This window comes from Triticum urartu, chromosome 2A (genome assembly GCF_056163025.1).
Source record: "Triticum urartu cultivar PI428250 chromosome 2A, HENAU_Tu73, whole genome shotgun sequence".
Classification (NCBI taxonomy): domain Eukaryota; kingdom Viridiplantae; phylum Streptophyta; class Magnoliopsida; order Poales; family Poaceae; genus Triticum; species Triticum urartu.
Window position 1 is genome coordinate 334770754 of NC_141874.1, and position 72089 is coordinate 334842842.

At 44.4% G+C, this 72089-nt stretch overlaps 2 protein-coding genes and 1 pseudogene across 3 annotated transcripts; all 3 read right to left on the bottom strand.

Annotated features, from left to right (window-relative positions):
* Window positions 1-8156: 8156 nt before the first annotated feature.
* Window positions 8157-8857, bottom strand: LOC147985017 (uncharacterized; annotated as a pseudogene).
* Window positions 8858-37241: 28384 nt separating this feature from the next.
* RIF10 (polyribonucleotide nucleotidyltransferase) lies at window positions 37242-55314 on the bottom strand. 2 transcript variants are annotated; one of them, XM_087543839.1, is made up of 24 exons: window positions 54939-55314; window positions 52841-52909; window positions 52067-52173; window positions 51924-51966; window positions 51761-51844; window positions 51545-51609; window positions 51288-51444; window positions 50240-50296; window positions 49536-49649; window positions 48512-48772; window positions 48251-48325; window positions 46193-46306; window positions 44101-44193; window positions 42398-42576; window positions 41874-42057; window positions 41711-41758; window positions 41530-41602; window positions 39517-39590; window positions 39319-39426; window positions 39161-39255; window positions 38943-39006; window positions 38680-38733; window positions 38557-38598; window positions 37242-37935 (listed from the first exon to the last, which is right to left on the bottom strand). In XM_087543839.1, the coding sequence occupies exons 1-24, from the start codon at window positions 55206-55208 to the stop codon at window positions 37699-37701; spliced, it is 2667 nt and encodes an 888-aa protein (XP_087399965.1). In that variant the 5' UTR covers window positions 55209-55314; the 3' UTR covers window positions 37242-37698. The 2 variants fall into 2 exon arrangements, with proteins under 2 accessions (XP_087399965.1, XP_087399966.1); XM_087543840.1 differs by lacking the exon at window positions 52841-52909.
* Window positions 39516-41522, bottom strand: LOC147985018 (ethylene-responsive transcription factor ERF071-like). The gene has a single exon (XM_087543842.1). The coding sequence runs from the start codon at window positions 40663-40665 to the stop codon at window positions 40306-40308; it is 360 nt and encodes a 119-aa protein (XP_087399968.1). The 5' UTR covers window positions 40666-41522; the 3' UTR covers window positions 39516-40305.
* Window positions 55315-72089: the final 16775 nt, after the last annotated feature.

Consider the following 72089-nt stretch of genomic DNA (forward strand, 5'->3'; position numbering starts at 1 on the left):
CTTGCTTGTTCTTCGTTTGCTCGCAGGAAACAGGCCCTCGTGGTCAGGTTGATCGTGCTCCGGTGTGGTCAATAACCCCTCGGAAGTTGGTTTAGCGATTGCTAAGGCGCGACGTCTCGCACGTTCGTAGTCGGATCGTCAAGGTCGACTCCCACAGAAAACGATAGCCATCATCTCATCGAAACATCGGGACACCTTTGCCTCTATCAAGTGGTATCAGATTTCCAGGTTGCTCGGTGAGATTTTACAGTTTTTCGTAGATTAGATTGAGTCTGTTCTTCATACCTACAGTCCACGAAAAAGCCACAAAAAAAAATTAGGGTTAGTTCATCATATCCGAACCAATCTGAGCCTTTGCATAATCTTTTTAGGGTTTTTGCTTGGTTGAATTTGCGGTTGCATCGTCGTGTCAAGTTGCTGGTCTTAGAGTCTAGTCTTTTAGAGTTTCGAGTTCTGGTCATAAGTTGTCACGCCGCCGCCGCACCATCATCATCGCCCATCTACCACTTTTGCTTATCCGCCACCGCTTTGAATCCATATCCATATACCACCCCCAATCCGTATCCATATACCACCACCAATCTGTATTCGTATACCACCACCGCTACCATATACCACCACCGCTGCCATATACCACAACCATATATCCACCACCAATCCGAGTTCTTCTCATATTAGGTTTTTTCTTGAGATCAATCTCAATTCCGATTCGTGTTTCCTTGCCTGCGTAGGTCTCGAAAAAAAAAAAAAGAGTCTGGAGACCCCCGGGCAGTTTTTAGGCCAAAATTTTCTCGGGCAAAATTTTTTTTCCCTATCCTATTTTTAGGCTTTTCTGAGTCTTTTGAGCCACGTGCCATCATAGTGATTTTTTGTCGCACTTTTTCGTCGTCGCTGCCCTGATTTCCGAAAAAAAAAAGTGGAAAAAAAATTTTCGTGCCCATACTATCAGTTTGACGAGGGAAGAGTTTTGAGACACTCGCCGTTATAGTAATTTTTCGCAAAAAAAAAAAAGAGGAGCGCAAAAAAAAGCGAAAAAAAAAAGTTCCAGAGTGTGCTTTTCCCTTATTTACGTGCAGCGCCGTGATTTTGTTAGTGTTCTAGGCTCGCGTCTCTAGCACGGTCTAGCCTAGGACCAGCACAGTACCGTCGTTGAGCGTTTATTCAACTTTGCATCTCTGAATTGATTATTGCTGACCCTTTTTGCTACCATACTATAAGCCTTCCCAGCTCCACATACCTCTACGTCGTGCGTTTGACTCTCCTTGGCAATCGCTCTATCCAAGCTTTTGAGAGTTTTGACTACAACGGTTGCCGATCACCGCCTGCTGCTGGGTAAGAACTGGTAAGAATTTGAGATTTGCTTGACGGATTTGTGACACCCGCCACCACCACCTCTTGTTAGTATTCTGTAGGATCATATTCTTGTGTGTTTTCTATTGTTGCTAACCATGGCAGGATCACAAGCCGACGAGACTGACTGGGAGAACATGACGAATCAGGAGTTGCATGATAAATTTCAGCAAATGATGAATGGACAGGTGCAGGATGTGCTAAACAGATTTGAAGAGGCCATGGAGAAGATAGATGACATGGAGAAGACGTTCGAAACAAAGCTCGATGACAGGTTTAATGAATTGCTCGCGCGTCTTCCACCACCACCACCGGCTGCACCTAACGCACCTCTACAACAACAACATCGACGACTACCTACACATCGTGAAACAGCCCTCCGCCGAGCGAGCCGTCTCCCTCTTGCACCTGGCCAAACTGTTGGTGCTGCTGTTGCTACTTCTGTGGCTCCTGCTGCTGATGCGGAGGAGGATGATTTTGCTGGCGATTACGAGGATGAGGTTGATCAAAATCAGAACTACGTGCCACCACCAGCACAGCAACCATCAGGTCGTCCACATGCAAATAATGGCAATGGTAGGGCTCACCCTCAGGTACGAGATCATGACCATCTCCCTAAACTAAAATTGAATATTCCACCATTTGAGGGTAGATATGTTCCTGATATATATCTTACTTGGGAGTTAGAAACTGAACAACGATTTACATGTTTACAATATCCCGAGGAGAGACGTGTTCCTGCTGCTGTTTGTGCATTCACTAGTTTTGCATGTGTTTGGTGGTCTGAGCATTGTAGATTATATCCCATTCCTGCTACTTGGGCTGCTTTGAAAACTGCTATGCGTACTCGTTGGGTTCCACCATATTATCAACGTGAATTACTTCAAAAATTGCAGCGCTTAAGACAGGGAAAAAATTCTGTAGAAGAATATTATCAGGAATTACAAACTGGCATGATTAGATGTGGTATTGTTGAGGAGAATGAAGCTATGCTTGCACGTTTTATGGGTGGATTAAATAGAGAGATTCAGACGATTCTAGAGTATAAGGAGTATACTAATATCACTCGTTTATTCCATCTTGCTTGTAAAGCTGAACGTGAAGTGCAGGATCGACAGGCATTGGCGCGGACTAACTTTTCTGCAGGTCGACCTTCTTCATGGACACCACGTGCATCATCTACTTCCACACGTTCTGCTTCACCGGCGCCTCCGTCGGCTGCCACCTCCAACCGTGATACAATAAAGCAGGCACAATCACCACTATCTGCCAAGAGCGCACCTTCTGGGCCTGCAAAGAGCTCTTCTTCATCCATGGCATCAACAGGGCAGACACATGATATTATTTGTCGACGTTGCAAGGGTGGAGGTCATTATGCGAGGGAATGCCCATCTAAGCGTGTGATGATTGTTACTGAGGATGGTGGGTATGAGTCCGCTAGTGACTATGATGAGGAGACTTTGGCTCTTATTACACGTGACGAACACGGTGGAGACGATTCTGATCATGAGACGCAATACATGGCTCCTGAAGATGCTGACAGGTATGAATGTTTAGTTGCTCAACGTGTTTTGAGTGTGCAGGTTACACAAGCTGAGCAAAATCAGAGGCATAATTTGTTCCATACAAAGGGAGTTGTGAAGGAACGTTCTGTTCGCGTGATCATAGATGGAGGGAGTTGCAACAACTTGGCTAGCATCGAGATGGTGGAGAAGCTATCTCTCACCACAAGACCACATCCACATCCTTACTACATCCAATGGTTCAACAACAGCGGCAAGGTTAAGGTAACACGTACTGTTCGTGTGCATTTTAGTATCTCTACATATGCTGATTATGTTGATTGTGATGTGGTACCTATGCAAGCATGTTCCTTATTACTTGGTAGACCATGGCAATTTGATAAAAATTCTATTCACCATGGTAGAAACAATCAGTATACTCTTGTTCATAAGGATAAAAATATTACTTTGCTTCCTATGACTCCTGATTCCATTTTGAAAGATGATATTAATAGAGCTAATAAAGCAAAACAGGAGAAAACTAAGAGTGAAAATCAGATTGTGGCAAAAGAATTTGAGCAACAAATGCAGCCTAATAATAATAAACAATCTAGTGTTGCTTCTGAAATTAAATTGAAAAGTGCATGTTTACTTGCCACCAAATCTGATATTGATGATCTAGATTTTAGCAAATCTGTTTGCTATGCTTTTGTGTGCAAAGAGGCATTATTTTCATTCGAGGACGCGCCTTCCTCTTTGCCTCCTGCTGTCACTAACATTTTGCAGGAGTTCGCCGACGTCTTTCCACAAGACGTGCCACCGGGATTACCACCTATTCGCGGGATTGAGCATCAAATTGACTTAATTCCCGGTGCATCATTACCCAACCGTGCACCATACCGTACCAATCTAGAGGAGACGAAGGAGATTATGCGTCAAGTACAAGAACTGCTCGACAAAGGTTATATACGCAAATCCCTTAGTCCTTGTGCTGTTCCTATCATTTTAGTGCCGAAAAAGGATGGTACGTCGCGTATGTGCGTTGATTGTAGAGGCATTAATAATATTACTATTCGTTATCGTCATCCTATTCCTAGGCTAGATGATATGCTTGATGAATTGAGTGGCTCTACAATATTCTCCAAAGTTGATTTGCGTAGTGGTTACCATCAAATTCGTATGAAATTGGGAGATGAATGGAAAACAGCATTTAAAACTAAGTTTGGATTATATGAGTGGTTAGTCATGCCTTTTGGGTTAACTAATGCACCTAGTACTTTCATGAGGTTAATGAACGAAGTTTTACGTGCCTTCATTGGACGATTTGTGGTAGTTTACTTTGATGACATATTGATTTATAGCAAATCTTTGGAGGACCATTTGGAACATTTACGTGCTGTTTTTATTGCTCTACGTGATGCACGTTTGTTTGGTAACCTTGGAAAGTGCACCTTTTGCACCGACCGAGTATCTTTTCTTGGCTATGTTGTTACTCCACAGGGAATTGAAGTTGATAAAGCCAAGATTGAAGCTATTGAGAGTTGGCCGCAGCCCAAAACGGTCACACAAGTGAGGAGTTTCCTTGGCCTCGCTGGTTTCTATAGGCGTTTTGTGAGAGATTTCAGCACCATTGCTGCACCTCTCAACGAGCTTACAAAGAAGGATGTACCTTTTGTTTGGGGTACCGCACAGGAAGAAGCCTTCACGGTATTGAAAGATAAGTTAACACATGCTCCTTTACTCCAACTTCCTAATTTCAATAAGACTTTTGAGCTTGAATGTGATGCTAGTGGAATTGGATTAGGAGGTGTGTTATTACAAGATGGAAAACCTGTTGCATACTTTTCTGAAAAATTGAGTGGGCCTAGTCTGAACTATTCTACTTATGATAAAGAATTATATGCTCTTGTTCGGACCTTAGAAACATGGCAACATTATTTATGGCCCAAGGAATTTGTTATACATTCTGATCATGAATCTTTGAAACACATTAAAAGTCAAGCAAAACTGAACCGTAGACATGCTAAATGGGTTGAATTCATTGAGACTTTCCCTTATGTCATTAAACACAAGAAGGGTAAAGAAAATGTTATTGCTGATGCCTTGTCTCGTCGTTATACTATGCTTTCACAACTTGACTTTAAAATATTTGGTTTGGAGACCATCAAGGATCAATATGTTAATGATGCTGAATTTAAAGATGTATTGCAGAATTGTAAGGAAGGGAGAACTTGGAACAAGTTCGTTCTTAACGATGGATTTGTGTTTCGTGCTAACAAGCTATGCATTCCAGCTAGCTCCGTTCGTCTTTTGTTATTGCAGGAGGCGCATGGAGGAGGATTAATGGGACACTTTGGCGTCAAGAAGACGGAGGATATACTTGCTACACATTTCTTTTGGCCAAAGATGAGACGGGATGTTGAGCGTTTTGTTGCTCGCTGCACTACCTGTCAAAGAGCTAAGTCACGACTCAATCCTCATGGTTTATATATGCCTTTGCCTGTACCTAGTGTTCCTTGGGAGGATATATCTATGGACTTTGTTTTAGGTTTACCTCGAACAAAGAAGGGGAGGGATAGCATATTTGTTGTCGTGGATAGGTTCTCGAAAATGGCACACTTTATACCATGTCATAAAAGTGATGATGCTGTTAATGTTGCTGATTTGTTCTTTCGTGAAATTATTCGCTTACATGGTGTGCCAAATACTATTGTTTCAGATCGTGATACTAAATTTCTTAGCCACTTTTGGAGATGTTTATGGGCTAAGTTGGGGACTAAGCTGCTTTTTAGTACTACTTGTCACCCCCAAACTGATGGACAAACTGAAGTAGTCAATAGAACATTGTCTACTATGCTTAGGGCTGTTTTGAAGAATAACAAGAAAATGTGGGAAGAATGCTTGCCTCATATTGAATTTGCTTATAATCGTTCATTGCATTCTACTACTAAGATGTGCCCTTTTGAAATTGTGTATGGTTTCCTACCTCGTGCACCTATTGATTTGTTGCCTCTTCCATCTTCGGAGAAGGTTAATTTTGATGCTAAAGAACGTTCTGAATTGATTTTAAAAATGCATGAGTTAACTAAGGAAAACATTGAGCGTATGAATGCTAAATATAAACTTGCTGGAGATAAGGGTAGAAAACATGTTGTGTTTGCACCTGGAGATCTTGTTTGGTTACATTTGCGTAAAGATAGATTTCCTAATCTGCGCAAATCAAAGCTAATGCCACGTGCTGATGGTCCTTTTAAGGTTTTAGAGAAAATAAATGATAATGCATATAAACTTGAGCTACCTGCAGATTTTGGGGTTAGTCCCACTTTTAACATTGCAGATTTGAAGCCTTATTTGGGTGAGGAAGATGAGCTTCCGTCGAGGACGACTTCATTTCAAGAAGGGGAGGATGATGAGGACATCAATACCATTGTTACACCCACAGCCCCTACTGTTACATATACTGGACCAATTACTAGAGCTCGCGCACGCCAATTAAATTACCAGGTACTTTCGTTTCTTGGTAATGATTCTAATGTTCATGAGATTATGATGCTGCCTAAATTGGATACATTTGTTTTGCTTACAAATGAAGGTCCTAGCTTGGAGAAGGATGAACATTGGAGCAAGAACACGAATGGAGTTGATGGCATGCGCAAGGGGATCAAGAATGGAGTTACAAGTGATGATTTAAGGACTTTGAAGCCGCCATAAGGAGTGCATGAAGCCTTGGACGAAATATACAAGATGCCACTTCATAATATTCGTCCATAGGCTATTCTAGGTGCTGCGTCACCTTATTAATGGGCCAGGCCCATGTAATTTCGAAATACTTAAGTATAGGCTATTTTTAGAGTCCGTATGTGTGGGGAAACAAGAGTTAGGGTTGGTTTCGGACCCCACCTTCAAGGGCCACGAAATTCCCCTCTCTTCCTCCATATATACAGCCCTTAGGGCGTCGTTTAGACTTGGGTTTTGTTTAGATTAAAAGTTCGCCATAGCTGCAACTTCGCGTACTTCGTTTGTGTCCAACGACCAGACCAAGACGTCACAGAACCCCACCTTGATCAATAAAGCTTTCATCTTATATTCGCAATATCCAGATTGCAATCTCAGCTTCTTGCTTGTTCTTCGTTTGCTCGTAGGAAACAGGCCCTCGTGGTCAGGTTGATCGTGCTCCGGCATGGTCAATAACCCCTCGGAAGTTGGTTTAGCGATTGCTAAGGCGCGACGTCTCGCACGTTCGTAGTCGGATCGTCAAGGTCGACTCCCACAGAAAACGATAGCCATCATCTCATCGAAACATCGGGACACCTTTGCCTCTATCAGGGGCCCTTGTCGTTCTTCATTTATGCATGTACTGCACTTCACGCATACACTTGTTGAACTGCCTTATGTTCGTTCTGTGAACTGTATTCACGTTTGTTTAGAAAGGTATATGGATATATCAATATTAATTTTTATTTTTATATAATTACTATTTTTTGTGGACTATTATGTTTTGTATGTGCATAGTATGTTTTGGTGTCACTCATTAAATTTTTCAAAGTTGTGTAGATACTTGTTCTAATGCAAACTAATTTCTGCGAAAGCAATTGATCACAAGCAACGGACATTATCAAAATCTTGCATACATGAAACAAAGAACAACACAACGGACTGTATTGAATTATTATTTTTTTTATTTTTCTGCCCTATGTGTTTTTTTCAATGTTGGAGTGTGCACTGCATTGATCAGGGTTCCGTACTGCATGTGTACGCATTGCGTACTGCATGTATAGTTGCCATTTTTTTTGCTTCCGTCTTTTTGCTATTATGTAATCTTTTTCCCAATGTATGGGAGTGCACTGCTTAGTAAATCATACCTGTACTTCACTCATTATGGTTCTGTGCTGTACTTTCATGTACTTCCGGACTGTATTGAATTATTTTACGTGTTTTTGCGTTTTTCTATTTGTGTTTTTGCTCTTATGTATTCCTTTTTTCAAATTTATGTTCGTGCACTGCTTTGTTGGGTATGTTAAGACTTCATTTGACAAATTCTGTACTGCATTCGTGCGCAACTTGCACTGCATGCGTCCTGTTTGCATTATGTACGACAATTTCATCACCAGCAAGCTAAGTTGAACAGAAAGCAAACTAACATAATCAGAGTTCATCATTACAAAGCGATTGTGCATGGCAAGCAAACTAGGTTCAGCACACAAGCAAACTAATGATACATAAGCAAACAACAAAAAGCAAATTTGATGATAATTCTAAAAGAACGCTGGCATTGTTGGCTCCTGGCCGGCACCATCTTCTTCTTCACCAGTCAGGCTCTCCCCATCCCCAGCTGCTCCTGGCGTGCTTCTTGGGGGGCTCCTCCTTCTCCAGCTTTGCACGGCGAAGGCCGTCCTGGGTGAGGGTGATGCGGTTCCATATCTCGTACGCTACGTAGGCGTCCTTTGCCGCGTACTCGATGTGCCTCCTGGACAGAGCAGGATGGCCCAGCACCGGTGCTCGTCGTCGGTGATCTTCTTCTTCATGTTGTTGTAGTAGTCGTCGATGAGCACGCCCGAGATGTCTCCGAGGGAGTCCAACGGCTTGGTTGCCTCGGGCACCCTCCACTCCTTCTGGATGTCGACGAAGTTGGCGACCTCCAGTTTGACGCGCTCCAGCCTGGTTTTGTCATCGTCGATGGAGAAGCCTGCAAAGGTGTACCTGGGGTCGGCGAGGAAGTTGTCGAAGATGGTGCACCTTTCACTGTCGCTCATTTGGAAGAGCAGCACCGGCTGATTCTTGCCGATGGAGAGCTGGCAGAGGGCGGGTTTCTGCGTCGCTTCAGGGTCGTTGTCATACTCGAGATCAATGCCGACGATCTTGTGGCACTGGAGGCTGAGGTGGCGCTCGTACTGCGCGAGGGTGATCACCATCTGCTTCCTGTCGTTGGTGTGGATGACGTGCAACTTGGTGTTGTCGTGCGCCTCCACGGTGTTGTCGCCCTTGTACTCGTCGGTGAACGTCATCGCCGGTGGCAGGGCTTGGTGCTTTTGGTGGGAGTGCAATGGATACTTGTGTTGTTTGTGGATGAGAAGGCCTTTGGCAGGGGTCTGAATTTAAGGGGAGGGCGCGGGGTGGGATGGCCTCGTCGGATGAACTGCACGATCGCGCTGATGATGCGGTTGTGCGGATCGTGGGTTGGTTTTTGCATCTGTGATCGTGGGCTTGTGGCGATGGAACTTCTCCGATCGGGTGGTTGTATGCGAACGTGTGGTTTTTTTAAGGTGGGTTTGTTTTATTTTTGATCAGCACATTTTTTAACCACCATTTTTTTCTATGCGAACGGGCATTTTGTTACGTTTTATACATGCATCCTGTGCGATAATGAACTGCATTAGTATATAGTCCTGCACTGCATCTTCTAGAATTCAGTACTGCACTTGTGTATACATGTGCGTACTTCACTGTTTTTTGAGTTTATTTATTCGTGTAGGGGTAATTGGGAACTGGATTGCCATACCTCACTGCATCGTGTAAAGTAATGCACTGCATTGTTTACAGTTACGTACTGCATCTTGTTTTTGCTTGTACCTACTGCAATCGCTGGTACGGGACGGGTAGGGAAAGGGGAGGGTGCCCCCCCCATTTTTTTTAAACTTATTGTTTTTTCTTAGTCGGCCTTGTTGGGCCTATGCTCGACTAGTTTAGAGACGTACTTGGGTCCAAGTCGGCCTGTGAGCACGGCTTGGTTCCCGTTTCGCTGTGTGTGCGTCCTAATGTTTAGTCCCACCTCGCCCGCGGAAGGCGCGCCCGACCTGTTTATAAGCGCTGGCGAGGCATACTGGTCGAACTCCTCCGTATACTTATCTGGGCGCTTATACACGGCGCTCTTAGCTATATGCTCTATGACCTGTGGGCCCATGTGCAACCGGCCCCATTCACTGTGGCTCAGAACGACTCCCCTTCTGTGGGTGCAGACCTATTACAAGACTAGCTGGGGCCGGTAGCACCTGGGTGGTCAATTTTTTTTCCTTTGTTACTTTTTCAATGTTGGGGCGTGCACTGCTTTTTTTAGTAAATCATGCGTGCACTGCATTGATTTAGTTTCAGTACTGCATGTGCACGCATACCGTATTGCACATTTTCTGGGCTACATTTTTGTGCACTGCATCGGTATCATTTTTCTTTATTGTTTTTCCTCTTTCGTATCCTTTTTTCTTAGTGTACGGGTGTGCACTGCTTTTGTGCTCCTATGCGCACTGCATTTGTCATAGTTTTGTGCTGCAGGTGTACACATTTTGCACTGCGTGCATCCTCCTTTTGCCAAAAAGTTGTGACTGGCTATGCCAATGCTGCGAAAGTGCTTCTCTTTTGCTTTTTTTTATCATGTACTGCACTTCATCCACACATATAGTGAACTTCCTGGTACGAATTTGGAGAACTGCACACATAAAATGGTGTGTGGATTATAATTTTTCAAAGTATTATTTTTTAATGATCTGCGGTTTTGTTCATGGGAATTGCTGCAGTCAAAGTACACCTTCTTTTTTCATTCCTTTTTCTTTGGTAACATAAGCCTTTATTGATTGTCCTTTATTCTTGGGAACATAATTTCCATTAAGTCCCCTTTAATTTTCAGTTTTGACCTTTTTGCATTCCTCTTATATAAATGAAGGCTAACTTATACCCTTCCTTTGCATTTCATTTCTACGCTAGCAGCAAGTTCTCTCCTTTCTCCAGCCTATTATTATTTTTTGCTTTTCTAGATTTTTGTTGCGATGGCTCCAGGCCCTGTGCGTATCTCTTCTGCTGCGGCCATGGTTGTGGTGTGCCGACGCACTGCAATTGTTCAGCTTGCTCGCAGGCCCGTCGTGCTCGTCGTGGTGGGAAGGTGTTGTGCCGAACTGGGCGAGCCGAGCAGCTTGCATATGGTACAGTATTCACAGAAAGATTGGATATGGGCCAGATCAACGTTTCTGCGTTCTATTCTGCCTTGATTCGGCGTGGCCTTGGCTGCACGAGTCCTTTTGTTCATCAGCTTACGCCAACAGATGTGGAGACTCACTACAAGATGGTATGATTCGTTAGATATGATTTTTTTTCTTTGTGTTTTTTTGTATAATTCCATTGCATTCTGAACTTGCAGTATTTTAGGAACGCACTTTTTTCTTTGTTTTTTGAAGTACAATGTGTTCTTATTTCTTGTTTTTATTTTTATGCTTGTGTGCATGTAGCTTATGTTTTAGTTTACATGGTTACAATATGTGAACTGCTTATATATTAGCTGAGCACTACATATTTCCACATTTTTTCCCATTTTTTTTGGTGTGTACTACATGTAGCTAGTCTATAGTACTGCATGATAGTTCGAAGCGTACTGCATATTTGCAAGTTCCATACTGCATATTGAAATGCGTTTTATATGTACTACTCGTTGACTGTTGTGCACTTCATCTATCTCTGTGCACAGTATGAGAATTGTACTGCTAGTTTCGTTCTCAAACAGTTTTATTATTTTTTACAGAAAATTCCTAAACGAGCTATTAGGTATGTCTGGCTCAAGAAGAAAGGAATTCTTCAAGTTGTTCTTGGTAATGGATACCTTCAACCAGCCAAGTACACTGTAGGCGTTGAAGGGCGGCTGTGTCTGCACAAAGGGTGAAAGGAATTTGTCATTGATAGTGGCCTGAAGTCTGAGCAAGTTATTGTCCTCAACTTCTTTGAACTCGAGGATCGTACGGTTAGAATCACGTTTGACATGATTGGCTAAGGTTATGAGGTTGATTTGTAATAAGTACTTTTGCGTGTTGAACGCTTCATCTTTTTTGATGTGTTTTGTAACAAGCACTTTTGTGATCTGAACCACTTCAATTATTATTCAGTGGGAAATTTGTGTTTACATGGTTACAATATGTGAACTGCTTATATGTTAGCTGAGCACTACATGTTTCCACATTTTTTTCCCAATTTGTATGGTGTGTACTACATGTAGTTAGTCTATAGTATTGCATGATAGTTCGAAGCGTACTGCATATTTGCAAGTTCCATACTGCATATTGAAATGTGTTTTATATGTACTACTCGTTGGACTGCAGCGAGCTAACAGCATTTTTTACATGGTTTTTGAATCAAAATGTGTCAATGTTTTACTCAAGACTGCTATATATATGGTATACTCTATATACCATTTTCTCTTTTACATGGTTTAGTTGAATAACTCATAGTCAACGAGAAATTTGTGTTTACACAAAATTTAAACTGATACATAAGTCATTGAGATAAGCAAACTGCTATGCATACAATTAATTTATTGTCTGTTCATCTATTTGGTCGTTAACCTGCTGCTTCTGCGCGGTGACTGGAGCGTGTCTAACATCGCACTTCCTTTTGTTTTCCATGGCGGTGTTGCTGGTTCTTGTCTCTGCACCTTTGTGTTTGTAGCCTCCCGCGTGCTGGTTGATGGCTGCTTTGGTTTTCCAGCGCTGTGGACTGCATCCTTCTTTGCTCCCCGCGTGCTGGTTGATGGCTGCTTTGGTTTTCCAGTGCTGTGAACTGCATCCTTCTTTGATCCCCGCGTGCTGGTTGATGGTGGTTTTCGTTTTCCAGTGCTATGAACTGCATCCTTCTTTGCTCCTACCTTGTTTTTTGAAAGTGGTGTTGTTCTCAGTTTTTTCTATACAGCAGCATTTCCTTGTGGTGGTCTTGTTGACACTGTTTCTTCATGTTCTTCGTCCTCTTCACTCTCTTCGGTCTCTTCACTCTCTTCTTCCTCTTCATCATCTTCATCATCTATTTCTTCATACGCCACTGTTTCTTCAGTTTCTTCACGTTCTTCGTCCTCTTCACTCTCTTCTTCTTCCTCCTCTTCTCCATCTGCTTCTTCATAAGCCATTTCTTCTTCAGTTCTGTCATCATCTTCTTCTTTGATCTCACCTTCTTCGTCTTCCTCATTTTCTGATCTTTTTCTTTTTCTTTTGGGGCAAGTTCTTGAATTGTGTCTCTTCCTCTTTTTGCAGATGCTACAACGTCTCGGTTTCGTCCATTTCTTAGTGTTGTGAGTGGAATTTCTGTTTTGTTGTGCATCTCCATGTCCTCGTTTTTCTTGTTCATTTCTTTTTGTACACGTCCTCGAATTGTGGCCGATGATTTCATTACATGTCTTGCACCTTCTTATTCCCAGTGGGTGACCATCACTGTCCAGCTCAGGCTGTGGCTTACTGTTTTTGTCATCATTTTTCTCCTTGCATGCCACCTTTTTCTGGGTTGCATCTCCCCCTTTCTTCCTTCCTCTTGTGTTTGAAACAAGAGGTGGAAGAATTGTTTCTTTTTTGATAGCACCAGTTTCGATGTGTTCAGTATTTTCTACTTGCTCGGCATTATTGTCATGTTGGGATTTCTCTGCTTGCTTTAGTTTTGCTGCTTCTTCTTCTTCTTCGTTGAGCATGTCAACTTCCTCTATCAGTGCCCTCATACCAGACAACGCTCTGTGGCACCCAGCGTCGGACCTTGTCGCTCTATTTGCAAGGTCCATTGTTGTTTCTGTCAGCAATTTTCTACGGCAAAAAAGCGAGGTTCCATCTGGTGTTGTTTGTTCGTAGTCTCTTCTGTCAAACATTGCATCTGATCTTGCGTTACGGGTGTATCTTTTCATGATGTACACCTCAGGAATGTTGAGTACTCTCAAATGAGAAAGCATGCATAAGACATGGACGCAGAAGAGGCATGTAGACAAACACATGATTTTTCTTTTCGTTCTGTAAGTGAACTGCATGAAATTAGTAAACATATATTTTTTTTCATTATTTGTTCATTTTTTAAAGAAGTGAACTTCATTTAGTTTTGTGAATTACACATGCATATGTACTTTTAAAGTTCAGTAAGTTAGCTTTCGTGCATGACTATGAGAATCTAGAATTTTTTTTGCTAGGAGTCTCACCTGTGTGTGTCCAGAGTTTGCACTCACATTCGTAGACACCTTTCTCTTCATCGGCGACCACTTGGAAATTATGCCTTGCCCAGTCAAATGCATCCGATCTGTTGTAGTGGTGTATGAGATACTTTGTCGGGTTCTCAGGGCACCGTTCTGCTCTGAATGCAGTGCTACGGTAGAGTGTTTCTTTGAAATCTGCAAACACTGCCCTTGTATACACTTTTGATAGCTGAACTTCGAAGCCAAACTTTGTTGTTGTTTTTACCTCTGACTGCATGATCACAAATGCACTGTTACGATCCAGAGAAATTTTGTAGTCATTTTTTTTAAGCAGTTTTTGATTGACATTTTGTTTACCTCATTTGCTACTGTCTCTGCGTGCTCGACGGCCTTCCTGGTCTGAATGCACTTGTCCACCTGCTGAGCAAACAGATGGAGATCATGCTTCTCCCTGACAAAAAATTTCTTCAGTACGCGGTTCATGCTCTCGCTTCTCTGTGTGGAAGTCATCCGAGCACAAAAAATTTCCTTGTAGTAAGCTGAGATCCACTCGTGCTTGTCATCCCACAGTGAATTCATCACTTCGTCATCTTGCAAGTTGTACCTCTGAATGAGGTTCTTCCATGCTCGTTCAAATTCTGACGGCATTAGTGGGTGGTTCAGCACTGCATTGAGTTCGTCCTTGAGCTTCTCGTGCGCCTTATACAGCAAGGCGAGGTGGTCCTTGTACTTCTTCATGATATGCCACCGACACGGCTTATGCAGAGTTTGTGGGAGGATAGTTTTTAATGCTGCCTTCATCGAAGAACACTGGTCTGAGAAGAGACAAAGAGTGTTTTTTTATTAAGTTGTTTGTGTGTTTGCAAGATAGATGGAAGAAATATAAGTGCACAAAACAAAACAAAACGTAAGTATGCAGGTGTTTTTTATTTTTTGTACCTGTGAGCATGCAGATTGGCGGCTTGTTGTTCATACACCTCAGAAAGGTTTTGAAAACCCACTCAAATGATGGTATTGTTTCATCTCGCACGAGTGCAACAGCAAATATGGTGCTTTGTAGATGATGGTTCACCCCCACAAACACTCCCAGCGGCATGTGGAATTTGTTAGTTTTATACGTCGTGTCAAATGTAACGCATTCTCCAAAATCTTCATACGATCCTCTGCAACTTGCGTTCGCCCAAAAGATGTTTCTTACACGGTTATCTGCATCAACGTCATAATCATAGAAGAACTCTGGGTTTATCTTTTGCATTTTCTCGAAGAAATTCAGAAGTTTCTTGACATCATCTTCAGACTCTTCTCTGGCAAACTTCTGTTTCCTGCATTTTCAGAGACAATGCAAACTTATCTCACCAAACAGGGAATAATTACAGACAGAATGCTCAAGAGATATGCTCTGTTACGTGCTTACCTGTTTACCCAGTCGCGGCTAGTATGTCCCATGTACTGCAGACCACCGGACATACGCGACAGCGTCGACATCATCTGAGCATGTGTGTGGTTGTCCAGTTGCATGTCTTTCACTAACTGGTCTATCAAAGGATCGTCTTTTTTGTGCGATCGCATGTGCAAAAGCATCCCGGGGCTTTCCAGCATCTTGTGATTGTGGTTGAGTTGAACCATTTCTATCACAAATTTGCCACCCTTCCTTTTTTTGACTCTAATCTTTGCAATGTAGCCAATCCTTTTTGATATCTTCTGACGTACCCAGTGATAATCTGACACAGCCTGCTTGTGGACCCCTTCTCTTGAGCAGACAATGTAGGCATTTGTCCTGTGTTTTGCCCTCTTGCGTATACCAAACCCTGCACATCTTGCATAATTGTTGTAAAAGTCCCATGCCTTGTCGTATGTGGTGAATTTCATTCCAGCAGCAGGTACGAGGTTCAGCGGCATGTTTTTATCCTGCATTAATTGAAATGCTATATGAGAAAATTTGTTCTGTTCTGTTTTTTGAATACGAGGAGTGCATATGAGTTTAATAAAGCATTTGCAATGTTCCTAGCCAAAGCTCACAAGAAATATCAGTGTGCACTGCAATGTTATCTGAATGGACTGCAACTAATTATTTTTTTTCAGACCATAAACTTACATGTGTGTAGAGTCGTTCGCCTGATGGTGTTTGCAGCTCGCCGGGTTGTATTGGACATGGCGGGGTTATAGCAGATGTGTGTAGTTAAGGATCTCGCGACGGTAACAGTGAGGAGGATTTGTACCTGCTGTTTACTTTTGACCGAGGCACCGTTGGTGGCCGCAGCGTCGAAGTTGATGCAGCAGGTCTGGTTGGAGCTCTGTTTTTCGGTGCAGCAGGTGGACGCTGAGCTCTGTTTTGGGGTGCGGCAGGTGGACGTGGTGGTAATCCAGTGTTGTGACGATGTCTCGGTGGATTGGTTTGAAAATTTTGGAGCAGTGGCACATCATCATAGACATAATCATCATCTGCTGCAACATCGTGTTCAACTGCGTCATCATTGTCTGTTCGGACATGCTGTCCAAACGTAGTGAACTCGTGCTTATACTCTGGGTTGAGAACTGTTATCGGCTCATCTTCATCGTCATCGTCTTCATCATCGCGTTGGTGAGTGCCTTCCCAGACGAATGTGACATCATCGCCATCGTCAACTACATCTTCGTCATGTGAAAAATCTTCTTGTGGAGAGTACTGCACCCTGTTTGTCGTCGTGAAGAATCCACGAGGAATCTCAGGGGTAACCCAGCCAGTATCTCTTTCAGAAGAATATCCACTCTTCTGAAAGTTGTTGTTCTCAATGCTGTCAATTATGCGCGGCATTTTGTATCTGCTGAACGTCATCTCCTGCACACAAAATGACCGAGCTGCATTGTCAGGTTAAATGAACTGAATCATGCGAACTGCAATGTGTTCAAAATGGTACTGCCGAAGCATTGCATGGTGACTGCATCACCCCGCAAGGTGAACTGAAGCAACCGCAGTGCATCATTATCTGTAATGAACCTATATAAGCGTACTGCATTTTCCCCCACAACAAACTGAAGCAACCGCACTGCATAGGTTTTGTACTGCATAATCGCGCGATGTACTGCTTGTACTACTTTGTCTATGATAACTACACTAAGATGGTTGAGGAAGTGTACTGCTTACCTCGTGATGCAGTGATTCCTTGCGTTTACAGGAGGAAGTTCCCTTCTCGTCTGCCTGCACAACTTTCACGTTCGCCCGTGCAGTCCACTTGCCCTTCAGAAGTTCATGGGCGGTCAGGACGTTGCTCAAGGTGAACGGGGAAGGAGGATTTGAAGGTCGATGCAGACTTATTCCAAGAAGCTACCGTGGATGAAGCAACCTTGCGCACACTCCTCCTTGCTCGAATTGGTTTGATGTCGAGGCAGCACCAATCCACATCTTGATGAGGACATCAATACCATTGTTACACCCACAGCCCCTACTGTTACATATACTGGACCAATTACTAGAGCTCGCGCACGCCAATTAAATTACCAGGTACTTTCGTTTCTTGGTAATGATTCTAATGTTCATGAGATTATGATGCTGCCTAAATTGGATACATTTGTTTTGCTTACAAATGAAGGTCCTAGCTTGGAGAAGGATGAACATTGGAGCAAGAACACGAATGGAGTTGATGGTATGCGCAAGGGGATCAAGAACGGAGTTACAAGTGATGATTTCAGGACTTTGAAGCCGCCATAAGGAGTGCATGAAGCCTTGGACGAAATATACAAGATGCCACTTCATAATATTCGTCCATAGGCTATTCTAGGTGCTGCGTCACCTTATTAATGGGTCAGGCCCATGTAATTTCGAAATACTTAAGTATAGGCTATTTTTAGAGTCCGTATGTGTGGGGAAACAAGAGTTAGGGTTGGTTTCGGATCCCACCCTCAAGGGCCACGAAATTCCCCTCTCTTCCTCCATATATACAGCCCTTAGGGCGTCGTTTAGACTTGGGTTTTGTTTAGATTAAAAGTTCGCCATAGCTGCAACTTCACGTACTTCGTTTGTGTCCAACGACCAGACCAAGACGTCACAGAACCCCACCTTGATCAATAAAGCTTTCATCTTATATTCGCAATATCCAGATTGCAATCTCAGTTTCTTGCTTGTTCTTCGTTTGCTCGCAGGAAACAGGCCCTCGTGGTCAGGTTGATCGTGCTCCGGCGTGGTCAATAACCCCTCGGAAGTTGGTTTAGCGATTGCTAAGGCGCGACGTCTCGCACGATCGTAGTCGGATCGTCAAGGTCGACTCCCACAAAAAAACGATAGCCACCATCTCATCGAAACATCGGGACACCTTTGCCACTATCAAGTGGTATCAGATTTCCAGGTTGCTCGGTGAGATTTTACAGTTTTTCGTAGATTAGATTGAGTCTGTTCTTCATACCTACAGTCCACGAAAAAGCCACAAAAAAAAATTAGGGTTAGTTCATCATATCCGAACCAATCTGAGCCTTTGCATAATCTTTTTAGGGTTTTTGCTTTGTTGAATTTGCGGTTGCATCGTCGTGTCAAGTTGCTGGTCTTAGAGTCTAGTCTTTTAGAGTTTCGAGTTCTGGTCATAAGTTGTCACGCCGCCGCCGCACCATCATCATCGCCCATCTACCACTTTTGCTTATCCGCCACCGCTTTGAATCCATATCCATATACCACCACCAATCCGTATCCATATACCACCACCAATCTGTATTCATATACCACCACCGCTACCATATACCACCACCGCTGCCATATACCACAACCATATATCCACCACCAATCCGAGTTCTTCTCATATTAGGTTTGTTCTTGAGATCAATCTCAATTCCGATCCGTGTTTCCTTGCCTGCGTAGGTCTCGAAAAAAAAAAAAAAAAAAGAGTCTGGAGACCCCCAGGCAGTTTTTAGGCCAAAATTTTCTCGGGCAAAAAATTTTTTTCCCTATCCTATTTTTAGGCTTTTCTGAGTCTTTTGAGCCACGTGCCATCATAGTGATTTTTTGTCGCACTTTTTCGTCGTCGCTGCCCTGATTTCCGAAAAAAAAAAGTGGAAAAAAAAATTTTCGTGCCCATACTATCAGTTTGACGAGGGAAGAGTTTTGAGACACTCGCCGTTATAGTAATTTTTCGCAAAAAAAAAAAAAAGAGGAGCGCAAAAAAAAAAAGAGGAGCGCAAAAAAAAAGGAGCAAAAAAAAAAGCGAAAAAAAAAAAGTTCCAGAGTGTGCTTTTCCCTTATTTACGTGCAGCGCCGTGATTTTGTTAGTGTTCTAGGCTCGCGTCTCTAGCACGGTCTAGCCTAGGACCAGCACAGTACCGTCGTTGAGCGTTTATTCAACTTTGCATCTCTGAATTGATTATTGCTGACCCTTTTTGCTACCATACTATAAGCCTTCCCAGCTCCACATACCTCTACGTCGTGCGTTTGACTCTCCCTGGCAATCGCTCTATCCAAGCTTTTGAGAGTTTTGACTACAACGGTTGCCGATCACCGCCTGCTGCTGGGTAAGAACTGGTAAGAATTTGAGATTTGCTTGACGGATTTGTGACACCCGCCACCACCACCTCTTGTTAGTATTCTGTAGGATCATATTCTTGTGTGTTTTCTATTGTTGCTAACCATGGCAGGATCACAAGCCGACGAGACTGACTGGGAGAACATGACGAATCAGGAGTTGCATGATAAATTTCAGCAAATGATGAATGGACAGGTGCAGGATGTGCTAAACAGATTTGAAGAGGCCATGGAGAAGATAGATGACATGGAGAAGACGTTCGAAACAAAGCTCGATGACAGGTTTAATGAATTGCTCGCGCGTCTTCCACCACCACCACCGGCTGCACCTAACGCACCTCTACAACAACAACATCGACGACTACCTACACATCGTGAAACAGCCCTCCGCCGAGCGAGCCGTCTCCCTCTTGCACCTGGCCAAACTGTTGGTGCTGCTGTTGCTACTTCTGTGGCTCCTGCTGCTGATGCGGAGGAGGGTGATTTTGCTGGCGATTACGAGGATGAGGTTGATCAAAATCAGAACTACGTGCCACCACCAGCACAGCAACCATCAGGTCGTCCACATGCAAATAATGGCAATGGTAGGGCTCACGCTCAGGTACGAGATCATGACCATCTTCCTAAACTAAAATTGAATATTCCACCATTTGAGGGTAGATATGTTCCTGATATATATCTTACTTGGGAGTTAGAAACTGAACAACGATTTACATGTTTACAATATCCCGAGGAGAGACGTGTTCCTGCTGCTGTTTGTGCATTCACTAGTTTTGCATGTGTTTGGTGGTCTGAGCATTGTAGATTATATCCCATTCCTGCTACTTGGGCTGCTTTGAAAACTGCTATGCGTACTCGTTGGGTTCCACCATATTATCAACGTGAATTACTTCAAAAATTGCAGCGCTTAAGACAGGGAAAAAATTCTGTAGAAGAATATTATCAGGAATTACAAACTGGCATGATTAGATGTGGTATTGTTGAGGAGAATGAAGCTATGCTTGCACGTTTTATGGGTGGATTAAATAGAGAGATTCAGACGATTCTAGAGTATAAGGAGTATACTAATATCACTCGTTTATTCCATCTTGCTTGTAAAGCTGAACGTGAAGTGCAGGATCGACAGGCATTGGCGCGGACTAACTTTTCTGCAGGTCGACCTTCTTCATGGACACCACGTGCATCATCTACTTCCACACGTTCTGCTTCACCGGCGCCTCCGTCGGCTGCCACCTCCAACCGTGATACAATAAAGCAGGCACAATCACCACTATCTGCCAAGAGCACACCTTCTGGGCCTGCAAAGAGCTCTTCTTCATCCATGGCATCAACAGGGCAGACACATGATATTATTTGTCGACGTTGCAAGGGTGGAGGTCATTATGCGAGAGAATGCCCATCTAAGCGTGTGATGATTGTTACTGAGGATGGTGGGTATGAGTCCGCTAGTGACTATGATGAGGAGACTTTGGCTCTTATTACACGTGACGAACACGGTGGAGACGATTCTGATCATGAGACGCAATACATGGCTCCTGAAGATGCTGACAGGTATGAATGTTTAGTTGCTCAACGTGTTTTGAGTGTGCAGGTTACACAAGCTGAGCAAAATCAGAGGCATAATTTGTTCCATACAAAGGGAGTTGTGAAGGAACGTTCTGTTCGCGTGATCATAGATGGAGGGAGTTGCAACAACTTGGCTAGCATCGAGATGGTGGAGAAGCTATCTCTCACCACAAGACCACATCCACATCCTTACTACATCCAATGGTTCAACAACAGCGGCAAGGTTAAGGTAACACGTATTGTTCGTGTGCATTTTAGTATCTCTACATATGCTGATTATGTTGATTGTGATGTGGTACCTATGCAAGCATGTTCCTTATTACTTGGTAGACCATGGCAATTTGATAAAAATTCTATTCACCATGGTAGAAACAATCAATATACTCTTGTTCATAAGGATAAAAATATTACTTTGCTTCCTATGACTCCTGATTCCATTTTGAAAGATGATATTAATAGAGCTAATAAAGCAAAACAGGAGAAAACTAAGAGTGAAAATCAGATTGTGGCAAAAGAATTTGAGCAACAAATGCAGCCTAATAATAATAAACAATCTAGTGTTGCTTCTAAAATTAAATTGAAAAGTGCATGTTTACTTGCCACCAAATCTGATATTGATGATCTAGATTTTAGCAAATCTGTTTGCTATGCTTTTGTGTGCAAAGAGGCATTATTTTCATTCGAGGACGCGCCTTCCTCTTTGCCTCCTGCTGTCACTAACATTTTGCAGGAGTTCGCCGACGTCTTTCCACAAGACGTGCCACCGGGATTACCACCTATTCGCGGGATTGAGCATCAAATTGACTTAATTCCCAGTGCATCATTACCCAACCGTGCACCATACCGTACCAATCCAGAGGAGACGAAGGAGATTATGCGTCAAGTACAAGAACTGCTCGACAAAGGTTATATACGCGAATCCCTTAGTCCTTGTGCTGTTCCTATCATTTTAGTGCCGAAAAAGGATGGTACGTCGCGTATGTGCGTTGATTGTAGAGGCATTAATAATATTACTATTCGTTATCGTCATCCTATTCCTAGGCTAGATGATATGCTTGATGAATTGAGTGGCTCTACAATATTCTCCAAAGTTGATTTGCGTAGTGGTTACCATCAAATTCGTATGAAATTGGGAGATGAATGGAAAACAGCATTTAAAACTAAGTTTGGATTATATGAGTGGTTAGTCATGCCTTTTGGGTTAACTAATGCACCTAGTACTTTCATGAGGTTAATGAACGAAGTTTTACGTGCCTTCATTGGACGATTTGTGGTAGTTTACTTTGATGACATATTGATTTATAGCAAATCTTTGGAGGACCATTTGGAACATTTACGTGCTGTTTTTATTGCTCTACGTGATGCACGTTTGTTTGGTAACCTTGGAAAGTGCACCTTTTGCACCGACCGAGTATCTTTTCTTGGCTATGTTGTTACTCCACAGGGAATTGAAGTTGATAAAGCCAAGATTGAAGCTATTGAGAGTTGGCCGCAGCCCAAAACGGTCACACAAGTGAGGAGTTTCCTTGGCCTCGCTGGTTTCTATAGGCGTTTTGTGAGAGATTTCAGCACCATTGCTGCACCTCTCAACGAGCTTACAAAGAAGGATGTACCTTTTGTTTGGGGTACCGCACAGGAAGAAGCCTTCACGGTATTGAAAGATAAGTTAACACATGCTCCTTTACTCCAACTTCCTAATTTCAATAAGACTTTTGAGCTTGAATGTGATGCTAGTGGAATTGGATTAGGAGGTGTGTTATTACAAGATGGAAAACCTGTTGCATACTTTTCTGAAAAATTGAGTGGGCCTAGTCTGAACTATTCTACTTATGATAAAGAATTATATGCTCTTGTTCGGACCTTAGAAACATGGCAACATTATTTATGGCCCAAGGAATTTGTTATACATTCTGATCATGAATCTTTGAAACACATTAAAAGTCAAGCAAAACTGAACCGTAGACATGCTAAATGGGTTGAATTCATTGAGACTTTCCCTTATGTCATTAAACACAAGAAGGGTAAAGAAAATGTTATTGCTGATGCCTTGTCTCGTCGTTATACTATGCTTTCACAACTTGACTTTAAAATATTTGGTTTGGAGACCATCAAGGATCAATATGTTAATGATGCTGAATTTAAAGATGTATTGCAGAATTGTAAGGAAGGGAGAACTTGGAACAAGTTCGTTCTTAACGATGGATTTGTGTTTCGTGCTAACAAGCTATGCATTCCAGCTAGCTCCGTTCGTCTTTTGTTATTGCAGGAGGCGCATGGAGGAGGATTAATGGGACACTTTGGCGTCAAGAAGACGGAGGATATACTTGCTACACATTTCTTTTGGCCAAAGATGAGACGGGATGTTGAGCGTTTTGTTGCTCGCTGCACTACCTGTCAAAGAGCTAAGTCACGACTCAATCCTCATGGTTTATATATGCCTTTGCCTGTACCTAGTGTTCCTTGGGAGGATATATCTATGGACTTTGTTTTAGGTTTACCTCGAACAAAGAAGGGGAGGGATAGCATATTTGTTGTCGTGGATAGGTTCTCGAAAATGGCACACTTTATACCATGTCATAAAAGTGATGATGCTGTTAATGTTGCTGATTTGTTCTTTCGTGAAATTATTCGCTTACATGGTGTGCCAAATACTATTGTTTCAGATCGTGATACTAAATTTCTTAGCCACTTTTGGAGATGTTTATGGGCTAAGTTGGGGACTAAGCTGCTTTTTAGTACTACTTGTCACCCCCAAACTGATGGACAAACTGAAGTAGTCAATAGAACATTGTCTACTATGCTTAGGGCTGTTTTGAAGAATAACAAGAAAATGTGGGAAGAATGCTTGCCTCATATTGAATTTGCTTATAATCGTTCATTGCATTCTACTACTAAGATGTGCCCTTTTGAAATTGTGTATGGTTTCCTACCTCGTGCACCTATTGATTTGTTGCCTCTTCCATCTTCGGAGAAGGTTAATTTTGATGCTAAAGAACGTTCTGAATTGATTTTAAAAATGCATGAGTTAACTAAGGAAAACATTGAGCGTATGAATGCTAAATATAAACTTGCTGGAGATAAGGGTAGAAAACATGTTGTGTTTGCACCTGGAGATCTTGTTTGGTTACATTTGCGTAAAGATAGATTTCCTAATCTGCGCAAATCAAAGCTAATGCCACGTGCTGATGGTCCTTTTAAGGTTTTAGAGAAAATAAATGATAATGCATATAAACTTGAGCTACCTGCAGATTTTGGGGTTAGTCCCACTTTTAACATTGCAGATTTGAAGCCTTATTTGGGTGAGGAAGATGAGCTTCCGTCGAGGACGACTTCATTTCAAGAAGGGGAGGATGATGAGGACATCAATACCATTGTTACACCCACAGCCCCTACTGTTACATATACTGGACCAATTACTAGAGCTCGCGCACGCCAATTAAATTACCAGGTACTTTCGTTTCTTGGTAATGATTCTAATGTTCATGAGATTATGATGCTGCCTAAATTGGATACATTTGTTTTGCTTACAAATGAAGGTCCTAGCTTGGAGAAGGATGAACATTGGAGCAAGAACACGAATGGAGTTGATGGTATGCGCAAGGGGATCAAGAACGGAGTTACAAGTGATGATTTCAGGACTTTGAAGCCGCCATAAGGAGTGCATGAAGCCTTGGACGAAATATACAAGATGCCACTTCATAATATTCGTCCATAGGCTATTCTAGGTGCTGCGTCACCTTATTAATGGGCCAGGCCCATGTAATTTCGAAATACTTAAGTATAGGCTATTTTTAGAGTCCGTATGTGTGGGGAAACAAGAGTTAGGGTTGGTTTCGGATCCCACCCTCAAGGGCCACGAAATTCCCCTCTCTTCCTCCATATATACAGCCCTTAGGGCGTCGTTTAGACTTGGGTTTTGTTTAGATTAAAAGTTCGCCATAGCTGCAACTTCACGTACTTCGTTTGTGTCCAACGACCAGACCAAGACGTCACAGAACCCCACCTTGATCAATAAAGCTTTCATCTTATATTCGCAATATCCAGATTGCAATCTCAGTTTCTTGCTTGTTCTTCGTTTGCTCGCAAGAAACAGGCCCTCGTGGTCAGGTTGATCGTGCTCCGGCGTGGTCAATAACCCCTCGGAAGTTGGTTTAGCGATTGCTAAGGCGCGACGTCTCGCACGATCGTAGTCGGATCGTCAAGGTCGACTCCCACAAAAAAACGATAGCCACCATCTCATCGAAACATCGGGACACCTTTGCCACTATCACATCTGATGAAGTACAGCTAATTGCACGCCCGGAGGAGTTCGGTGGCGGCGCTACCGAGCTGCTACCGTGGAAGAAGGCCGATAGGCTGGTGTTGCTCGGTGCCTGCCGCGGAAGAAGGCCGAGAGGCGACGGGCGGTGTCGCTGCCTGGCCGTCGCCGCGGAAGAAGGCCGGGACGGGAGGGGCAGCGTCGCTGTCGGCCGCTGCCGCGGAAGAAGGCCGGGAGGGGAAGGGCGGCGTCGCTCCCAGGCCGCCGCCGAGGGAGAAAGCGGGGAGGGGAGGGGCGGCATCGCTCCCAGGCCGCCGCCGCGGAAGAAGGCCGGGAGGGGAGGGGCGGCGGCTCGCCCAGGCCGCTGCCGCGGTAGAAGGCCGGGAGGGGAGGGGCGGCGGCGCGATCTTGGTGGTGTGCAGAATAAGGCGTTTTGGTGTGCAGAATAAGGTCTTAAGGGGTGTTATCATAATAGACCCACCCTATATATATATATATCCTATCGACTGGACGGTTAGCGACAGATCCGAACGATTCGGTGGCCGCTCGATCCAGATCGCGCACACGCCGTGCTGCTTGATATTTTTCTCCTTATCTGTTTCTCCCACACCGATTCTCCACCCATGTCCCTCCATTTCTCATAGCAGCTGTCGCCCCGTGGTACTCGCTCCCGAGCACCTCCGCGTCGCTCCTACCGTCCAGCGCCCGGGCCGCCAGGTGAAGCTCAATCCCGAGCTACGCGTCCCACTCTAAACCGCTCCTTGGTCACCCGAGCCCACCGGTGAGTAGCTCCTCCTCCGCCGATCCATCTACTTCCTCCTTCCATATCCTCCATCTCTCATATTCTTTCTCGTAGCCATGGCAGCCCGAGGAAGCTCCAGTTCAGCCGCCGTCTATGGTTGAGCCGAGCTTGACCCAGAATGCCGCCACCCTACTAGAGCTCCCCGCCACTGGATCTGCATCGCCCCTCCTCGGATATGTCCATCCGTGCTGCTGCGAGCCCCATCTGCCATCGCAGTCCTTCACATGCCTCCTGCACTGTTAGAGTAGTTGTATGTTGTATGTAGAGGAGCAACGCCTCGTCCAGTTCGTCCGTTATCAAGACTTTGGAGTGATGTATGCATCAGGTCTGATTTTGTACTGCTAGAGTAGTGTTCCCACAATCCACTAACATATCGGGCACTATGCATGTACTCAGTGGCGGAGCTACCCAACCAAAGCTGGGCGGGCCAATATGAAGGAAGATCACTATATTTTTTCTCGTGGCTCAGTTTACTTTAATCCTACACTGTATTAGCTTTGGAATGGGCGGGCCATAGCCCATTTTCATTACATGTAGCTCCGCCAGTGCATGTACTATACGATGTAGAATGATTCACTGTAAGTGTGGGATTTACAACCTTCACTGATTATAATTAACAAGGACAAACACCAATTATAGTTCTATTCCCTGCTATAGTACTATAGTTATTTTTTATTATTGGAAATTTGTGGTACGAAGGTGAGGTTGGGGAAAATGAGTGGCAAGAATATCAGGGTTTTTTTCTGGACCAGGTGTACTGTTTCCTTATTTTGTGGCAATGTTTAGCCTGGTAACTTATACGATGTTTAGCCTTGTAGCTTCTAGTGTGTCAGCATGATATGTATTCAACTTCGCATCACTTTTTGCTTAGCAAAATTTGTATGATTTTGTTTGTAATGTGTTAGCATGTTTAGCCTTTTTCAGCATAATATCTCAAATTGTTTCTATTAACAATTCATATGCTTAACTCGAATTTGTTCAAACTCTTCTTGAGCCCAATAACTTGCACAATGTTAGCCTGGTAGCTTCTAGTGTGTCAGCATGATAACACTCACTTCATTAGCATGTTTAACTAAATTTTTTGCAGCATGGTAAATTCAATTATTTCTATCTGATAATTCATATTTTTTGCCTAATAATTACACCATCTGTAGCAGTTTAACTTGATCCATCTTTTCAACACTTCATTTTTATTTTAAACCTGATAACATATGCAACTCGAGGATGATAATTTATAATATGGCAGCCTGATAAGTTGTGATGTGTCAGATTGGTTAACTCAAACTATTTTTTCAACACTAATATTTTTAATTTCGCTTGATAAATTATGCAACTTGAGCCTGATACCTTATATTAGGTCAGCCTGATAACTTCTATGGTGTCAGCATGATAACACTAGCTTGTGTTACCTTATTTAACTCATTCGATTTTTTAGTGGTAACTTCAATTGTTTCTACTTGATATTTCATATTGATTTAGCTTGATAAACGACATTGTGTCAGCATGTCTAACTCTAACCGCTTTCAACACTTATAATTTTACTTTAACCAGATAACTTATGCAACTTGATCCTAATAACGTATTGATAGAGGCTAAGGTGTCCCGATGTTTCGATGAGATGGTGGCTATCGTTTTCTGTGGGAGTCGACCTTGACGATCCGACTACGAACGTGCGAGACGTCGCGCCTTAGCAATCGCTAAACCAACTTCCGAGGGTTATTGACCACGCCGGAGCACGATCAACCTGACCACGAGGGTATGTTTCCTGCGAGCAAACAAAGAACAAGCAAGAAACTGAGATTGCAATCGGGATATTGCGAATATAAGATGAAAGCTTTATTGATCAAGGTGGGGTTCTGTGACGTCTTGGTCTGGTCGTTGGACACAAACGAAGTACGCGAAGTTGCAGCTATGGCGAACTTTTAATCTAAACAAAACCCAAAGTCTAAACGACGCCCTAAGGGCTGTATATATGGAGGAAGAGGGGGGAATTTCGTGGCCCTTGAGGGTGGGGTCCGAAACCAACCCTAACTCTTGTTTCCCCACACATACGGACTCTAAAAATAGCCTATACTTAAGTATTTCGAAATTACATGGGCCTGGCCCATTAATAAGGTGACGCAGCACCTAGAATAGCCTATGGACGAATATTATGAAGTGGCATCTTGTATATTTCGTCCAAGGCTTCATGCACTCCTTATGGCGGCTTCAAAGTCCTGAAATCATCACTTGTAACTCTGTTCTTGATCCCCTTGCGCATGCCATCAACTCCATGCGTGTTCTTGCTCCAATGTGCATCCTTCTCCAAGCTAGGCCCTTCATTTGTAAGCAAAACAGATGTATCCAATTTAGGCAGCATCATAATCTCATGAACATTAGAATCATTACCAAGAAACGAAAGTACCTGGTAATTTAATTGGCGTGCGCGAGCTCTAGTAATTGGTCCAGTATATGTAACAGTAGGGGCTGTGGGTGTAACAATGGTATTGATGTCCTCATCATCCTCCCCTTCTTGAAATGAAGTCGTCCTCGACGGAAGCGCATCTTCCTCACCCAAATAAGGCTTCAAATCTGCAATGTTAAAAGTGGGACTAACCCCAAAATCTACAGGTAGCTCAAGTTTATATGCATTATCATTTATTTTCTCTAACACCTTAAAAGGACCATCAGCACGTGGCATTAGCTTTGATTTGCGCAGATTAGGAAATCTATCTTTACGCAAATGTAACCAAACAAGATCTCCAGGCGCAAACACAACATGTTTTCTACCCTTATCTCCAGCAAGTTTATATTTAGCATTCATACGCTCAATGTTTTCCTTAGTTAACTCATGCATTTTTAAAATCAATTCAGAACGTTCTTTAGCATCAAAATTAACCTTCTCTGAAGATGGAAGAGGCAACAAATCAATAGGTGCACAGGTAGGAAACCATACACAATTTCAAAAGGGCACATCTTAGTAGTAGAATGCAATGAACGATTATAAGCAAATTCAATATGAGGCAAGCATTCTTCCCACATTTTCTTGTTATTCTTCAAAACAGCCCTAAGCATAGTAGACAATGTTCTATTGACTACTTCAGTTTGTCCATCAGTTTGGGGGTGACAAGTAGTACTAAAAAGCAGCTTAGTCCCCAACTTAGCCCATAAACATCTCCAAAAGTGGCTAAGAAATTTAGTATCACGATCTGAAACAATAGTATTTGGCACACCATGTAAGCGAATAATTTCACGAAAGAACAAATCAGCAACATTAACAGCATCATCGCTTTTATGACATGGTATAAAGTGTGCCATTTTCGAGAACCTATCCACGACAACAAATATGCTATCCCTCCCCTTCTTTGTTCGAGGTAAACCTAAAACAAAGTCCATAGATATATCCTCCCAAGGAACACTAGGTACAGACAAAGGCATATATAAACCATGAGGATTGAGTCGTGACTTAGCTCTTTGACATGTAGTGCAGCGAGCAACAAAACACTCAACATCCCGTCTCATCTTTGGCCAAAAGAAATGTGTAGCAAGTATATCCTCCGTCTTCTTGACGCCAAAGTGTCCCATTAATCCTCCTCCATGCGCCTCCTGCAACAACAAAAGACAAAAGGAGCTAGCTGGAATGCATAGCTTGTTAGCACGAAACACAAATCCATCGTTAAGAACGAACTTGTTCCAAGTTCTCCCTTCCTTACAATTCTGTAATACATCTTTAAATTCAGCATCATGAACATATTGATCTTTGATGGTCTCCAAACCAAATATTTTAAAGTCAAGTTGTGAAAGCATAGTATAACGACGAGACAAGGCATCAGCAATAACATTTTCTTTACCCTTCTTGTGTTTAATGACATAAGGGAAAGTCCCAATGAATTCAACCCATTTAGCATGTCTACGGTTCAGTTTTGCTTGACTTTTAATGTGTTTCAAAGATTCATGATCAGAATGTATAAAAAATTCCTTGGGCCATAAATAATGTTGCCATGTTTCTAAGGTCCGAACAAGAGCATATAATTCTTTATCATAAGTAGAATAGTTCAGACTAGGCCCACTCAATTTTTCAGAAAATTATGCAACAGGTTTTCCATCTTGTAATAACACACCTCCTAATCCAATTCCACTAGCATCACATTCAAGCTCAAAAGTCTTATTGAAATTAGGAAGTTGGAGTAAAGGAGCATGTGTCAACTTATCTTTCAATACCGTGAAGGCTTCTTCCTGTGCGGTACCCCAAACAAAAGGCACATCCTTCTTTGTAAGCTCGTTGAGAGGTGCAGCAATGGTGCTGAAATCTCTCACAAAACGCCTATAGAAACCAGCGAGGCCAAGGAAACTCCTCACTTGTGTGACCGTTTTGGGCTGCGGCCAACTCTCAATAGCTTCAATCTTGGCTTTATCAACTTCAATTCCCTGTGGAGTAACAACATAGCCAAGAAAAGATACTCGGTCGGTGCAAAAGGTGCACTTTCCAAGGTTTCCAAACAAACGTGCATCACGTAGAGCAATAAAAACAGCACGCAAATGTTTCAAATGTTCCTCCAAAGATTTGCTATAAATCAATATGTCATCAAAGTAAACTACCACAAATCGTCCAATGAAAGCACGTAAAATTTCGTTCATTAACCTCATGAAAGTACTAGGTGCATTAGTTAACCCAAAAGGCATGACTAACCACTCATATAATCCAAACTTAGTTTTAAATGATGTTTTCCATTCATCACCCAATTTCATACGAATTTGATGGTATCCACTACGCAAATCAACTTTGGAGAATATTGTAGAGCCACTCAATTCATCAAGCATATCATCTAGCCTAGGAATAGGATGACGATAACGAATAGTAATATTATTAATGCCTCTACAATCAACGCACATACGCGACGTACCATCCTTTTTCGGCACTAAAATGATAGGAACAGCACAAGGACTAAGGGATTCGCGTATATAACCTTTGTCGAGCAGTTCTTGTACTTGACGCATAATCTCCTTCGTCTCCTCTGGATTGGTACGGTATGGTGCCCGGTTGGGTAATGATGCACCGGGAATTAAGTCAATTTGATGCTCAATCCCGCGAATAGGTGGTAATCCCGGTGGCACGTCTTGTGGAAAGACGTCGGCGAACTCCTGCAAAATGTTAGTGACAGCAGGAGGCAAAGAGGAAGGCACGTCCTCGAATGAAAATAATGCCTCTTTGCACACAAAAGCATAGCAAACAGATTTGCTAAAATCTAGATCATCAATATCAGATTTGGTGGCAAGTAAACATGCACTTTTCAATTTAATTTCAGAAGCAACACTAGATTGTTTATTATTATTAGGCTGCATTTGTTGCTCAAATTCTTTTGCCACAATCTGATTTTCACTCTTATTTGTCTCCTGTTTTGCTTTATTAGCTCTATTAATATCATCTTTCAAAATGGAATCAGGAGTCATAGGAAGCAAAGTAATATTTTTATCGTTATGAACAAGAGTATACTGATTGTTTTTACCATGGTGTATAGAATTTTTATCAAATTGCCATGGTCTACCAAGTAATAAGGAACATGCTTGCATAGGTACCACATCACAATCAACATAATCAGCATATGTAGAGATACTAAAATGCACATGAACAGTACGTGTTACCTTAACCTTGCCGCTGTTGTTGAACCATTGGATGTGGATGTGGTCTTGTGGTCAGAGATAGCTTCTCCACCATCTCCATGCTAGCCAAGTTATTGCAGCTCCCTCCATCTATGATCACGCGAACAGAACGTTCCTTCACAACTCCCTTTGTATGGAACAAATTATGCCTCTGATTTTGCTCAGCTTGTGTAACCCGCACACTCAAAACACGTTGAGCAACTAAACATTCATACCTGTCAGCATCTTCAGGGGCCATGTATTGCGTCTCATGATCAGAATCGTCTCCACCGTGTTCTTCACGTGTAATAAGAGCCAAATTCTCCTCATCATAGTCACTAGCGGACTCATACCCACCATCCTCAGTAACAATCATCACACGCTTAGATGGGCATTCTCTCGCATAATGACCTCTACCCTTGCAACGTCGACAAATAATATCATGTGTTTGCCCTGTTGATGCCATGGATGAAGAAGAGCTCTTTGCAGGCCCAGAAGGTGTGCTCTTGGCAGATAGTGGTGATTGTGCCTGCTTTATTGTATCACGGTTGGAGGTGGCAGCCGACGGAGGCGCCGGTGTAGCAGAACGTGTGGAAGTAGATGATGCACGTGGTGTCCATGATGAAGGTCGACCTGCAGAAAAGTTAGTCCGCACCAATGCATGTCGATCCTGCACTTCACGTTCAGCTTTACAAGCAAGATGGAATAAACGAGTGATATTAGTATACTCCTTATACTCTAGAATCGTCTGAATCTCTCTATTTAATCCACCCATAAAACGTGCAAGTATAGCTTCATTCTCCTCAAAAATACCACATCTAATCATGCCGGTTTGTAATTCCTGATAATATTCTTCTACAGGATTTTTTCCCTGTCTTAAGCGCTGCAATTTTTGAAGTAATTCACGTTGATAATATAGTGGAACGCAACGAGTACGCATAGCAGTTTTCAAAGCAGCCCAAGTAGCCGGAATAGGATATAATCTACAATGCTCAGACCACCAAACACATGCAAAACTAGTGAATGCACAAACAGCAGCAGGAAAACGTCTCTCCTCGGGATATTGTAAACATGTAAATCGTTGTTCAGTTTCTAACTCCCAAGTAAGATACATATCAGGAACATATCTACCCTCAAATGGTGGAATATTCAATTTTAGTTTAGGGAGATGGTCATGATCTCGTACCTGAGGGTGAGCCCTACCATTGCCATTATTTGCATGTGGATGACCTGGTGGTTGCTGTGCTGGTGGTGGCACGTAGTTCTGATTTTGATCAACCTCATCCTCATAATCTCCCATATAATCATCCTCCTCCACATCAGCAGTAGGAGCCACAGAAGTATCAACAGCAGCACCAGCAGTTTGGCCCGACTGAAGAGGGACACGACTCGCTCGGCGGAGGGCTGTTTCCCGACGTGGAGGTAGTCGATGTTGTTGCTGTTGTTGCAGAGGTGCGGCAGGAGCAGCCGGTGGTGGTGGTGGAAAACGCGAAAGCAATTCAGCAAACTTGTTATCGAGCTTTGTTTCAAACGTCTTCTCCATGCCATCTATCTTCTCCATGGCCTCTTCAAATATGTTTATCACATCTTGCACCTGTCCACTCATCATTTGCTGAAACGTATCATGAAGCTCCTTGTTCGTCAAGTTCTCCCAGTCAGTCTCGTCGGCTTGTGATCCTGGCATGGTTAGCAGCAATAGAAACACACAAGAATATGATCCTACAGACTACTAACAAGTGGTGGTGGTGGCGGGTGTCACAAATCCGTCAAGCAAATCTCAAATTCTTACCAGTTCTTACCCAGCAGCAGGCGGTGATCGGCAACCGTTGTAGTCAAAACTCTCAAAAGCTTGGATAGAGCGATTGCCAGGGAGAGTCAAACGCACGACGTAGATGTATGTGGAGCTGGGAAGGCTTATAGTATGGTAGCAAAAAGGGTCAGCAATAATCAATTCAGAGATGCAAAGTTGAATAAACGCTCAACGACGGTACTGTGCTGGTCCTAGGCTAGACCGTGCTAGAGACGCGAGCCTAGAACACTAACAAAATCACGGCGCTGCACGTAAATAAGGGAAAAGCACACTTTGGAACTCTTTTTTTCGCTCTTTTTTTTGCGCTCCTTTTTTTGTGCGAAAAATCACTATAATGGTGAGTGTCTCAAAACTCTTCCCTCGTCAAACTGATAGGATGGGCACGAAATTTTTTTTTCACTTTTTTTCAGAAATCAGGGCAGCGACGACGAAAAAGTGCGACAAAAAATCACTATGATGGCACGTGGCTCAAAATACTCAGAAAAGCCTAAAAATAGGATAGGGAAAAAAATTTGCCCGTGAAAATTTTGGCCTAAAAACTGCCCGGGGGTCTCCAGACTTTTTTTTTCGAGACCTACGCAGGCAAGGAAACACGAATCAGAATTTAGATTGATCTCAAGAACAAACCTAATATGAGAAGAACTCGGATTGGTGGTGGATATATGGTTGTGGTATATGGCAGCGGTGGTGGTATATGGTAGCGGTGGTGGTATATGGATACAGATTGGTGGTGGTATATGGATACGCATTGGTGGTGGTATATGGATATGGATTCAGAGCGGTGGCGGATAAGCAAAAGTGGTAGATGGGCGATGATGATGGTGCGGCGGCGGTGTGACAACTTATGACCAGAACTCGAAACTCTAAAAGACTAGACTCTAAGACCAGCAACTTGACACGACGATGCAACCGCAAATTCAACAAAGCAAAAACCCTAAAAAGATTATGCAAAGGCTCAGATTGGTTCGGATATGATGAACTAACCCTAATTTTTTTTCTGGCTTTTTCGTGGACTGTAGGTATGAAGAACAGACTCGATCTAATCTACGAAAAACTGTAAAATCACACCGAGTAATCTGGAAATCTGATACCACTTGATAGAGGCTAACGTGTCCCGATGTTTCGATGAGATGGTGGCTATCTTTTTTGTGGGAGTCGACCTTGACGATCCGACTACGAACGTGCGAGACGTCGCGCCTTAGCAATCGCTAAACCAACTTCCGAGGGTTATTGACCACGCCGGAGCACGATCAACCTGACCACGAGGGTCTGTTTCCTGCGAGCAAACGAAGAACAAGCAAGAAACTGAGATTGCAATCGGGATATTGCGAATATAAGATGAAAGCTTTATTGATCAAGGTGGGGTTCTGTGACGTCTTGGTCTGGTCGTTGGACACAAACGAAGTACGCGAAGTTGCAGCTATGGCGAACTTTTAATCTAAACAAAACCCAAAGTCTAAACGACGCCCTAAGGGCTGTATATATGGAGGAAGAGGGGGGAATTTCGTGGCCCTTGAGGGTGGGGTCCGAAACCAACCCTAACTCTTGTTTCCCCACACATACGGACTCTAAAAATAGCCTATACTTAAGTATTTCAAAATTACATGGACCTGGCCCATTAATAAGGTGACGCAACACCTAGAATAGCCTATGGACGAATATTATGAAGTGGCATCTTGTATATTTCGTCCAAGGCTTCATGCACTCCTTATGGCGGCTTCAAAGTCCTGAAATCATCACTTGTAACTCCGTTCTTGATCCCCTTGCGCATGCCATCAACTCCATGCGTGTTCTTGCTCCAATGTGCATCCTTCTCCAAGCTAGGCCCTTCATTTGTAAGCAAAACAAATGTATCCAATTTAGGCAGCATCATAATCTCATGAACATTAGAATCATTACCAAGAAACGAAAGTACCTGGTAATTTAATTGGCGTGCGCGAGCTCTAGTAATTGGTCCAGTATATGTAACAGTAGGGACTGTGGGTGTAACAATGGTATTGATGTCCTCATCACGTATAATATGTCAGCCTGATAACTTGTGATGTTTTACAATGTGTAACTCGAAATTCTATCAACACTCATGTTTTATTTCATCTTGATGAATTACGCAGCTTGAGCCTGATAACTGATAATACATCACCATGATAACTTCGAGTATGTCACCATGACAACAACCACTTTTGTTAGACTAGTTCATTCATTCTATTTTCAGCATGGTAACTTAACAGCTCTACCTGATAATTCATATTGTTTTTAGCCTGATAAATTATACCGTTTGTAGCAGTTTAACTTGATCCTTTTTCAATATATTTTTACTTTCAACCTGATAACTTATGCAACTTGCCACTAATAAGTTATAATATATGTCAACCTGATAAGTTGTGATGTTTTAGAATGGTTAACTCGAACTGCTTTCTTCAACACATGTTTTTTACGCCCACTTGATAAATTATTTTGCTTGAGTCTGACACCTTATACTACGTCAACCTGATATAGGGTCATGATAACACTCACTTTTGTTACCCAGTTTAACTCATTTGGTGTTTCGGTATGGTAACTTCAATTGCTTTGTACCTGATAATTCATATTGATTTAGCTTGATAAATTACATCATGCCAACATTTACAACTCTAACCGCTTTCAATGTCTATAATTTTACTTCAACCAGATAGTAACTTGAGCCTGCTAACATATTATAAAGTAGTATTAATTATAACTTATGATGTGTTGCAATGTCTAACTCGAACCGCTTTCAACAATCATGTTTTGCCTCATCTTGATGACTTATGCAGCTTGAGCCTGATAACTTATAATATATCAGCATTGATAATAACCACTTTTTTTAGCCTGGTTAATTCAATCTATTTTTTCAGCATGGTAACTTAAATAGTTTCTACGTGAGAATTCATATTGTTTTGGACTGATAAATAACACCGTGTGTAGTAGTTTAATTTCATCTGTTTTTTCAACACTTTATTTTTTCTTTGAACATGATAACTTTATGCAACTTGATAACTTATGAAGTGCCAACATGTTTAACTAACACGTTGTTAGTATATTTAACTCAATTCTCTTTTTTAGCATGGTAACTTAAATTTATTCTACCTTATAATTAATACTACTTTAGCCTCATAACCCACACTTGTGTTTTTGTTATTTGTCAGAATGGGATATGTTAACAACTACACAGAGCAGATGATTACTACACTACGTTTCCACTCGTATTGTCAAAAAAAAACTCTACCCTTGTGTTTTTGTTATGGTATATCTCATTTTAACAAATAACTAGGAGACTGCATCTCTGATCATATCCATAGGTTTAGGAAGAATTTAACATAGTTACCAGATTGATTATGCTATAATTATCATCATGGTACGATAGTTAAGGTTTTCGACGGTGTAAAAGTTCTCAAAAATTCTGGAAAAAATACTGAAGCAACACACCTAGTCCCTCCGTTCCGAATTACTTGTCGCAGATATGGATGTATCTAGATGTATTTTAGTTCTAGATACATCCATTTTTGCAACAAGTAATTTGGAACTGAGGGAGTATAATATAACATGATTCAACTAAGGGATTGAAAATAGTATCTATCAGGTCACTATTCATTGTTGAATTGTTTGTTTCATAGCTCGTAAATAGTTTTGTGATTAAACCTGGAAATTCACATGGCATCACCCTCTCAACATACTGTCTTTCTACACTCCATCCATCCTAAAATAAGTGTCCCAACTTTGTAGTGTTCCAACTTTATACTAACTTTAGTACAAAGTTGTACCAAAGTTTGAGAGACTTATTTTAGCACAAAGAGAGTAGAATATTTTAAAAATTCAAACATTGTTTTCACAAAATTTTCATTGGAACTTGGTTTCCACGTGATATGCTCGCGGCGGCTGATAGGGAGGAAGCGAAAGAAGTAGGCTCATGTTTATAGCTACACGGTGAAAACAAAACACACGTTTATCTGACAAAATAAAACAATGACGCACATTTGCTTGTTGTTCAGTGGCAACGCACGGGTATAGCTAGACCATGTTAAAGCAATGTAGCAAAGCCATAGTAGGCACTCCTTGTTGCACTAGACAAAATGCAGGATGTGCATATGGGAACACAACCAAAATAGTTGCATGCTAAAGCAGCAACATAAACCAGGTGAGATTTCGCATCTACTCCATTTGGAGCATGATCGAGCACAAAGATTTGAACAGATCTTCTGTAGGTGTCCAATCTCAAGGGGGCAAGTGGGCAATTTGGGCTGCAAGCCATGTCATGTAGTTCCAGTAATGCAGTCAGTGGATATTGTAGTTGCAATCCTAGTCTTCTCAGGCAATTAGTGTGATGAAGCGCCATGTTGCTTGTGTCACCCTGTTTCTTTCACTGTCTTTGTGAGTCCAAATGCTTAAGGACTGTCAGCTGTGCTGTTTTCAAGGGTCTTTGGTGTGGCATTTTCAGCTGCAGACGGCTCAACTTCTTTCTTACGTTTGGACCTTCTAGTTGTCATCTTAATGATATCATCTTTGTATACTACCTTTTCTTTCACTGAACTGCTCGTTTGCTGCTTGATGCTGCCAGGTTCTTGGTTTGCATCAGGAAGCAACGCTTTGCAACTTAGTCGAAGTTGACCCTTGTCATTTATCTGGTTCAGACAGTCAACAAAATAGGCATTCAGAAAACAGAGATGGTCAAAACTACTGACGGCATTCCCCTTCAATCATATCATGTAACCAGAAACTTAACCTAATGGCATTTATAGCCGTAAGATTAGGAATAGTAGCCTAAGCATTCTAAAGACCTGCAGCAATTACTATCTTAATAAATATTAGCTGTGACGCTGGAAAAAATAGGACACTAATTATGCAATATTACAGTACCACCAATTAACATATACAGCCTACAATTAGCAACAATGACACTGATCTATGCTCCATAATACCTACTCCCTCCGTTCACTATTATAAGATGTTCTAACTTTTCTGATTCGAATGTATGTATACACGTTTTAGTGTGTTTGTTCACTCATTTCAGTCCATATGTAGTCCATATTGAAATATCCAAAACATCTTATAATAGTGAACGGAGGGAGTAGATAATATTTGAACCAGCTGAAATCATGCACTGGTTGAAAATTCCAGCAATAGGCTCTTTGGCTACCATTCGTCGCCCATCTATATGTACCATTAGCATACACCAAAGGCGCAATTTTCACGGTTTTACATTGCATTGATGTTGAGTTTAGACTTTAAAGAGATTTACAAACCTCAATAAGCTTGACATCAATGCGATCACCAACTTTATAAGCCTGAAAAGGAATAAAGAATTGGATAACTTAAACACGAGAAGGAATCAAACACAAAGTAAAACATGTGATATATTTCCTCACATCCTCAGCCTTGGCCAACCAACTTGAACTTAACTCGCTGATATGACATAAACCCTGCACATTGAGTTAAGAATACGAGTTATGGCAACAAGATAATGAACAACAACTGGAAATGGCTTTGTGCATGTAAACTAATTAGCTCCTTAGAAGCCCAATGAGGCCACGTGGATTTGTCAATGAGAAGTAAAATTATTCTGCATTGTGAACATGCAATAAATATGTTAACATTGGGATTAATAAAGCAAATTTTAGTATCTACTCACCTCACGCCCTGGTGCAATTTCAACAAAAGCTCCATAGGGAGCAATTGTTTTGATCTCACAGTTCCTAGCAATTGAGTTTCCAAGAAGAGTTTTCATTAGCTAAAACCCAGAAAATGTTTCAATTTAAAAGCAAGTGCTTGGTTGAATCTGCAGGAAGCATAACATAATATGAAGAAACTATATGCACATAAAACCAAGGGAATAAAACGAATTGACACCTGAAAATTTCTCCAACTTTTGGAACCATGGTAAGATTAGTTATTATATTTTTCGACTTCTCTAAGCTTTCCATGTCCCTTGCAGTAATTTTTACCTGCCAAAAGAATGTCAGGTAGTACTTTGAAAAGTTAACATGCTATCACCAAGTTCTCCTTACCGTGCCATCATCTCGAGCATCAATGGCATATACTCCAGTCTCCTCGAGTATGCTTTTTATTGTCCTTCCGCCAGAACCAATTATCAAATTCACCTTGTTAGGTTTAACCTTGAAGAAGAACAGTTGCAGACAAGTTTAAAACATTATAATTGCAAGGAAATATAAAAGATCATCATGCTTCACAAACAATGTACCAACCTTCATAACATGAATAACAGGAGCATGGGGAGACAGTGCTTTACTTGGAGGAGGCGAACATTTTAACATTTCATCTGAGGAAGACAATGAAATCTAACATCAGATATTACCTGAAATTGATTTGCAAATGGAAATACAAATGGCCTTTTGACCATAATAGAATTCAGTGGAATAGACTGGAGTAAATTGTTACTATTCTTAATAATCTAAGAATGGAGAGTTTGTTAACCATAATCATGTTGTGTGACTTACTATTAGAAGTTTTTGGGATAACCCTCCCACATTTTAGCTGCATTCACAAATGATGTCACCTAAGATGATGCATTCAAAATAGATACGCATGATTCTTCTTCCGGAATTAATACATATTATAAGAGCATCTCCAAACCGGTGATGTATATTTTGGTGCTCCAAACCGGTGATGTAAAAATTTACATCACCAAAAAGTGCTTTTTACATCTCCGAAAAAGGCTCAACTCCAACAGTTGGTCCAAAACGAAGATGTAAAATTCTGAAAACGACCAACTACTACTTCATCTCAACATAGTTCAAACATCAAATTCAAACAAGTTCAAACATAGATGACATAAATTTAAACTAGCAGAACTACTCGTCGTCTGAGGGCATCCAGTACGACTCTTCGGAGTCATCCAAGAGCCCCCAGAACTCCTCGTCCTCCTCCGACGATGACTCGATGGGGATCACCGTCGAGGGGCCGGCCTCGTCCTCCTTCACCTCCTTCTTCTTCTTCTCCTCGGCATCACGCTTCCAGTAGAACTCCTGCTCGGCCTAGACGTACTCGGGATGCCCCCGCGCAAACCGAGCCATCGCCGCCTCGTCGCTCTCGCCGGGAGTGACGACAACCGCCGGTCTCTTCTTCTTCTTCTTCTTCGCCGGCATCTCCTCCATCTGGATGCCCTGCGGCACGAGCCACTCCGCCACCGCCCGGGTCTCGATCTCCGGGAAGTTGAGGTCCGTCTTCGGCCGTCCGGCACGCCACACCGGCACGTCGTAGGCACGCGCGGCCTCGTCAGCAGTGGGATACATGCCGAGCCACAAACGCCGCCCGGCGTCAGAGAACTCCACTCTGAAGTTCCCGGAGGGCTTCGCCCTCACGCCGAAGAAACCCGACTTGCCCTTCGGCGCCATCCGGTGGCGGTGGCAGCTGGAGCAAGTCAGGGCAACGGCGGGTGGAGAGAGGTCGGGGCGACGGCCGAGCGGGGAGCGGGCGGCGGCGTGTGGTGCGGGGCGGAGGCGGACAGAGCGGGGCGGCGATGTGCGGTGCGGGCGAGGGCGGGCGCCGGCGGCGTGCGGTGCGGGCGGGGGTGGGAGGAGGCCGGAGCGAAGGCGGACGGGCCGGGGCAAGGCGGAGGCGGACGGGCCGGGCCGGAGGCGGGCGGAACCGGGGCGGCGCGGTGCGACGACGGCTTGATCCGCTCATACGACGGCGGGGGGCAACCCAGGCGGGATGGAATCGGCGGCAGGGCTAGGGGCGAGGCTGGATCTGCGGCGGGGCGGCGTCGGGGAGCTGCCGCAAGGCGGCGGCCGAGTGGGGAGCTGCGGCGGGCGGGAAGAAGAAGGGGGGAAATGAATGAAGGGCGGTTGGGCGTTGGCGCGCGGTCGCGGTTATTTTACATCTCCGGGAGGCGGAGATGTAAAAAAATTTGCATATGGACCATCTGTTGGAGAGCTGTTTTTTGCCTTAGAAGATCCAAAAGTTGGTTACTTTTACATATGGACCGTCTATTGGAGATGCTCTAAGTAAAATATGATTTTTGTACACATTGCAGACAGGAAACTTCTTGTTCAGGGTTTAAAATGCTTACGGTAGAATTTCGGTGAGCTGATATAATTACATCTTCTTTCTTTTATGTTACATCTTGCAGCTTACTTACAATGTATCGTAAGTTTGCAGTTATCTGTTACAAGTAACATGAAACTGGATTTTTCCAGCATGGTATCCACAGATAATAAAGCAAGATTTAAGGTTAAACACAGGCTATACAGACTTACTTAGAATGTGCTTTCTACCATCTCTAGCTTGTAGAAGTGCTTGTTCCATTACAGGTAGAGTTATCCCCACTACCTGCCACAGCATAACATGCACAGAGATAACTTCAGAGCGAATAATATGCAACCTAATAGCATAGCCACAAAACAAATGTTGGTTCATCTAGTCGTTAGTGTTTACAACCTTGATGTCCATTTGGAAAGCAGATATACCATGTTCACTACCAGCAACCTGAAAGAGGGGTTGACTGGTAAACAAATTAAACAATTCAAACAGAATCAACCATTAAGCCTGCTACTGCATTTATATGGGGGAAACCCAACTCGGGGTGGTATAGAAGTTACACCTTCAAATCCATGTCACCAGAGGCATCTTCAGATCCAGTAATATCAGAAAGAATAAGTGGTGTACCGTCTCCACCGAATTCCTGAGTGTCAAGAACTAAGCCCATTGCTATTCCAGCTACAGGGAACTTTATTGAAACACCAGCATCTTGAAGTGCTAAACAACCTCCACAGACAGAAGCCATGCTGGTGGTAGATAACAGAAATATATTACCAATTTAAGAATAAAAATAATACAGGGCAGGCTGTACTGCATGAGAGAAAACTATTGCTCAGCTGTTAAGACTCGTGAGAAACATTGAGTAAAATCAGGCTATCCTGCAGCCTGCTCACAAGGATGATAACGACGAGTGGCAGAATCTATATTATAACAACTCCAATAAGGAGGCGCCAAGTAACTACATACGATAGTAATAGTAACACAACAAGAACGTAGTAGTGCAAGGTCAAGTGTCAACTCTGTACAAGCTTCCCCATCGAAAGACTTGCAAACTACAATGGAAGAAAAGCATGAAATGATCATTACCTGGATGAGCCGTTACTTTCAGTGATAGTACTTTCAACACGAATAGTGTACGGAAAATCCACCTCTGCAGGTAAAACCGGTTCCAGCGCCCTTTCTGCAAGCATACCATGACCTATCTCTCTCCTATTAGGTGCTCCGGTTCGACCAACTTCACCAACAGATGATGGAGGGAACGTGTACTGCAGTATGTAACACAATAATTAGCTATGAAGTGTAATCATGGGATGTAACACATGCATACAGCAGTCAGAAGCACACAATAACTGGACCAGTCGGTGAAACTTTGAGGCATCTGTTTGTCAGCTCATATCATGTTATGTAACAGATGCATACGGCAACCTAGAGCGGCTCAAAACATGGTAGTTTAATATTTATAAACACACAATAACTGGACCAGTCGGTGAAACTTTTAGGCATCTGTTCATCAGTTCATATCATGTTATGCAACAGATGCATATGGCAATTTAGAGCGGCTCAAAACATGGTAGTTTAATATATTTATTGCCTGCCCCAACAAGCAAATCACTGCAAAGCACCTAGTGGGAACTGTGTTAAATAAGTGGGACGCCCCAAACTCAATTCTTAAAACGGCGAGTCTTCCCGAATAATAATAAAATTAACTAGCTTTTAGAGGAAAGAATCATGAGCTGAACCAGAAAGAACATGGCAGTGGCACCGGTCTCAGGTTTTCTCTAGTTGAACAGACCCAGTGTGTTTTTGTTAAACTATGAGAGCAATATAATGAAGGGGAGCCTTGGCGCAGTGGTACAGCTGTTGCCTTGTGACCATCAGGTCACGGGTTCAAGTCCGTGACCCTGCGCAAGCAGGATCTACATGCACCAGGCTGCCCTATGAGAGCGATATAATGTTCAAGAAATAACTGCTTAAACTACGAAGTGGTACCAGTATCTTCACAGCTTAAATCTTATTTCAAATATATTGTGAATGGGCTCTGTTAAGTGCTAGTAGCTTAAGAAAACACTCTTTACTGTAAGCAACACATGTCAAAAGGGCTAATATACAACTACATTAATTGTCACTATTTACCTTCTGAGCGACAATTAATATGGGACAGAGGGAGTAGTTAATATATTAGGGAGTTTCGGAGGCCGAGATTAAAAAAAATCAAACTTTTCAGTTTCAAAAAAATCGGATAAAAAACACCTATACAAGGATGTAATGTATATGTGTGTAAAATTTCACAATGAAATACCTTGAACTGCAAGCTGCACAAAAAAAAAAATCATGGACTTTGAGAATGAACAGTGTATGTACTGAAAAGCCACAGATTTTTTTTGGTAGCTCTTATTTTAACGTATTTCATCATGAAAATTTACACACATGTACACTATGTCTCTGGGTGTATGTGTATTTTTTCAAAAAGAATTGAAACGTATAAGTCTGAATTTTGAATTTTTCAAACTTTGGCCTCCATTTAGCATTTTCATAGTTAATAGATCTACATTTACCAGATCAGGATATATTTCACAAGGAATAGTTGAAAACAATTGCCCTCATAAATGGAACTATCTAAAAGCCCAGCAAAGCATTACAAATATAATTTCTATTCAGTCGAACTATATGGGAAACAATAGATGAATATTTTTTAACTCTGGATATGTGAAACTGGCCAAGCAAAATATTCAAAAAAAGAACTAGCCAAGCAAGATGATATGTCATCAACCAACATTCATATCGCGTACCTGAAGATAGAAACTCTTTGATTCCTCGGTGTCAACAAGAGTGTCAATTCTTTGTGCCATCTGATAGTCACCTAAAGTGACCACAGCCAGTGCCTGCATGATCAAATAAGAAACGTTAAAAACGTACGGTTTTTTTATTATGATTTTTTGAATAAGTACAGAGTTAGAGGTACTGTGTTTAACACTACTTCAACTCAAGCAGAAACTGTCTGTTATAAGAGAAAACAGTGTAGTGACACATGCAGCTACATTTCTTGTTCTTGCAAAATGTGATTAGTATGCTGAGTAAGAGCATCTACAGCCGGACTTGGCAAATCCGACCCCTCATACGCCCGCGGACGCGCCTGGGCGCGTCCGTGGACAGTGACCGGTCACCCCTCAAAAAACGCATTCCACATCCGGATACCTCAAATTAGAAACCTCAAGTCCATATTATTACATGCAACGCAGGCGCGTCCGTGGACAGTGACCGGTCACCCCTCAAAAAACGCATTCCACATCCGGATACCTCAAATTAAAAACCTCAAGTCCATATTATTACATGCAACGCAGCAATCTTTGAGCGGAGCTTCGTCCGGTTCCGCTCACCGCTCGCCCGGCTCCACCCTGGCCATGTCCGGCGGCCGGCTGCGCTCCTCAGAGTGTTGGTCCGGTCGCCGGCAAGGTAGGGTAGGGCATGGGACACGAGCCGGCTCACGGGACTCAAGACCCCGACGTCTCCCATGCCCTACTCTTCCTCGTCGGAGGCCGGAACCTAAACGGTGTTGATGGACGTCTGATCGATGACGGATCCGTCCAGGGACGAGCCGCCGACGTCCACCACGATGCGGTTGCGGCGCCCGGACTGATGCGCCATACGGGGCGAAGAATCGACTCCGCCTCACCGACGTCCGCCGCCGCGAGGGCTGCCGTGGCCTCCCGCGCCCGATGCCTTGCATGGCGGGCACGCCGTGCCATGGCCTCGTGGGACGATGATGCGTCCCGAACATCGACACGCCACCGGAGGAGTTGCGCGTCCGCCAGCGTGTTCGGGCGCCAGACGGACCGCACGGCCTCCGGCGAGGCAGCTACGGCCGGCCTAGCGCCGGATCCATGCGCCATTTGGGCGGACGCAATGGATTACCGACGGATGGAGTCCGAGCGCAGCCGTGCATGTCCCTCCTCCCGGGCGTGGCGGAGCGCAAGCCGGACGGCCATCTCCTCCTCGAGGCCGCGTGGGATGAGCTCAGGGTCGACGGATCTGGAGGTGAAGGACTCGGATCCGCTGCTCGCCATGCCGGAGACGACCGGAAGGAGCCGGAGACGAGCTTGGGTGGCGGAGGGGAGTGGAGGGGAGGGGAGTGAAGTGGCTAGGGTTTGGTCCGGCGAGCGGATGGGGAGGATTTTATGTGGGGTTGGGTGGGCCAGCGTGGGCCAGGTTCGACGTGGCGGGCGCACCCGGGCGCCCCCATATCCGCCCCATATTTGGGCTGGATATGGGGGGTGCCGATCAGCCCAGGCGTCTGAGGGCCGTTTGAGGGGGGCGTCTGGGTCAAAAAATCGTGACTGGACAGTGACCGGGCGGCCCGCCCGGGCGTTTGAGGGCCGTTTGAGGGGGGCGTCTGGGTCAAAAAATCATGACTGGACAGTGACCGGGCGGCCCGCCCGAGCGTATGAGGTGGGTTTGAGAGGTCCGGCTGTAGATGCTCTAAATATCTACACTCATACGTCACAAAATTGCAATAAAGTGCTACACAGATTGAAATTACTCCGCAAAAACTACTAGATCTACACAAAGTGGCAACAAGTATTGACTGCAATAAGAAATCAATTTGTGGTTCATACAAATATACCACATTATGTGAATAAAATACAAATGCAAGATTCCTAAAGCAGCAGGAAGGATCAAATAGGATTAGTGACACGATCATGAAAATGAAACCAACAACTGGGGCGGGAGTTCCACCATTGCATTATAAGAAGAGAGTTGCCCGGTTAATTTGAGGATTAGTGAGACAATAAGCATCATATGCAAGAAGAAAATGATACCAAAAGGTTAAGTTGTGAGGAATATCAGTTGCATTAGACTGTCAAATTAAGTGTATTACCTTACCTGTGTTTCTCCCCTTGTGAACAATGCACTACCATGTGCCCGTGGGAGTATTCCACATTGAGAATTAATGGGGCGAAGCTCACAGGCACTCCGTCCATCGCTTCGCTTTTCACCCTGAAGTTTGAGCACATTCAGGAAAGACATGAATAATAATAGTAGCATATACCACAGAAAGGTTTAAGTAGAAAGTCTATCGATCCTAAAAAACGTTGGCTAAACGGCGAAGTGACACCTCTCCACAAATTAAGATAGTACCCAAGCGGAGTCCGCATAGCGGACTTGAACACGAGTGGGCGGATTCAGCACCTTGAACTCCAGCCACTTGCTAGCTCTCAGTTCTCAGTCTATCGGTCCTAGTAAAAGTCTTACAAGGTAATGTATTCCAAAATCTAAACCCTGCAACTATTAAATCAAACTATTAATGGATAGAGGCCATGCCCCACAGGCATTGCTGCACTTAGTGCTGTGGGATGCAGCAGCCCTATTCTGTACATAGACAGTCTCTACTACTGTCATGCAACTAACCCACTTTGCCATAACAACTGTGCCTCCTACCAGGCACAACTGTATTTTCAACATTTTCTTCTTACGGGAAGTCAACTGGAGGGGATTATAATATGGTCATATTTGTACTTCTGCCTGGACTATCATGCAACATTCATGAAATCATTTTCAAGGCCTATGAAACTATGAATTGTCTTAATGATCTAAATGTCGCACTACAAGAAAGCCAGCCTTTTTAAGTAGAACTAGATTCTATCTGATTTTCTAATTCTTACAGAATACTGTGCCCATACTGTATTTCTTAGTTCTGACTAGTCCCTCCGGTCCTTTTTTCTTTGCATCTTAGATTTTTCGGTTTTTCCCCTATTAGTCTGCGTGTTAGCATATTTTACCTCTTCTTCCAATGCTACCGCTGAACTCGCAGCTCCGCATGCACCGCTGCATTAACTACCTGCCATCGATGCCTATGCAATTTCCAACATTGATGCATGCACCGTAGCCACGACCGGCATTACAGGTTGCTGCTGCTCCAGCGCCATTAATGGAGTCCAATGGCCCAGGTCGAGCAGCACCACTACCGCTTCCGCCCAGGTCGCCGGGTTCCTGCACACTGCCGGTAGGCCGAGCACCACCACTCCCGCATGCTCTGGCCGCCTATTCTGCTTCCGCCTGAAACGCCGGCATGCTACACATGACCGGCGGGCCGAGCACCCTCACTCCCACATGGCTTGCGCCCCCTGTTATGTTTCTGCCCGAGGCGTCAGCGTGCTGCACACGACCAGTGTGCATGGCGAGCTCCGCTGATGCCGTCGTCGCCATGGATGTGATCTGCAACGCCCTAGTCTATGAACTATGGATGACGCATGACATAAATGAAGAAGGCAGGAGAGATGTGCAAGACAACGAGAAGAGAATTGCTAACTGAGGAGATGGAGAGCATTGGATTTATAGGGAGCTTCTCAGTCTTTTTACTTCAATGGCGCCATTCTAAATTTCGGGCAGTAGAACCGCACCCAATTCAGTTTCGAAGGAGCGGGAGAGGAGCACGTTATTTTCTTCATTTTCGTTTGAATCTTTTGGCGCCGGTTTATGAAACTGATTCACCGCCATTTGCTACGGGAGATCGTGCGCCATGGCGTGCCAGCTCAAGCACATGCAAAGGGAGGGGGAAAACAAGGAACCCGAAGCGCATGCAGAGGAGGAAGGAGCAAAGTAACTTTCAGGTGTATTCATCTCAGATCTCCGGATCTTCGCTAGCCACCCACTGCAGGGGTAAAAGAGTACAAGTTCAACCAAAAGTGGAGTTCCGTGGTATGCGTGATTTGAGTTAGGCGAAGAGAAAAAAGTACCGGAGGGAGTACCTAGACATAACATCACCTTGACTTTGAAGATTATCATGTTTTGTATCTGATTATTCACCATGACTGAATTCCCAGATTACAATCCGCTATAGCATTGCGAAGTTGCAAACAGGAAGGCAATATGCAAGTGAAAACTTCCTACCCAACAAATGCTGTAATAGATATAACGAAGCATCCTAGCAATAACATTTACCTCTACAATCCGCCTTCGCAGATATTTGGATGAAACTTCCTTGAAGACTAACTTGACATCAACTTCTGAGAATAACTACACAGAAGAAACAGTGTAGATCGGTAAAAGCAACAGATAATCAATTGTGCATGAGATGGATGGTAAGCTAAAAACAGTGCCACAGAAAATAACAAATAGAATTTCAAGTTCACTCCAATAAGATGATATAGGGGGAAAAAGGCTGTAGGACATATTCAATGAGAACAAAATAATGATCATCACCTGACGGTGGGGCTTTCTCGACACTGGCTTGATGTGAACATCGCCTTCATCCACTTCACCATCCTCTATAACTTCGTCCTCATCTTCCTCCTCGACAATATCAGCTAAATTTCCAATGGGTCCAGATAACTCATCTTTGGACACATAACCCTGCTCTGAAAGTATCATTATTACTTTCTCCTCCAATGCTGAAAGAGCTTTTCTACGGGGAATTTTTTCTTTTATTTGCAATGCCTTCACCAACTCATCTCCAGAAATATCCTGAAAACAATTAGCAGTTGAAATCAGCAATGAGTGCATAGAAGACGTGAAGTATGATACACTTAGCTTAATTTTTTATGAAAGAAAAGCGGATTAAACGACAATGGCAAAATACCGCCGTGGGAGGAGAAAGCATGTTGTATTTCAATCATTTTTTTCTAACTGGGATTTAACACTGTTGGTGTTCACATATTACTAGAACAAACATTTCTATCCAGCACGGCTAATTTAGCACTGGCACCCTTGGGAGGCTAAAACACTTGAACGCATATGTAGATACAATTCAACATGGAATAGAAGACCAGGGTAGATGCGCACATAGCCTGAAATAAGTTTTTCTGTGGGATAGTCTGAAATAAACTATACAATTGAAGAGGACATATGTAAGATCTGAACACCATGAAAAACCTCTCAGCCTACCTGACAATTTTACAGCCTGTAGGAAGAAACTGAGACAACAACAATACAGACAGTTTAATATCAAGGAGCAGCGATTGTGCCACTAAGTGAAAATGATAAAACATGTCGGGAGAGAGGATAAAAAAGGATCAGTATCTGAGATTTTTAGCCACAGGCCCACAGCAAGTCAGCAACTGCTCACTAGTCACCAGAAAAAACTATAAAAAAAAAAGTAACACGGTTGCTGTTTTCATCTACTATAAGCCTATTATTAAGAACTTGAAATTTTGAAAAGGTTGCATATACCTACCAAAGTCAAAATACTGTACATTTGATTTAATAAAGGGCTACAGTATGTTCATACTTCAACATGCCTGTAGAGTTCAGCGGGTGGTAAATTGATAGCCTCAACCATTTTCTTCTTCCCACAAGTCTGGACAAGAACATCGATTGCCTTGCAGATTTCTCGAATCGCCACCTGATTTTTACTTAGGTTAGAATCACAAAGGAAGGAAAATAAAAATAAAATGACCAAAATGAGGCCTGAGAAGACAATAAAGGCAAAAGTTTAATATATTTTTGGAGGGAACTAGTATTTATTGTAAGAGATGGGCGAAAGAGATGGCGGTGATCATATCAGCTGAGCGGTGTGCCTAGAGCAAAAACATGTAATATAAAATAATTAGCGGAGAGCAGATCTTCTAAGAAAATGTTTCCAGTTGAATAAACTCCTGGTTCTCTCGGTAGAGGAAGTCTTCCGCTAATTTGGGTTCACTGTCCTTGACCTTATACAGGTAAATAACAGCACCTTGCCCTTAAAAGGTAACTAGAAATTAGAGGGACCGCAGACCCCTAATCTGAAAAGCTAACATCAAGAATTTGTACAGAAAAAAGGAATCAAATATTTGAGCAATGACTTGCTCATTTCTTGTAGTTGCTGATTAACTACGCTATTAACTGCTAAGTGTGCATCTTGCAATAAGATGGACACATATTTTGTCAAACTACACTGTGGATATCAAAAAAAACTATATCAAAAGAATAGCATAACAGACGTCATGAGCTAACCTGTCCTGTTTCAACAGCTTGAAGCAGCTTCTCCTCTGTGAGAAAGTCACAGAATCCCTACTAAGAACTAGTCAGAACTCAGAAAGCAAGACATGATATTAACAGTAAATAATAACTAGGACGGTGAAATGATCAAGATAACAGAACTATCACAGAAGACAGCATGGTTCACCTAAATTGATATATCTTTAGAATCAAGAGCAGAGAAGCATAATAAAAAACAGTACTCCCTCGGATCCAGATTAATTTGGACCGGATGGAGTATAAGGGTATGGTATGCTACCCATGTAAATCTGGAGTCTTCATTTACTGCTAAGTTAAAAAATCATATAAATATCTACTAATGAGCGTGCTTGGTTAAGTTAATCTGGAGTCTTCATTTAAACAGATTAAATCTGGACACTTATCTGCAATTTTGTACAGTTTGAATTAAACTGGAATTTGCACTATATAAAGGTCCCTAGCCCCTAGCAAAGATCATTGTGAGCGGAACCACGGAAAAGGATCGAGTAATAGGTGTTAGACCATGTGCGCATTTTTTCATTGCAGTAATAAAGCTTCCATTATGCCACATTTGGTCTGGTTAACCACATTTAGCACCCATGTGGTTTCCTGCCCAAATTCCAGAGAGGTTCACTCTCCTTGGCCTGCTTATTCATTTTCTTGCCAGATTTGAAATTTGGCCAATTCATGGGCCACCGATTCAGTAAGCAAATGCTGGGTAAGGGGAAAAATTAGCGCAAACCAAACAAGGTTTAACATAACTGCTAGCGAGCTGTTGTCACGAAAATAGCAGCGTGGTGTCGTACTAGTAAAGCTTAGATCTCGTAATGTACATGCTTATAAACCAGTGATAAAAACTATGTCAACTTCTCATCTCGGGAGAACTAATGCCCAACTAACTATCAAGAAAACTAGAAGACTTAAGAGACTGATAGGCAAACACCCGACCAATATGTGAATATTCTTTTCTTTAAGATTCTTTTCTTTAAGCAAAATGGGCTGGGGAAAGTATATGTGCAACTGTAAACAAAACTTGAGCACAAACCTCTATCATCAATATAGCACTATCGGTCCCAGCCATCATCAAATCCAATTCCGAGTCCTCCATTTGTTCGGTGGTTGGGTTAACAACAAACTGATCATTAATCATACCGATTCTTACGCCAGCAATTGTTTGTTTATTTGGAACTTCAGAGAGTGCCCTGCAGAGATAGCTTGGTGATAAATAAGAGCAGCTGAAATACTTGTTTGGGTCAAAATCCACAGAATACTTGATTAATCCAATATTTTCATTAAACGTACATGGCGATACCAGCAGCTGTCACAGCCACGCAATCTGGGGAATGGATACCATCATAACTGAAAACCTGCAATAAGAAGAATTTATTTGTTGATCATATGAATAATAAAGCACGCAAATGAAAAACAAGTAATAGATGGAATTAATGACACATTGTGCTCAAGCTCAAAAATGATGGTATAATTTATGTATGTACACACAAAAAATCATTGGATTACCCAGGATAGAATCTGAGTTTCGTAGTAGAACCCCTTGGGCATAGTAGGGCGTAGAGGCCTGTCTATCAATCTACATACTAAAACCTGCAATTAAAGCAAGAAAGAAACTATAATGAACCGACAAGTAAAACAAAGCAATATAGCAAAAGTTCTTATAGTGAACCTCGTGGTCTTTTGCCCTTCCTTCTCGTTTAAAAAAACCACCACTGCATTGGATAAAAAATAAGAGTAGAGTGAATGAAAATACACAAAACACAGGTGATAGTTGATGACACAAACGGCAAGAACTACTTTGGGTTTCTGTACCTAGTTCTTCCAGCAGCTGAAAGGCGCTCCTGATAGTGAACCGACATTGGGAAAAAATCAGAAGGATCGCTTGGAGTATCAGCCATACAAACAGAACAGTAGACAATCTGCAGTGCAATTAGAGATTTTAGTTAGGGATGCAAAAGTTTTGACGCTACTGGAAAATAGCGATGATCATCAGATCTGTCTTAGTTAAAAAAGAGTATGTTTAAATGGTGGTATGCATAGGAAAATTTGGTGTCCCCTGGAACTGACATGACGAAATTATGAGAATGAGACGATGACATAAGGAACAAGGCAGGTTTATCTTGTTGCAATGCACGCTCAAGCACAGAATTACAAACAGCAACAAATTCATGGGAGCCTAAAGTGTGGAAAATGTTCAAGGGTGTTCAGATTCCTGCTCTGCCCACGGCGTGAATTGAGTACATTACGGAACATGAAAACTACTAGTCTACCGCCGATAATTGATCTTTGAGACAGGTAGCTACACAAGGCATAGTACAAATATAAATCTAGCCAATTACACAAAAATTGCCGTATAGTCATAATAGGACAACTGAATCGTCAAACGCTCCCCCTAGAACTCCTGAGAAAATCAGAACCCATTCTACCACCACAACATCAAATCATTGGTGCACAGTCAATGGATTGAGTAGTCTATATCATGCATTTCAAAATTTCGGTGTTTAGACCAGCTATATTATTTCATATGTGACTCGCGTGTGTGAAGAAGAACGTGAGGTATTTGGATACTAAATTTCAACAACTTACTGTTTCACCATCTGTGACCATTACAGAAGCACTGGCTTGCCTCCCAATGTGTCCTGTTTCCACTAATATCTGAGAGACCAAAAGAACCAATCCAGTTATTATTCTTTTGCGCAAAAAGAACCAATCCAGTTAAAAATGTTGAAATATATTGCCCGTCTCCCTCCATGAGTTCGGACTTTTGGATGCGTTGGCTGGAGCATGAATTCAATATGGTATCCGAGCCAAGAGGTCTTGAGTTTAAGACCCTGCCAACGCAGTATTAAAATAAAAAAGATCTTGCGGCCTACACCGATCCCACGTCTAAGGACTAAAATAGCCTAGACGTGAGGGCGAATGTTGAAATATATTGCCCGTCTCCCTTCATCAGTTCGGACTTTTAGATGAGTTGGCTGGAGCATGAATTCAATAAAAAAAGCATTCTCACGCTGTGTCAAACAACTGAAGCAAAAACATATATACAAACTGTAAAAACTCCCAGACGAATAACAGTGAGCACATAACGACATAGTACCGTTACCATAGGTATTAGCTTTGAACATTTAAGGACAACTTAGGAACTGCACTTATAGTTTAACTAGGTATACATACGTGCTTAGCACTTAGGAACCCACGTTCGCATAATGCGTGCACTACATATGCGCTCGGGAACAAGGTGGCCTCGGTATCATGTGCTCTAAACACATGAATCTTGCTCTCCTATCCCGCTGGCTTTGGCGCATCTCGCAAGGTCACGGTGGCCTCTGGTTAGACATCATCTGGAATAAGTATCTGCGTGGGCGACCCCTAGCCTTCTGTCAGCGCACCGGCAGCTCCCAGTTCTGGCAGTCGGTGGTCCAACTTCTCCCAGTCCTCCGCATTGGGACCTCCATCTCGGTTGGATCTAGGGCTGCTACGCTGTTCTGGTTTGACCGGTGGGCCAGCGACTCCCCCTTCACGGCGCGCTTCCCCGACCTCTTCTCCATCGCTGTCGACCCCCTGATATCGCTTGAGCGGGCCCTTATTGACTTAGGGCGCCTCGCATTCCGTAGGCCATTTGGGCCTCCGGATACCGCCGCTTGGCACGAGTTGCTTGATTGCGTCGCTCTCCATGAGCCGATGGTGGACGCTGGCCCGAATCAGGTGAGGTGGCGCCTTGAGCCGTCAGGCCAATTCTCCACCAAGTCCATGTATCAGGCCATCGCCCCCTCCACCGCGCCTCCCCCCCCCCCTTACGGCAGTGCGGTCCATCCGCCTTCCACTAAAAATTCGGATCTTCATGTGGCAGTGGATTCACGGACGGACCCCGTCTGGGGTTGAGGTCCGCAAGCGCAATGGCCCGGGTTCTGGCCTTTGCCCTCTTTGCGGTGTCCCTGAAGACTCAAATCACATCTTCTTCGCGTGTGTGTCCGCTCAATTTGTTTGGAGCTGCTTTAGGGAGGTGGTGGGTGGGAATTGGTGCCATACCAACTTCCCCGACCTATTTGCCGAACTCCAGAATTCCCCCTTGTCCTCTCGCCACATTAGGTGGCTTGAGATTGGGGTGATCGCTTGGACCCTCTGGACGATCCGCAACAAGCTTGTGATACAGCGCACCCCTCTTAAGCGGGCTACTGACGCTCTTTTCAAACTATCTGGTTACTTGCAGGTTTGGCGGCCGCTGAGCCGCCCTCAAGATCGGGACGCCATCTCCGCCTTCATCGCCGACCTTCGCTCAATGGCCGTCCATCTGTCGCCGCCGCCCCCTCCGCCACCCCCGGAGCCCGACTAGACGCCTGTCGTGCGCTCCGGCGCCCTCTTTTTTTCCTTTTATTTGGGCTTGTTGAGCTGTGCCCTCAGCAAAACCTTCTGTACTTCCTCTTGTGAGACTTGGGTGTGTGTGTGAACTAGTCCATGTTCGTGCGCTTTCTGGCGGTTTGCTTTATTTATAAAGGGGGGCAAAAGCCTTTTTCGATAATTCACATTGGAGAGGTGCACGTTAAAAAAAGGTGCACGTTGAAACAACCGCGTGAAAATGTCCCGCGACAGAGTTCAAAATCCCAATACTGCAATGCGCAGACACTTAACAGAGCATTGCGCGCGCAAACGGGAAGTACAGAAAGGGTATAGGTTCGCGGCTCACGTGGCGGTTGCCGACGGGAATTTTCACGGAGAACTTGGTCGGGCCGGAGCTGCTCGCCTCGTCTCCTCCGGCAGCCACAACTTTAGCCCTCGTACCCCTCCGTCGCATTCGGCACGAGGAGCCATGCGTAAGTGCCGCGACGCGCGGCGGCGCCACGCGGGAGAGGGGAAGCCACGCGTGGAGCGGCGGCGCGGCGTGCGGGAGAGCGAAGGCGAGATGCGGCGGCGCCGGGAGGAGGAGATGGTGGAGCGTGGTGGGACTCGCGAGCATCTCCAGGCCGTAGGAGGGGAGGCGAGGCGAGCTCGAGGGTGGGGCACGGGCTGTGGAGTGGGAGGGGAAGGGGAGAACAGGCGGGAGGGGGGAGGGAGACGAGAGGGTGGCGACGCGCCGAAGAACCTTATCGCTTTCGGTTCGTTTGCGCGGGGTTATATGGGTTTTTCTTCACGGGGGTTTAGGACTTCAGGGATGCCCCATTTCGAATTAAGGGTTTCATCCAGGGTTTTAGGATGTTGGACGCACCTCAACATCTGGATAAACCAGATATGATGAGACAAAATAAAAGCCCAGCATACCAATCAATTTCTAAAACTGATTAGTTTTTAAATTATTACTACCTTTGTATCTTAATATATGACGTTTTTGTGGTTCAATTTATTTTATTAGAATATACATGCATGTGCGTTACAACAAAAAAAAAAAAGTTCATGCATACTGCGAATTTAATGAAAATTATGCTTGTGAAGCACATTTGCAGTTCATATAAATTTGGCATTTACTTAGATTTGTGAGTAAATAGCATAATACTACCATAACTTGGGCTAGGGTTCGAAAAACTGTCATTTTTTGAAATTTTCTTAAAATCTATCACAAAGTTGGTTTTGATCTTAAAAAACTACCACGTTGAACTGATTACCGTGCTATCTATATTTGATATTAAAGGGAGGAAGCTTTTCATAACTCTCCATACGTTATTCTTTTTATATCCGTTGATTTTGTGTTAATCATAAAAATTGACAATTGAGATTTAAAAGTAGATGTACGTAACATTACATAAAAAAGTTACTACAACTATAGGATGTACAGGTTTTAGCCCTTGACACATACAAGATTCAACACATGAACGTACCAAAACCATGTGCTATAACATGTTCGTATATATCGCCTAAAAAGAAGTGTATGTATTAGTATATAGGATGGGAAACAAAAATCAATCCGACGAGAAAGTGTGCATGTTTCAGTGTCGGAATAGGAAACAACAAATCAGTGAGGATCCGATTGGCCGGGCGCCACTACGGTGGTAGTATGTGATGTCCAGATTCTTCGACGTGTCCTACAAAAAAACAAGCTATTAATATTTGTTATTACAGCTAAGATTAATTAAAAGATGCAGAAGTTACACGCAACAATGGTTTTGTACAGAGCAGCGGCCTCCGTCAAGACCATGGTCGTGTTTCCAACTCATACACCAAATCGAGAGGAAGATCATGTAAAATATAAATCGAGAGAAAGATGGCAGTCCTGCGAAGCAGAAGAGCCAAAGTCTCTACACCAAATACACCAGCGCCGATGCATGTGATGTCGACCGTCCGCATCAGCCTCGGGGATTAAGAGGAATTCGGGGCGCTCTACTTTCAGATCGGCATTGAGCTTACTTGGACTAGGCGGTGAGCTGCACGAGCTATATAGAGCTTCCTGCTCACGGACTCATCCATGACGGGGCACGCCATCATCAACGCCTCACATGGCCTTGCCTCCCTCAAGTACTACAACGACTTACGGACCCATCCATGCGGGACTACCCGCGGCGCAAGGTGCTCTTGTTGGGAAACGTTGCATGGAAAACAAAAATATTTATACGCACACGCGATGATCTATCCATGGAGATGCATAGCAACGAGGAGAAGAGTGTGTCTACGTACCCGCGTAGACCGAAAGCGGAAGCGTTTGACAACGCGATTGATGTAGTCGAACTTTTTCTAGCTCCCACCGGTCAAGTACCGAACGTACGACACCTCCGAGTTTTGCACATGTTCAGCCCGGTGACATCCCTCGTCTTCTTGATCCAGCAAGACGTCGAGGAAGTAGATGAGTTCCACCAACACGACAGCGTGCTGACGGCGATGGTGTAGTGATTCTCGCAGGGCTTCGCCTAAGCACCGAGAAAAAATGACCTGGGGTGTACACTGTGGAAGGGGTCGCCGCACACAGCTAACAATTGATGTTGTGTGTTCTAGGCGCCCCCCTCCCCATATATATATATATATAGGTGGGAAGGGAGGAGAGGTAGCCAGGGGCGCCCCAAGTAGGATCTGAATCCCACTTGGGGTTTCCCCAAGTGGCGCCCCCTTTCCTTTTTCCACCGGAGAAGAAAGGAAGGGGGAAGAAGAGAAGGAAGGGGGGCGAACCCCCTCTTCTCCTTCTCCTATTCGGCCACCTGCCATAGGAGGGATGCGCCATCCCTTGTGGGCTGGTGTGCTCCCCTCTCATGGCCCATATATTCCCCCCGGGGGTTCCGGTAACCCCCCCCCCCCCCCCGGTACTCCGACAAATACCCGGTACATTCCGAAACACTTCCGATGTTCGAATACTATCGTCCTATATATCAATCTTTATCTCTCGACCATTTCAAGACTCCTCGTCATGTCCGTGATCTCATCCGGGACTCCGAACAACAATCGGTCACCAAATCACATAACTCATATAATGCAATATCGTCAACGAACGTTAAGCGTGCGGACCCTACGGGTTCGAGAACTATGTAGACATGACCGAGACACCTCTCCGGTCAATAACCAGTAGCGGGACCTGGATGCTCATATTGGATCCTACGTATTCTACGAAGATCTTTATTAGTCGAACCATTATGAAAACATACGTTATTCCTTTGTCCATCGGTATGTTACTTGCCCGAGATTCAATCATCGGTATCTTCATACCTAGTTCAATATCGTTACTGGCAAGTCTCTTTACTCGTTCCGTAATACTCACCTCATGACCAACTCCTTAGTCATTTGCTTGCAAGCTTTATGATGTGTATTACCGAGAGGGCCTAGAGATACCTCTCCGATACTCGGAGTGACAAATCCTAATCTCGATCTATGCCAACCCAACAAACACCTTCGGAGATACCTGTAGAGCATCTTTATGATTACCCAGTTATGTTGTGACGTTTCATAGCACACAAGGCATTCCTCCGGTATCCGGGAGTTGCATAATCTCATAGTCGAAGGAATATGTATTTGACATGAAGAAAGCAATAGCAATAAAACTGAACGATCAATATGCTAAGCTAACGGATGGGTCTTGTCCATCACATCATTCTCCTAATGATGTGATCCCGTTATCAATGACAACTCATGTCCATGGTTAGGAAACCTTAACCATCTTTGATCAACGAGCTAGTCAGGTAGAGGCTCACTAGGGACATAGTGTTTGTCTATGTATTCACACATGTATTTGGGTTCCCGGTCAATACAATTCTAGGATGAATAATAAACATTTATCATGAATAATAAAATATAAAATAACAACTTTATTATTGCCTATAGGGCATATTTCCTCCGCTGGTCTTCCAAGCATCTGTCTCCGAACGTGTCACCTTTTTCTGGTGTCCACGCCCCGTGCGCTGCTAGCGCGCCCATGGCCCAGCATGTCACAATTCTCAACTACCTGTGACACCCCCGATTCAATCGTACACTAATCATACACGCAAACGTGTACGATCAAGATCAGGGACTCACGGGAAGATATCACAACACAACTCTACAAATAAAATAAGTCATACAAGCATCATATTACATGCTAGGGGCCTCGAGGGCTCGAGTACAAGAGCTCGATCATAGACGAGTCAGCGGAAGCAATAATATCTGAGTACAGACATAAGTTAAACAAGTTTTCCTTAAGAAGGCTAGCATAAACTGGGATACAGATCGAAAGAGGCGCAGGCCTCCTGCCTGGGATCCTCCTAAACTACTCCTGGTCGTCGTCAGCGGGCTGTACGTAGTAGTAGGCACCTCCCGAGTAGTAGTAGTCGTCATCGACAGTGGCGTCTGGCTCCTGGGCTCCAACGTCTGGTCGCAGCAATCGAGTATAGAAAAGGGGAAAAGAGGGAGCAAAGCAACCGTGAGTACTCATCCAAAGTACTCGCAAGCAAGGAGCTACACTACATATGTATGCATTGGTATCAAATGGAAAAGGCTATCATATGTGGACTGAACTGCAGAATGCCGGAATAAGAGGGGGATAGCTAGTCCTTTCGAAGACTACGCTTCTGGTAACCTCCATCTTGTAGCAGGAGAAGAGAGTAGATGGTAAGTTCACCAAGTAACATCGCATAACATAATCCTAACCGATGATCCTCCCCTCGTCGCCCTGTGAGAGAGCGATCACCGGTTGTATCTGGCACTTGGAAGGGTGTGTTTTATTAAGTATCCGGTTCTAGTTGTCATAAGGCCAAGGTACAACTCCGGGTCGTCCTTTTACCGAGGGACATGGCTATTCGAATAGATCAACTTCCCTGCAGGGGTGCACCACATAACCCAACACGCTCGATCCCATTTGGCCGGACACACTTTTCTGGGTCATGCCCGGCCTTGGAAGATCAACACGTCGCAGCCCTACCTAGGCACAACAGAGAGGTCAGCACGCCGGTCTAAATCCTATGGAGCAGGGGTCTGGGCCCATCGCCCTTTGGACACCTGCACCTTGTGAACGCGGCCGGTGAGCAGACCTAGCCTCCCTTATACAAGAGCAGGCGTTCCAGTCCAACCCGGCGCGTGCCGCTCAGTCGCTGACGTCACGAAGGCTTCGGCTGATACCACGACGTTGAGTGCCCATAATTGTCCCCGCGTAGATGGTTAGTGCGTATAAGCCAGTAGCCAGACTCAGATCAAATACCCAGATCTCGTTAAGCGTGTTATTTTGAAGTAACCGCGAACGCCGACCAGGGCCAGGCCCACCTCTCTCCTAGGTGGTCTCAACCTGCCCTGTCGCTCCGCCTCAAAGTAACAGTCGGGGGCCGTCGGGAACTCAGGCTCACCACTACCTGGATGGAGCCACCTGCCCCTTCAGCCCCCATCTCCAAACAGTATCACCGGTAATGTAACAGTGTAAAGTATATAGTATATGCCCGTGATCACCTCCCGAAGTGATCACGGCCCAGTAGTATAGCATGGCAGACGGACAAGAGTGTAGCGCCACTGATGGAACACTACCATCCTATACTAAGCAGTAGGATAGCAGGTAAAGGTAACAACAGTAGTAGCAAGGATAGGCTATGCAGCAGTATAGGATTAACTGAAAGTAGTAACATGCTACACTAATCTAATGCAAGCAGTATAGAGAAGAATAGGCGATATCTGGTGATCAAGGGGGGGGGGCTTGCCTGGTTGCTCTGGCAAGAGAGAGGGGTCATCTTCAATGTAGTCGAACACACGGACATCGGCAGTAGTCTCGGAGTCTACCGAAAAGAAGTAACGGAGGGGGAACATAATAAATAACAGAGCAATCAAAGCAACACAAAGCATAACATGGTGATACGCGGTGCTAGGGGTGATCTAACGCAGTAGGAGGTGATACCGGCGAAGGGGGAAAACATCCGGGAAAGTATCCTCGGTGTTTTGCGTTTTCGGACCGGTGAACCGGAGGGGGAAAGTTGCGTGTCCGCTATGCTAGGGATGTGTGGCGGACTAACGGGCTGCGTATCCGGATTCGTCTTGTCGTTTTGAGCAACTTTCATGTACAAAGTATTTTCATCCGAGTTACGGTTTATTTTCTATGATTTATCAAAGTTTTAACATTATTCTGAAATTATTATTAATTCGAAAATAAACAGGAAATTGCTAGGTGCATCTGGTGCAGTGCACCCAGCAGTGCACCAGAAAATGACAGTGGGTCCAGGGGGTCCCAGTTGACCAGTCAACGCTGACTGGTCAACAGGGGGTGGGGCCTCCCTGTCATACACCTACCGAACTAATTAAAGATTAGGTAGTTTAATTAGCAGGTTAACTACTTTAAGTTAATTAAGCAAATTTCAGTTAAGTTAATTAATCAATTATTTAATTATTATTATTATTATTATTATTATTATTATTATTATATATATTTTAAAAACACATTTTTATTCTTAAAGGGTGCGGGCCCCATCTGTCAAAGGCCCATAGGGCCAACCGGGCGGTGGGCGAGCGGTGATGTGGGCGCCCGCCCGAACGAGCGCGCCTGGGAGCCATCACGGCGTTGGCGGACGCGGCGACAATAGGCGGCGGTGGTCCGGGCGACGGAGGCGAGGGGCGCCGACGGCGGACGCAGCAGCAGTAGCCGGAGCAGGAGGCGGAGGGCGCTGGGAGCCGGGAGCAGGGCGCCGGGCGTGGCCAGGCAGAGGCCCACAGAGGCGGGCGGAGACCAGCGGGCGGCGCAGCCGGGTGAGGAAACAGAGGAGTGGGCCGACGACAGCGCTTGGACGGCAGGCGGCGGCGGCGGCGCTGGGCATCGGGGCGAGGTGGGAGGCGGAAGCGACGGCACGCGCGCCGACGAGGCAAGCCGCGAGCGGGGCCAGGGAGTGGAGCGGTCGCGGGCGATCCAAGCTCGGTGAGCGCGCGTAGCAGGTCGCGGGAATGGCGGGATATGGCCAGGAGGCGGGTCTAGCAGGGGCGAGGCCATGACTTACAGGTATCGCGCGTGCCAGTAGCGCAGGGCGCGGTGAGGGGCTTGAGGAGCGCAGCCACCGCAGCGGCAGCGGTCGCGAGCTCCGGCGCGGGGCAGGGGGTATGCGGCGTTGGCGGGGAAACGAGCGCGTGCACGGGTGAGAGGAGCAGGGCGCGTGCAGGGCGTGACCCGGGGTGCGGACGCGCGGATGGGAGGAAGGGCGACGCGCGGCTGTATGCGGTCACTGCCGCGGTGACGGCCGTCGGCATCAGCAGCGGGGCTACTACGGGCGAACATGATGAAAAGAGAGGGAGGAAGGAAGTGGAGGCTCACCGCGAGCCTGTAGTGGTGCTAGTGTGGGCTCGGGGAGGCCTGGTGGAGCGAGACGACGGCAGTGAGGTAGCGGCGGCGTCTGACGAAGGGGATGGATGATTCCGGCGGCTTGGCGGTTCCCTGGCTTGATTTGCTCCTCGGGGACGACGTGGAAGTCGCAGGCGATGTCCTAGACATCTCCGAGCGGCGCGGGGTGGCTGTTGGACGCGATGACGATGAAGATTTGACGACGACTATGGTCGGGCATCGACTAGGAAAGGCAGGCGGCGCGGGAGGGAAGAGGTGGGCGCTAGGGTTCGCATCGGGAGAGAAGGGGGCATCTTGTAGGGCTAGGAGGGGCACGAATGCTCGACGTGTGGCACCGGCCATGGAGATGGCGCCACAGTTGCCCCTGCCCTCTCCTGTAGCTAGGTAGGGGACGAGTGGGAGTGAGGGTGTGGGCTGGGCCTGGCACAGTAGGCAGCGGGCTTAGGTGCACAGGGGGGGTCCTTCTATCCCTTTCTTTGTTTTCTCTTGCTTTTCTTTTATTTCTTTACTGTTTTCATTTAAAGTTTCTTTTATTTAGTTTTATAAAACACCAAGTTAGCACCTAAATTAGTATTACTAAATAGGCCACTGCCACAATTATTTTGGCACACTACTATTTAGTTATATTATTATAACTTTATAAAAGGCATTAAATTAATTATTTTGCCCTCAGTTTTGGTTACTTTAGTGAATTTAAATATTTTTAGAAATGTTGGTATCTCCACCACTATTACTTATGAATTATTTGTCACATTTAGAACATTTTAGTTTAATTGTTTGAAAACTTTTGTTGGTTGCCTTGAATTAAAATTTGAATTTGAATCGTTTTGAACTAACGCGAGATTATCAACAGTAACCAAGGTGATGTGGCATCATTGGGATAGCTTTACTGTAGCTTAATTATCCAGGCGTCAATTCTCCTCCACTACAAGAAATCTCGTCCCGAGATTTAAGAGGTATTGGAAGGGGGAAGGTTTGGTAACGAATCTAGCGGGTCTTCTCATTCTGGCTTGCTCTTCTCGAAGAGACCGGTCCAATACATTGATGTCTTCATTTCTCTGCTTCAGGTCATCATGATGAAGTCGGCATCCTTTCTTCGGGATCTTCATCGTATTTACGAATAGGTAACGGGGCAGATTGGCAACGACAGAATGCTATAAGGGTAATAATCTGGGATTAACCCATGAACGAGCATATGAGTACCTCTCGAGTTGAACAAATAAAACACATCCAGGGTAAAGTTGGAAGGTACAATAAGAAGTTTCAAGCAGTCAGGCAATCGTTCAATGCCTAGTCAGAAGGTGAAAGGGGTTTCAAGCAACGGGATAATTATTGGATCTGATACTAGGATAGGTCATCTCTAGGAAGGTGACCTGTGGATGCATATGGAGTCAATCGCGAGGAATAACCTTGGAAACCAGGGTTACAGGAGAGTCAGGTTTCGATCCTGTGTAACTGTGGGTTATGGGCCCACCATGTGGGTTAAAAGTAGAAAGGTCGTTGACATCTTGCACGGTCATGTAAGCAAGGCATGTCAGAGGTTAGTCTGTCGGTTATGTCGACAACAACATCGGTACCAAGGGCGAGGGACGAAGAAAACCATTTTCCTGCTCGTTGAAACGAGGCGGACCAATAGGCAAAGTTCTCAGCCATCGGTGGTTACCGGAATGTCATCAACAAAAGTAATAGGGTCTTACTAACAGAGTTGTACACTGAGGTGCTTATAAAAGGAGTGACATATTACTGCTTAGATCATATAAACCTCAAGAAGGTTAAACAAAACAATGGAAAGGAAAATGTGATTATCAGATTAAACAGAACAATGGAAAGGAAAATGTGTTTAAACACATATTTCAGGGGTATAACCTTCCCAAGAACAAGCAGAGTATGATATCCAAGACCGGATAGAAGGTAGAAAACCACTTAAGTAAGGGAGGGGAGCTCATGATATTACCCATACAACGGTGTTTGGATAATTGAGCAGGAACATTTAGCATTAGGTTCAATGTTCTTGCTGAAAATCGGAATACCATAGACATGCTTCAAGATAGCATTGACATGGTCAACAGGTGAAGATCAGACTCTAGAGACACAAAGGATCCATCAGGAATAACTTGAAGAATAGGTCTTACAATTCCCTCATGGAAGAAGGGATAACTTTGCTGAAAAGGAATCTATAACAACAAGTCCTCCGGCCAGGTGTGATAGGCATGACATCACCTTACCGATATATAAGGACCAATGTAATAATTCTTGGAAATATGTTCCGACCATCATATCTGACCGAGATTCAGATCTGATTGGTGCCAGGATGCCTCAGACTCGGGATGCCTGAGAAGAAAAGGTACAACACAATTGACGAGACGACATTATAAGATTCTCGAGAAATGTACTACGGAAGCGAGTTCCAAAACAAGAGTTCATCATTAAAACCAAGGAGAGGATGAAGAGGTGGCTGATGAACTCAGCGACAATTCATTGAGATTTTCAAAAGATGGATTTCCACACTTATGTGAACAAGGAGATAACATTTGTCGGATTAAATGATATAAGGATGTATGCTCGAGGAAAACATGCACAATTAAGCATTGGTTGAAAGTGGACCCAAAATATGGTCTTAGGTAGCATGATCAATGTTAGAAAGGTGATTCAACAAGCAATAGTCTAAGAATGAAATATCGACCATTAACTTGAAAGTAATAGGGTTGCTAGAAACACGAACAAGTTTGTGTTGAACGGAAGACAATAAAGTGGTTGATGATAACACAAATCATCGAGGGCAAGGATGGTACTTCTCATCATGAATTCAATTGATATCCTGGAAGGGATCAAAATGTTGATGATGATCATGGCACATTTGTCGAGAGGTTTCAAGAAGATGTAACTGATCAGCGATGACATCAAGTCCACGGAATGATGAAGCGAGAAGTTATTGAAACCATAGGTACGACACAAACTTGAAATCAAGCTTGTCATTCAAGGACAATTGTTATGACAAGGAAGATCGACGTAAGATTAGCTCACCTCGAAATTTTTGCTCCGGGAAGAAGGACCAGGTAGCACAGTTAAAATCGGCATGACAAAGGTATAGCCAAGCAGGCTAGGAATGACGTGATCGAGTTTATCACCTCAAGAGTTGATTAATCATGGTGCGGACTTGAGTCAGTTATCTATGTCTTTGAGTGTTTAATAACTCAGAGCCCGTGAAAATTTGGAATCAGTGAGAATGTAGCACTTGATGAAGAACTCATAAGAAGTTATGCGGTTCCATGATAATCTCGAGATACCAGGGGGTAATACTCGACGACAGATCAAAGTAGAGGTTGGACTAGGGTAATGCTCTGCAGAAGACAAGTGCTCAAACTTGCACGAGAAATGGAATCAAGGAGAAACATGGTCGGAACCACGATTGCAAAAGGCCGGATCCCAGATATAAGATGAACTTATAACAAAGGAATAATTAATTTAAGAGAAGTTTTAATGATAAGATCTACATCATGTCCATGGGCATGAACACAAAGTTCAAGGTCGACTCCCACTTCTCCAATGCATAACCTTTCATTCACTTCTCACTTTCGAAGAAGTTGTAGTGTTGAAATTTTTATCTAGCAAAACACTAGAAGAGTATGACTCGTGAAAACTTTCGAGTTCACACATATTAAGGAAGGCATAGGTTCAACCCTTCAGGGTATCGTGGAAACATATACCACAAGCTTCAATAGTAAATAACACAAACTCGATAGTAGAGCATGCTTCAGAAAGCAGAGGATACAATTTACTAAAGGCATTATGTATCCGAGGAAAGGCTCACAAGCTTATTGAATATGAAGGACATTGTCAGATAAAATCCGACAAAGGGTCTGGTGGTCCACAAGGGATCTGATGTGAGCATCGGCACACAACCAGAGGAAGAAAGAATGCAAGGAGATCCGATTATAGAACAACTGACTAATTCAAAGATCAATTGCAAAGGAATTATGATTTCCAAATCAAGGGATCAGAAGCAAACGCTCTGATTAAGAATGGATAAGTTGAATAGACTAAGGGGTACATTCAACGACAACTTGATTGGTCGAGGACCAGCTCATGTTCAAAATGACGTCTGAGCCGGAATGATGAATTCTAGGATCTGATTGAGGATTGCGAGCATTCACAACATATCGAATCAAGTGACTCGAAATGATAGTGACAAAGGATGTCAACGGAGATTACTAGAAGTATGGACTTAACCATAATGCAGGAAGGCAGGGAAAAACAAGAGCAATGGGCTGCTGAGGATCTTTAGAAAGTCGAATGGTATTTCGAGGACTTTGTAAAACACATGAACAACTAGGGGTGAGCGGATACTCGACAAGAGCGAGGATTTATCCGTAGGGGTATTCATGTGGTAAAGAACTGCAAGGCAGTAAGCTTGAGGGATTCTTGGGACAACAGAGAGTATTTCGGGACATCTTGTAAGAACAAGATCAACGGGGAATGATTGTATGAATGGCAAGTGTATGAAGTTTTCATAGGGGTTGACGATGGAAGGAAATTGCAAATGCGATGGCACAAAGACTCGAGAGAACATCGTAGAGTAACTTCGGAATCTTCTACTGAAGCAGGCGACCATCTGAGGTGAGGGGCTCTCCGAGAGAAAGTACCTTCGAGAACCTAAAGTTAGTTTTGTTTTTTAGCAAAATCATTAAACCTGAATAGAAGAGAGCTTAGAGTCCCAGAGTATAGGTTGGGGAATAAAAGATCCTAATACCACCCAATGGCGATGTGGGCCCGTAAGACACACAGCCATGTTAGTAAAAAGTTTTTGCAATGTCTAGACTCGACTTCGGCCAAGGAGTGTGGAAGGGGGATTCCTACAGGCAGTCGGCTCTGATACCAACTTGTGACGCCCCCGATTCAATAGTACACTAATCATACACGCAAACGTGTACGATCAAGATCAGGGACTCACGGGAAGATATCACAACACAACTCTACAAATAAAATAAGTCATACAAGCATCATATTACATGCCAAGGGCCTCGAGGGCTCGAGTACAAGAGCTCGATCATAGACGAGTCAGCGGAAGCAATAATATCTGAGTACAGACATAAGTTAAACAAGTTTGCCTTAAGAAGGCTAGCATAAACTGGGATACAGATCGAAAGAGGCGCAGGCCTCCTGCCTGGAATCCTCCTAAACTACTCCTGGTCGTCGTCAGCGGGCTGTACGTAGTAGTAGGCACCTCCCGAGTAGTAGTAGTCGTCATCGACAGTGGCGTCTGGCTCCTGGGCTCCAACGTCTGGTCGCAGAAATCGAGTATAGAAAAGGGGAAAAGAGGGAGCAAAGCAACCGTGAGTACTCATCCAAAGTACTCGCAAGCAAGGAGCTACACTACATATGTATGCATTGGTATCAAATGGAAAAGGCTATCATATGTGGACTGAACTGCAGAATGCCGGAATAAGAGGGGGATAGCTAGTCCTTTCGAAGACTACGCTTCTGGTAACCTCCATCTTGTAGCAGGAGAAGAGAGTAGATGGTAAGTTCACCAAGTAACATCGCATAGCATAATCCTAACCGATGATCCTCCCCTCGTCGCCCTGTGAGAGAGCGATCACCGGTTGTATCTGGCACTTGGAAGGGTGTGTTTTATTAAGTATCCGGTTCTAGTTGTCATAAGGCCAAGGTACAACTCCGGGTCGTCCTTTTACCGAGGGACATGGCTATTCGAATAGATCAACTTCCCTGCAGGGGTGCACCACATAACCCAACACGCTCGATCCCATTTGGCCGGACACACTTTTCTGGGTCATGCCCGGCCTTGGAAGATCAACACGTCGTAGCCCTACCTAGGCACAACAGAGAGGTCAGCACGCCGGTCTAAATCCTATGGAGTAGGGGTCTGGGCCCATCGCCCTTTGCACACCTGCACGTTGTGAACGCGGCCGGTGAGCAGACCTAGCCTCCCTTATACAAGAGCAGGCGTTCCAGTCCAACCCGGCGCGTGCCGCTCAGTCGCCGACGTCACGAAGGCTTCGGCTGATACCACGACGTTGAGTGCCCATAATTGTCCCCACGTAGATGGTTAGTGCGTATAAGCCAGTAGCCAGACTCAGATCAAATACCCAGATCTCGTTAAGCGTGTTATTTTGAAGTAACCGCGAACGCCGACCAGGGCCAGGCCCACCTCTCTCCTAGGTGGTCTCAACCTGCCCTGTCGCTCCGCCTCAAAGTAACAGTCGGGGGCCGTCGGGAACTCAGGCTCACCACTACCTGGATGGAGCCACCTGCCCCTTCAGCCCCCATCTCCAAACAGTATCACCGGTAATGTAACAGTGTAAAGTATATAGTATATGCCCGTGATCACCTCCCGAAGTGATCACGGCCCAGTAGTATAGCATGGCAGACGGACAAGAGTGTAGCGCCACTAATGGAACACTACCATCCTATACTAAGCAGTAGGATAGCAGGTAAAGGTAACAACAGTAGTAGCAAGGACAGGCTATGCAGCAGTATAGGATTAACTGAAAGCAGTAACATGCTACACTAATCTAATGCAAGCAGTATAGAGAAGAATAGGCGATATCTGGTGATCAAGGGGGGGCTTGCCTGGTTGCTCTGGCAAGAGAGAGGGGTCATCTTCAATGTAGTCGAACACACGGACATCGGCAGTAGTCTCGGAGTCTACCGAAAAGAAGTAACGGAGGGGGAACATAATAAATATTAGAGCAATCAAAGCAACACAAAGCATAACATGGTGATACGCAGTGCTAGGGGTGATCTAACGCAGTAGGAGGTGACACCGACGAAGGGGGAAAATACCCGGGAAAGTATCCCCGGTGTTTCGCGTTTTCGGACCGGTGAACCGAAGGGGGAAAGTTGTGTGTCTGCTATGTTAGGGATGGGTGGCGGACTAAAAGGCTGCGTATCCGGATTCGTCTTGTCATTCTGAGCAACTTTCATGTACAAAGTATTTTTATACGAGTTACGGTTTATCTTCTATGATTTATCAAAGTTTTAACATTATTCTGAAATTATTATTAATTCGAAAATAAACAGGAAATTGCTAGGTGCACCCGGTGCAGTGCACCCAGCAGTGCACCAGAAAATGACAGTGGGTCCAGGGGGTCCCAGTTGACCAGTCAACGTTGACTGGTCAACAGGGGGTGGGGCCTCCCTGTCATACACCTACCGAACTAATTAAAGATTAGGTAGTTTAATTAGCAGGTTAACTACTTTAAGTTAATTAAGCAAATTTCAGTTAAGTTAATTAATCAATTATTTAATTATTATTATATATATATATATTAAAAAACACATTTTATTCTTAAAGGGGGCGGGCCCCATCTGTCAAACGCCCATAGGGCCAACCGGGCGGTGGGCGAGCGGTGATGCGGGCGCCCGCCCGAACGAGCGCGCCGGGGAGCCATCATGGCGTTGGCGGGCGCGGCGACAGTAGGCGGCGGTGGTCCGGGCGACGGATGCGAGGGGCGCCGGCGGCGGACGCAGCAGCAGTAGCCGGAGCAGGGGGCGGAGGGCACTGGGAGCTGGGAGCAGGGCGTCGGGCGTGGCCAGGCGGAGGCCCACAGAGGCGGGCGAAGACCAGCGGGCGGCGCGGCCGGGCGAGGAAGCAGAGGAGTGGGCCGACGTCGGCGCTTGGATGACAGGCGGCGGCGGCGGCCCTGGGCATCGGGGCGAGGTGGGAGACGGAAGCGACGACGCGAGCGCCGACGAGGCAAGCCGCGGGCGGGGCCAGGGAGTGGAGCGGTCGCGGGCGATCCGAGCTCGGCGAGCGCGCGTAGCAGGTCGCGGGAGTGGCGGGATATGGCCTGGAGGCGGGTCTAGCAGGGGCGAGGCCATGACTTGCAGGTATCGCGCGTGCCAGTAGCGCAGGGCGCGGTGAGGGGCTTGAGGAGCGCAACCACCGCAGCGGTAGCGGTCGCGAGCTCCGGCGTGGGGTAGGGGGTATGCGGCGTTGGCAGGGAAACGAGCGTGGGCATGGGTGAGAGGAGCAGGGCGCGTGCAGGGCGTGACCCGGGGTGCGGACGCATGGATGGGAGGAAGGGCGACGCGCGGCTGTACGCGGTCACTGTCGCGGTGATGGCCGTCGGCATCGGCAGCGGGGCTACTACGGGCGAACAGGATGAAACAGAGAGGGAGGAAGGAAGTGGAGGCTCACCGCAAGCCTGTAGTGGTGCTAGCATGGGCTCGGGGAGGCTTGGTGGAGCGAGACGACGGCAGTGAGGTAGCGGTGGCGTCCGACGAAGGGGATGGATGATTCCGGCGGCTTGGCGGTTCCCTGGCTTGATCTGCTCCTCGGGGACGACGTGGAAGTCGCAGGCGATGTCCTGGACATCTCTGAGCGGCGCAGGGTGGCTGTTGGACGCGATGACGATGAAGATTTGACGACGGCTATGGTCGGGCATCGACCAGGAAAGGCAGGCGGCGCGGGAGGGAAGAGGTGGGCGCTAGGGTTCGCATCGGGAGAGAAGGGGGCATCTTGTAGGGCTAGGAGGGCACGAATGCTCGACGTGTGGCACCGGCCATGGAGATGGCGCCACGATTGTCCGTGCCCTCTCCTGTAGCTAGGTAGGGGACGAGTGGGAGTGAGGGTGTGGGCTGGGCCTGGCACAGTAGGCAGCGGGCTTAGGTGCACAGGGGGGGTCCTTCTATCCCTTTCTTTGTTTTCTCTTGCTTTTCTTTTATTTCTTTACTGTTTTCATTTAAAGTTTCTTTTATTTAGTTTTATAAAACACCAAGTTAGCACCTAAATTAGTATTACTAAATAGGCCACTGCCACAATTATTTTGGCACACTACTATTTAGTTATATTATTATAACTTTATAAAAGGTATTAAATTAATTATTTTACCCTCAGTTTTGGTTACTTTAGTGAATTTAAATATTTTTAGAAATGTTGGTATCTCCACCACTATTACTTATGAATTATTTGTCACATTTAGAACATTTTAGTTTAATTGTTTGAAAACTTTTGTTGGTTGCCTTGAATTAAAATTTGAATTTGAATTGTTTTGAACTAACGCGAGATTATCAACAGTAACCAAGGTGATGTGGCATCATTGGGATAGGTTTACTGTAGCTTAATTATCCGGGCGTCACACTACCGCTGTAATGGCTCACGCAAGTCGCGCCCATATTCTAGGCCGTCGACTAGAGAGTGCTCCACTTGCTAGCTAACCAGGTAACCATGGCAGCCATGTTGTTCCCGTGCCACGTGCCATCAGCCAGTGCGACAGAGATGAGGGTGCACAAATAACCAAACAATGCTCAAAAGGATACATAGGCTGTGTTGCGGCTGCTTGCTATCATACAGGAAGTGCGAGAGTTTTTCGAGAGAAATATATTGTTGTTTTGGGTTGTGTTGTCGTTGCTTGTCGGTGCTGCTACTCAATATTGACAAAGAGATATTATAAGCTGCTAACTAAAGCTACCACATGTTGCACTTATTGCAATTACTTCATGGTTATTTGTTGTTACTGCCATGAAACAAGTCGAAAAGTTAGAGAAGATTTAAAGCACAGGTGGTTATGGGTTGCCTAAGTACATCCCTTTAGCTTAATTTATGCTAATTGTGCATGGTGATAAATTACTATGAAAAGATGAAAAATCGTTTCTTTTAGATAGCCTGTGTATGAACATACATGCTTCAGACCTATTTATATAATTTTGTATTACTAAGACTCCATCAGATGCTTTTAAGTAGTGCTCTAGGAGGAACTTTTTAATGTAGCTATTTTTTTTAGAAATTCAAGGACTGAAGTGTGTTCTTCCTAGGCTTGTTGGCACGTGTGGAGTGGTCATAAGAAGATAGTCTTATTGTGGCCCGGGAGTCACTACTTAATTACAAGGTGCATGTGGTTTCTTCCGAAATTTTTGTTTTTAATACTTTAGACATTCCTTGTGCTGTTGTGGTACAATGACAGATGTGTCATGCAGTGGCCGAACTCATCGCCTTCAAATTTACCACGTTCGAATGCCTTGGTGTCAAGTGGATATTGTTTCCACTGTCGACGAGACGAGGAAAGAGAATAAATGGCAACAAAGTTTTTTCACCCATTGCAACACACGTGCACATTTGCTAGTTAATTTTAAGCACGATTATGACAGCTCGGGTCCACTCATCATGTCCGACATGGCATAAAAGTC

Coding starts and splice junctions, on each gene's coding strand:
- LOC147985018 (XM_087543842.1), bottom strand. CDS start 40,665: ATGGCGCCGAAGGGCAAGTCGGGTTTCTTCGGCGTGAGGGCGAAGCCC.
- RIF10 (XM_087543839.1), bottom strand. CDS start 55,208: ATGCTCGCGAGTCCCACCACGCTCCACCATCTCCTCCTCCCGGCGCCG. Junction 51,967..52,066: donor TCAGCTGCTGGAAGAACTAG/GTACAGAAACCC, acceptor TATCCAATGCAG/TGGTGGTTTTTTTAAACGAG. Junction 51,610..51,760: donor AAACTCAGATTCTATCCTGG/GTAATCCAATGA, acceptor TTCTTATTGCAG/GTTTTCAGTTATGATGGTAT.